Source organism: Anopheles marshallii, chromosome 2, assembly GCF_943734725.1.
Source record: "Anopheles marshallii chromosome 2, idAnoMarsDA_429_01, whole genome shotgun sequence".
Lineage (NCBI taxonomy): Eukaryota > Metazoa > Arthropoda > Insecta > Diptera > Culicidae > Anopheles > Anopheles marshallii.
This window is the reverse complement of record NC_071326.1, coordinates 31,056,141-31,128,229: the sequence shown is the minus strand read 5'-3', so window position 1 is coordinate 31,128,229 and position 72,089 is coordinate 31,056,141. Positions and strand designations below refer to the sequence as shown.

The 72,089-nt window shown below is 44.9% G+C and overlaps 1 protein-coding gene and 1 pseudogene across 1 annotated transcript; both read right to left on the bottom strand.

The window, feature by feature from the left end:
* Positions 1-31,052: 31,052 nt before the first annotated feature.
* Positions 31,053-46,288, bottom strand: LOC128717851 (uncharacterized; annotated as a pseudogene).
* A 1,024-nt stretch (positions 46,289-47,312) lies between these two features.
* Positions 47,313-52,068, bottom strand: LOC128719342 (galactosylgalactosylxylosylprotein 3-beta-glucuronosyltransferase P). Its single transcript, XM_053812965.1, has 5 exons — positions 51,541-52,068; positions 48,455-48,677; positions 47,844-47,998; positions 47,487-47,777; positions 47,313-47,420 (listed from the first exon to the last, which is right to left on the bottom strand). Exons 1-5 carry the CDS (start codon positions 52,066-52,068, stop codon positions 47,313-47,315), a joined length of 1,305 nt encoding a protein of 434 aa, XP_053668940.1.
* Positions 52,069-72,089: the final 20,021 nt, after the last annotated feature.

Sequence of the window (72,089 nt, the reverse complement as noted above, 5' to 3'; positions counted from 1 at the left end):
ATTAGCCGATGTGTCGGGAAGCCTTCCTTCGCTGTTGATGCTGGCAACATTGGTTGCAAGTACGACGCCGGCGTCTGCTTGTGTGCCGGAATGCGACGGATTATGCTACAAACAAGGTGAACAAAAACCCTATCCCGTGATTAGCTATCCGTAACCCCGCGAAGATCTGTCCATGCACAACCAGCCACGAGAATATCATCTCGGCTTGAAGCCAATTTCCATTGCACTGTGTGTGTCTGTGCGTTTTTGTTTTTCTTCATAATAAAATATGTAAATTTATAGTACGGCAAAGGTAGCCCGCGTCCAAGAAGCAAAATAAATGTTCCGTGGTGTGCAATAACAATTTTATACGCCGGTACCAGACACAGAGCACCGTGCTGGTCTCATCTTCCCAAAGGGCAGCAGCCAATATACATCTGTACGTCCCTTCATGGTCGCACAAAAACACTTTCCAATGCGCGATAAGATTCCCAATTTGTTCGCTCACGCCGGGATCGTCTTTAGCGGGCCCGCGTCACCAACCCGATCGCTCCGGCCGTTCCGCTTCATCCGAAATCCGAAAGCGAATCCGATCGCCAAGCAATGGAAAGAGAACGCTTCACAACGTTTAGCTAATCGAGCCGGACCCTAGCAGTGACGCTAGTTAGCATAATCTATTTGAAATTCTAAACATTCATACCAACCGACCGTAATCAGGCAAAGGAAAAACAGTTTTCCTTCCACTTTCCGAAACGGAGTTCTTCCAACCGTTTGTTGCGGTATGCCAAAACGAACAGATGATAATCCAATCGAGCGAAACCAATCGTTTCCCGCTGTCGTACGACAACGATTATGTTCGAGATGCGTCGTGGAATTAATTTGTATTAATTCGATTCGTTCACCGTTCGAACGTATTCGTAATTTTTATGTTCCGGCGAGGAGCAGGATGTTGACTTTTAAGGTTGATTTCGAGACATTCTCCTTGCTACTCCATCAGCAGCGCAGTAATGATAAGAAAGCTTTATCTAAATGCAGTCAGTGCTTTTTGGCGAACTTTTACATCAGGCGACACCATGTTTTGCAAGTGTAATTACACCCATTTACGATGAGCGCAATATCGTTTACCGAAAGCGAAATCAGATACGAAAACAATTGGTGATACTTGTTGCCACAAAAACCCCCCCCCCCCCCAAACTTTATGTCCCGATGTTCCATTTTACTATAAAATTTCGCAAACCGCCACTCGCAACACACCACATTTCACAAAGCGTTTGCACATAATGTTTGCAACTGTCCGTGTCCGGGTCGCTCTTTAAAACCTGGACGCGTCAACTTCTCGGCCCAAAAGACTTTTCCCGACCCACAACGAGACAAAAAAAAAACGCTCGATGATTATTACCTTACCCCGGTTGGAATTGCGCTCGAAATCGCTGCCCCATGGTGATTCGAAAAATTATGCTTCCACTCGGACACGGTCGGGCATGAAACACCCGCGAGCCACTCGAGGTTTGCTGAGCACCACCGACTTCATTCACTCGGCGGACGGGTTGTCGAGTGGCCTCGAAACATTCGCACCGTCCGGGCGATTTTATGGCTCCAAACGGCACTCCTCAAAGCGCTCGTAGTCAAGGCAAGATGCGGAGACTTTACTGCTCGGTGGAAGAACCTAGCCCGGATACCACAAGGAGCCATATTTGCGCACAGTTTCACAGGTAGGTTTAGTGCTATTTGTAGAGTTGTGTGTTTAAAAAAAAAAAGCTTGAGTGTGGTGCTTCAAGCACAAAATAGTCACTCTAACATGGTTATGGCGCTAGTACAGAAGCACTCACTGTCGCTAAGCTTTCGCAAAGTATTGCAGAAATTCACCATATAGTTGGACAAATTTAAATTCCCAAAGTCTAACTTCATCCGGTGTTTGACAGAAACAAACCTAAATGAAATTGCCCAATCTTGTGATTCGTCTCCAAGTCCCAACTGCAACCAGCAACCCCTAAATCATTCACCGTCGCTAAATAGTTTCCACAAAAAGCTAATATATTTCGCTCACTCAAACCAACCGTACCAACGCCAATGGCCGCAGTGGCAGAAGGTTTCCCAAAGCCCACCTTCCCGAGGCAGGAAAGTAGGGAGAGACATTTTATCGAATTGAAAATGACAAATAATTCGATTGTGGAAATTGGTGTGCGGTGGTTTCGGTCGATGACAGTTGCGCTCGACATTGCGCCAATAACGTCCATGTTTGGTCACATAAATAAACAAACACGCACCCTCCCCTTTACTCGCTCGGCCGGCAGTTCTTCGGCATACGACATATCAAATAATGATCAAAACAAACGTATGCACCGTGCAACTGCAGTTGAATAAAATTGATTAAACAAGTTGAAACGGCCCAACAGCATCCCTCCTGGGGGACTCCATTGCACAACTCAACGTGAGGGAACGCTCGCGGCGGGGTTCACTGCTTTTTGCGTATTGCTGCATGTGGTGGAGTTGGCTTTAATTGATTGCCCCGAAATGACGCCGCGTCCAGCGTCACACCGGGACGGGTCTGCGGTTGATCCAATCATTGGGAAAATGGGCCCACTCCTGAGCGAGCGCTTAATTCACGTCGGCCCGCCGTGATTGTTTCGCCAGTTTATGCAATTTTTGGTGTTGTTTGTGTTGCTTTAGCTCCCCCAAATGACCTTGTTTTGCGGGGTAGCATAAAACCGCGGAAAATCGGTGCCTGTAGCGTGCGCCGCGTCAGTACCTATCGACAGTCATTTATCTCTATCGATCCTGCGGAGCGACGCCGGTCATTATAATTAAGAGCTAGGAAATGGAGGCCCATTCGATGCGAGATCTCGATGATATGCCATCCATTGATGGACATCGATTCTTTTCTTTTTGTCGTGTTCCGATCGTGCAGTCCATGCAGTTCGTAAGCAGCACGTCAAATTCTGGCGGGCAAGGATATATCCATGCGATCCATTCGACAGCGGCCCTGCAAGCCAATTAGTAAACGATACAGATTTATGACCCATACATGCCAACCGATGCACGATCCGTACCAAAAATACATATGCTCGTTTGATCCGATCATGTGAGCTGATCTTGTTTCGTATGGACCAGGAAGGTGTTGTGGTCGAGGACAAAACTCCCGACGATCGCGAATGGCGAAAACTCGCAAACGTGAAGTTGTAATCGATCATTGCAGTTCGAACCGAGTATCGTGACAGCTGCCGGAAGCTAATCGATCGACTCACCTGTTTGATAGGCAAACTTAAGCAACAGGCTGGCAAAGGAATAAGACTCATTAGTGACGGTTATGGTAAACTTTAAAATATCCGCAAGGCACTCCCAAATTCTGTCCGTCAAGGTCATGGCAGTACTATCTAATGCGTTGTATCAATACCGTGACGAAGAATTCGAGAACATTTTATTTTATACCAGGTCATTAGGATGCCATAAAAAGGCACCCAAAAAAACCTGGAAAAGATACAGGAACTTATACAGTAAACTATGAGGTTGCTCGTTGCATGTACCCAACCAAGTATCAAAAGAAATCAAACCGTTTTTCAATGAGTTCTAGTGCCGTGACCAAAATTAATTCAGTACGTAAATATATCATTTCTTTTGGCGATCTTCTTGCCATCGACTCTGCATCGAACAACTTTCTACGAACGACAACGAGAATCAAACCGTTCCAACCTATCTCTCCATCGACGCCGAGGAACAAAAAGTACTTTTAAAGAATGGATCGGACAAGAAATAGGCCATCATTTGAACGTTACCACACCGCACCCAGCCAATACTCCGGCGCCGGCTATTAGGGAGAGCACCAAGTTACCACCAACCAACGTGAACGGAACGTGCAGGAATCTTGCATATCATTGACCCAAAAATGGGCAGACGACCCTTGGTGTTGCAGTGGGAGTTTACGGCAGCAAGGAAGGGACACAAAGCTTGCGTCTCTACAGGTCTATTTAAAAGTTTAAATGCTTACTACACTTTGAAGCAAGAAAACCAAGGTTTTTTTTGTTAAGAACGGCTCAGCATAGGCAAAGAAAACTTGCCTAAAAGTTGCGAAAATTATAGCAAACTAAATCAACGTCATCTTCCGTTTGACGGCAGAGTTTACATCATTAATCCATGTCAACTGCTTTCTGATCGCATGTCATATTCGATCCCTAAACGTCAAGCCCGTTCAAGCCCGATCATCCAAACAGGCTTCATCGTCAGAACGTGTTGGTTTCTGGAACACGATTACAAAACACGACATCCGTTCTTAATGGTGCTGCAAACTGGTTTCAGTTCTTTGACCCTTCCCGAAAGCAAAACACCCAAAGCCAACCTAAACATCTCCGGTATCTCAGCGAAAACTCCTACCGGGGAGCCATCGAGCCAGTGTCGAATTCCTAGGTTTTACTAGGTTGGTTAGGTTGCCGAATGGGTAGCTCCAGCTCTGCCTGGCTAATGTCCCAAAACTTCCTCTCCCATGGCCCAACCCGTCTCGGGATCGTATCATAAATATTAATTTTCTTCAACGCTTCATATTTTATCCGAAACATCTCCGCGCGTCAGATCCTCGACTCGTCCGCGACGGCTCGACGGAGTTCGAAACCCACGCCCCGGCCTAACGGATGGCGTCGATTGGACGAAAGCATACGCGCCGCGTGCCTGAAACGCCTTGGAAGTCATCCACGCATCGCGTACTCCCTCGGGATGGCACCGCCATGAAGCTGATCGTTTGTTTGTTCCGTTATTCGCGCGACATGACACGCACCTTACAACCGGCACACGAGGGGGTTTGACGCGACAGGCCGAAAGGGCGCGGTGAATGCGTACGCGCCTTTCAGCGCTTACCGGTTTTTTTTTTCCTTCTTCGGTACATCCGACGGACAGGTTGTTGAACGTATGCAACCGACGAAGCTTACATAACGCTGAGGTTCACCGTGTACGGTGGGATGGAATTCGTCCATCACCCTTCTTCAATAATCTTCCCCGATTATAGCTATTTGGCATGTCGCAATCCCAAGATCTTTCCAGCGTACTGCGTATTGCGATAATAGACGCACGGTGCTGTGTCATCGCTTCGTACAGGAACATTAACAACCATTGGAACGTTCATTTGTTCAAATTTGCCAATACCCTCCGATGTTCAGGCTGCCATTGCCCGATGTCACGCAGGTCACTGCCAGCTGTACAATGTAAGGAGAACAACTATTTGAAAGAGTTTACGAAGAAGAACACAAAAAATCCTTCCATCCACACCCATAACCAATCATCCGGAGTTGAATGATGCTGATGACATCATACTGCGCATACACTTGGAACCGTAGGAATAAAAGTCCTCCCCGGACATTCCTCGCCAAAAGGGCTGTGTCTCCGGTTTTGTCTTTTCCCTCCCCCCCCCCCAGAGTTGGTGTGTATTATATGTATATCTTTTTTTATTAGCATCACGCATGGTATGCAAATGAGATTCGATGGTCTTCGGTATCTTCGAGTTTGAGGTTTCCTTTCACCGGCTCGATGATCTCGAAGGGGTCAACCAACTCTTGCCCATTCAGAGCACCGTGAGTGTTGGGCTGCGGATTGGTAAATCTGGCTGGAGAGGTTCCACAGCACTTCTTCTAAAACGACACGAATCTTCTGTCCAACCTTGGAACTTCTCCACAGATTACCGAAACCGGGACATTGGTGCTATACCATCAAAAAGGAGGAACTTAAATCCTTCCAATTTACGATACCGTCCCTGCTCTTCTCGCGGGGCCATTAGCATTAGGCTGGAATGTGGACACACGGATAGTGTTCTGCTGGGATGAAGGGTTTGCTTTTAAACGGGGAAACACGTTCGAATGGTGTTTTATGATGCCAGTAGGATACGGGCACGGTAATGTTCTCCTCCACCACCAAAGGCGCCCGGCAAATCTCATCCGGGTGTGCATTCCCACACGCTTGTGCCCTGTACTTCCGCCACCCAAAAATTATACTCCCTTTTACTGGCACCGTGGGTCACCGACCTGGATGGCGATTGCCAGAAGGAAGCCAGTGACACCGCTGGTCTCTGTCCTGTGGAGAAAGTTCCATAATTAGATTAATGCTAATCTAATGTTTAAAACACATGCCCTAGTCAGCCCACCGCAGGCCAAACACTGTGATGTTAAGCCGGCTTATGCTACTCATGGTCTGGCCTTCGTAATAATCAAGATGGTTGTGAAATCCCACATAGACCCAACACAAGAAAATGCACCCCGAAAAGACACCAAAGTCCACCCGAAAAAGAAACACTAAACGATATTGGCGGGCACCGGGAGGCAACCTCGCGCATTGAGTGGAGTAGAGAATTCGAAGTCAACGCACCGCGACGGTAATCAAATTTAGACCGTCGATAATTGGACAACATCAAATCGATAATGACACACTCTCTCACACACACACACACCCACGGTTCACCAAAGTTTTTGGGGACTTTGTTTTCTCCTTCGTGCCATTCGCTGGCGGTGGGCCACGATTGCTTTTGAAGTTGATTCGCCGAGGTGAGGCAACATTAGCGGTAAGCAAAACTGAACAAACGCAAAGAATTCATGCACGATCGACAGAAAAGGCTCCACCGTCCAAAAGCCGGTCGGTCGCTGGCCGTTTGGGGGGTGGGGAGGGGGGTGCTTCGGAAAACCACAGTGTCAATGCGTTTCGTTTTTACCCCACACTAATTGGAGTTTGACCTGCAGCATAACACACCAGGCAGTCACAGTTTTCGCCCAAATTGCCCACCAAAACCACCGGTGCCGCAGCGTTGGGACGTTGACCGAGGCAAGTTAAGGTTACGGTTTTGCGCTTTGGCTAGTTGGCAACTGTTGTTCCTGGCGGCTGCGTTAGTCAAAACAAAACCAACGGTTTGAATGTAGCATTTTCATGCATCAGTGCACGATGGAAATGGAAAATGGAAGCAAACGAACATTTGTGAAGTTACAACATTAGCCGGATCGAATTAAAGTGTTGAAAAATGGATTGGAAATTATAATTTATTTTTAAATTTATACTTTTATAACTGGAATATTGAAACAATTCCTTACATGTTTCCATAGATCTACTATCACTCTGTATCACACTTAGTTTTCCCAGTATTCATAACAATGCTATTTATCTTAGGCATTTTCAAAATAAGTAAAAATCACATCCATCTCAAGCATTGCTAAGCAATCGCATTAATAAAACAAATTCCTTTACCCGAAAAAAATGTCGCTCCAGTAGTGAAACGCGCGCCATTTGTCGTCAGCAAACCCGGAAGGCATCAAAATACGTCAACATCATCCGGCCAACCACACAACACGACATCTGGCAGGATGAAGCATTCGTGCAAACGGGCCCCCAATTATACACATACTTAAACCCCGGCGCACCGGTTAAACAAGCATCGAGACGAAATTTCGCTTTGCCCAAGGAAGTTGGGAGAAATTCGGTTAAAAATAAAGAAAGCCAACTACCGCCAGCGTGCTGTACCGCAAAAGGAAACAAAAAGACAGGGAAATTGCGTACGCAGGTCTAAAAAATTCGATACCACAAAACATTGGCAGGCGACCGCAAAAAATGGATGCACACACAGGAATTGTTAAATTAAATAACGATCTTACTCAAAAAAGGGCCAACGAAATACAAGAAATAAACAATCACAACCTATTGCTTATTGTCGATCTCATTATAATTATGCGTACCGAGCAGCATTCTGCTCCCTGTAGGTTATGCTCCGTCTTTTCCGTTCGACCATAATCCCAACACAAACATATAATTTCCATATATTAAAGTGAATTCCACCTGCGGCAATTAAACGAGGACGTTCGAAGGTCATGTGAGATGTATTTTTCTGGGGGGGAGATGGAATGTAAATCCGCTATCAACACGTTGTCCACATTCACATGCCGAACGGTTCGGTAACGGAGTTTTATTGCATCCATTTCCGAAAGTTCGGAGCTTCGAAGGATTGGCCGATGGAGTTGGGAAGTTTGTTCGATGCGTTGCACATCGGACAACAAACAATCGAGAACGGGTGAAGGGATGTTCGGTGCGGTTACAACAAACCTGTCCAACATTTGTATGTAACTCGTGGCCCGCATATGCTGTCACTCTTGCAAGGCTGGCCCAATTCTACGCGGTGCTACCTCCAAAAGCATCAAGGTTAAGCGTGTGTCTTTCTTTCGCCTTTCCCGAACAGTTAAAGTTGAGGTTTCCCCCACAAAGTCGGCGCCTTGCCCGGTCCCTTGCAACAACTGTTCGGTTGTAATTTATTTCACACTACAAAAACACGGCGTGTTAATTGTTCGACCTTTGTAGGGAAAGATTGGATAAATGCATCGACGGCGAGTGAGAATTCGTATCAAAATGGCCTTAATATTTAACATTGCTTCTGGTAGGTGAGCACCGAAATGCGTGGAGAAAGGGGTATCCCCTACGGATGGTTTTGTTCTTTTCTCGCTCGAGGCTCCTTTTTTAAGAGGCTAATTTTACCGATTTTATTGCAGAACCAGTTATTAACCGGTATTAAAGCGAACCCCCGTTTGTGGCGATTGTTTAAGGTGTCGATTTTGCAGCCTTATGCATTTGCTGGTCTTTTTTTTTCTTGCTGCATCAAGTCACGACGGCCTATTCCAAACCGTGCCTGCCATTCCCATATTGCTATTCTACATCTTTCAGTCATCCCGTGGCAATTTCAGTTCTCCTGGGAGGATGATGAAAACGGAAAAGATAACGGTGGAAGAAAATATAAGCCTTTATGCAAGATATCTTGTATGAAATAATTGCGTTCGTGGTGTGGCTACAATGTAAGAGAGCTCGTGTCGTGAGCAAGAACAAATATGAACAAGCGCCTGTTGAAAAGTTGTGCTGCTTGTTTTGAGTTTGTCTTAATGAATTCATCCATTGTATTGGATCCACAACAGATAAAATCCTTTTTTCGATAGAAAATATTGTAAGGAAAAAGTAAGATTTTTTTACCGAGTTGAAGCAATTGCTTTACTTGATTTGTAATTGATTACTTCAATAAAAAATATAATTTTTTTTTTTTTTTATTCACATTTGGTTCACCGATAATAAAAAATACATATGAAACATATGAAACATATGTAAGAAGCACGACTCGGTTCACGGTTTTTTGTAATTATGAGTGATGAGTTAGGTTATAGCATAGAAAATCTAAGCAAAAAGGCAAAAAACTGGTCGAAAATACGTTCCGTTGTCGTATAAAACATTTGTTTTCAATTTTTGTTAATGTTTTCTTCCACAAAGGTGCCTCAATTGCTGAATATTAAAGTGCAGGGAGCCGACTCTGTTACTTTGAAGTATAAACGATATTGCACCAGGATTCGACATACGCGGACAATCTTTTCCGCAATATAGCGGTTCGCTATAACAGTGTTTCTCGGATACTGCCTGTACTAACAGGACAGAACGGACAAATTGACGTTCATCTGACAGCAACTAAGCACTGGAATACATTAGAGCGCCCTCTGTGGTGAAAAAAAAACAGCACACACAGTTCCAAAAAAAAAAGTTATTCACTTACACGCATCCATTTCCCATCAGCCTGACCGTTACGTACATCCCTAAATTGCCCGAAAAACACCACCGTTTAATTGTTTACACTGCACGCGGAGCAAAATTTGAATTTCTAATCGAGCTAACGAATAATGTTTCGCTCCCTTCTTACGCCACGATGCGCCCACGGTGCCCGGTGGACCCCGGGTACGGGTACCAAGCGTGGCATCTCTTGCGTCCAATCCAATTAGTAGAACATATTTCATCAACCATCCGTGCACGGGAGAGAGTTCCGGGAACGCCAAGACAAAGGGCGTATAAATGGACATGAAATCTCATGCTCGTTAATCAACGTTTTATGGCGGTCCGGTACGGTGGGGACGGTTCGAAATCGGTGGCTCGGAAAACAACAACACCTCGGCGTAATGGAAAATAGCTATTCGCTTATCAAATTTTTAGTACATTTTCACGCGCACCTCTTGGCCATCCCGCCGATGCTGCGCTGCCGCACATTCCGGACGGGGTGCGTCCCTTTCATCACGCCCTTTTGATCGCATGAAATAAAAGCAGCATTGAATACAAAAAAAAAACCAGCACACACAGTCCAGCTCACGATTAGTTTGTCGCGTCTTATGCAGTCGCGTGTTTCGTAATACTGTCATCTTTCGATCGATCGAAAACCGGATCGAAAGAGCGAAACACGGTACAACAACAACAAAAAAAGCAAACACACCAACCCCATAGCCATTCGGAAGGAGCAGATTTACGTGCCACCGTGGACAAAACCGGATAACTGAAGCGGAACTGGTTCGCTAGTGGCACGACTCGCATAACCGGACCCACACCGGATACCCGGGTGCATAATCCGTTTGCCGGCATCGGGGGTCCAAACGACCTCGAGGCATCCACACACGCCCAGCGTGGTGGAGCTAGCGTTCCCAAGCGCCACCACAATCGCCGAGGACGTAACGAAAGAAAAGAAAGTGTCAAAAAATAGAAAGCATAGCATAATTTGCATAAAGCCACCGGGTCGGTAAGGATGAAATGGGGGGCCACCACCGGTCGATGATTGGATGATTGGATCCAGTTGATGCTTTTCCCGGGGTTTTGCGTGATGACAACACGGCTTGCACCGTAACCTTCCACTTGCGCTGGTGGAGACGGACCGGTCGGGAATGATGCTGGTGTAGTTTCTCCCAGCTCGTGACTTCATTGGAGTGTCTAAGCTTCACCATAAGACACATGTCTGGAAGTCACGATCAAAGGTAAGAGTATAAGAGGAACGATATCTACCCATTGAAGAATTCCAGTGAACGAAAACGACTGTCCTGGAGCTGTTTCCACTAGCCGGAAATTTGAAATTTGAAAAAAAAAACTACATTCGATTGTAAAAGTTTAATATCAAAAATTGTTAGAAACTACAAGCGATTGTCAACTCGCGATAGTAGCAGCCGCCTTAGTACCGCTCGTCAAAGTCCGCCACTCCTCGGTAAAGTTGGAAAGATTAATGGATTTGGTCGCCCGGTGGGACATCACTGACATCCCAGCAACTCGCCCGTGCAATCTGTTGACTGATTGAGGATCGATAGATCAATCGTGATAAAGTGACTTTATCCCCACAAAACCCCGCGATGTTGGATCCCGCGGGCATCGGGGTCCTTGGGCACGTCTACCAAGTGAGATAAAATTGGAATCAGTTTCTCTTTCGAATTGACAAAGATTCACACCTTCGTTCTTCACTTTTCGAACACCAGCAACGTAGCAAGCCACCGGTGCGCCATAACCTCTTTGCGGGATGGCCGTTTGCTTAAGTGATCTCCAAAAATGTGCCCATCCACCGAAAGCGGTCGACAAGTCCTCGTCCGGCAACTTTCGTTTTCGACAAATTATCGCTACCACGGGACGAAACACAGCAACGGAAATACCGGAACACCCGAACGAAACGAACGCCCCAGGACACCATCGCCTTTGATGGGCATCCTGCTCAAGAATTCCGCCCGAGCTCGAGAGTTTGGCCATCAACAAACAAAAAAAACTGGAACAAAAACTAGAAAAGCAAGTGCCGGCCTTTTCGCACACCGAGGCGTAGCAACTGTGTGCGATGGCGCTCATTCCGGCAGCGGTACGATTTGCTGCCGCATTTATTGTTTTAACCCTCTGGCGGAAAAAAATTCGCCAAATGATTAATGACATCGCCACGACGCCACACGCCACCCCGTGCGCACAAAAAACCCCAGCGTTGGAGATTGTCTGCATTATTTATGTTTTGATTGCTGCAAAGCACGGTGTGCACGTAAGGGAAGGCCTGCGTGAATGCAAACCAAATTGAAGGGTTAAGACACCTACCCGCGATCCGCACGGACACCACGGACAAACGTTAACGGGGTGGCAGTGAAACGCAATAATGCCCAAGGTACGCGGCCTGCCCCAATGTGCTCGGGGGCTTCCTTCCGTGATCACGCGGCACGCTCACGCTATCGAAAAACTTTCGTAGTTTGCTATCAAAATTCCACGACGATGCCAACGATGCCACCATCCCAACGGAAGATCCATCCCACGAAGAATTGCTTCGGAGCTCTAGCATGGGGGGGCGAACCTTGCATGGAGATGATGGTCAAAAATGGATATCTTCAATAGACATCCCCCACACAGCCCAATTGCGATAAGCAAGCAGATAAGCAACAGTGAGTTACAGCAAGATCCTGGTTCCCGGGAGGTACTGCATACAGGACTGAAAAGGAATGTCAATTTCCTCGCGAGTGATAGTGAAAGTACCGCATGGACGATCACTACCACGCGAAAACAAAAACAAACCCTCCAGAAAATGGTGCGTCTTGCAAAGGTTGGTGATTGATTAGCTTCGCTGTCATGCCATTCGATGCGCCCCCCTGCTGTGGCATTAGAAACCTTTAATGGGAAAAAGTGTTGCCCCTGTTTGCGGGACTTCCGAACCGAAAGAACGACCGTAAGCTCCTGCCGGTCTATCCACCGCACGGTGCACAATTCAATTACGGCCCTGCACCTACCCAGAACCGGGGGTGTCCTTCAGCGTGCGTGTGTGTGTGTGTGTTGGTTGGAATTTTTGCCGGAACCACAACTAGGCCATGCCATACTTTGGCGCTGCCGGTGTGTCACTTGACAGGCTTCATCTGTTCAGGCGCCCTTCAATTGTGACGATGCACGAGTGACTTCAAGCAGCAGAGTCAATCAGTGTACCATTCAATCATTCGGCAGGTTGTTTCTGAGGGTTTGATTCCATTTCACTGCCCCTAGCACGCTTGAACACGTACGTCTGCTGGACCACATTAGGCGCGCAGAAATGCATTCGCCAGGGCGTTCCCGTTTCAGTGCCTTTCAATGCGTCCCGTCACCAGCAGTTAAAGATGAAACAGTACGACAAACTGTCACTAGGTCAAAAGTGACAGCAAACCGATGGACTCCACAACAAGTGTCCGTTACGTAGTACAGCATACCCGGTGGTGGATCTTGGCCGTCGGCATGGATTGAAGATTGAATTCGATTTTTATTAGATAGCAATCTGACGCTATGCAACACACCCGACAGTAGCAGCGTGGAAAAGCCTACCCACGGTACATAACAAGCGGGCTCGTTACACTGAGATGGGTCGTAAAAGTAAAGAGCGCCTTAATGGCGCGGCCCACTGTGCTTACAGTGTTTCGTTGGGAAACTGGGAAGCTGGCCGGGCCGAAAGGAAGACGTCACCGTGGCGCGTGAGCATGTGTGCGGGCACCGCACACCAGCGAAAGGGCAGCGATGTGGTTGATAACGATGATGAAGCGGTAAAGTTGAGCCACTCCTAATTAGGATTAGGTTTCGTGCGCAACCCTTAGTGCCGGGGTTGGAAAATAGGTGGCAAACAATTGGATTATTTGATAAAATCGATACCGATGATGAAGTGGCGGTGTGTGTTGGTGGTTTGGTGAAGTTTACAGCAGAACCATATAATTTAGAGTTACCACTCAATCAACCGTGCAGTTTTAATGAGCAACGGTGGAAGCTGGTGTCCTATTTATTCTCGCACGACCATTCCCAGGGCAAAGGGATGCAACGCGATATGTGCCCCGGCACGGATTACAATTTATCGATAGCCCTGCGGTGGTTGCATGTAATAGTTATCATCAAATTCATTATCGAGCTTTGGTAGCTTGAGATTGCACTACTTTCACTCTCTCATTACAATCGGTTGAATTATTTGTTGTTTTATAAAACATCCTGCTGAAGGTTTGTGATTTTACACTTATGATTAAACCCCTCTTCCTGTCTTCAATCCTTCCCCCACTATACAGAGCTGTATTGACTGCATTGACCCATAAACTGTATGCAGGCCAAGCAATGCTTTCCGTGGCTCTTATCTAGGACACACCAAACCAGTGCGAGTGCAGATAACGATAGAAAATTGGACCATCCAGCCGGCAACTGAGCAAAACCCTATGAACCGTAACGCATCCTTAATTAATTGAAAGCTCATAAATTATCACAACACCCCTTGCCAGGAAAATCTACCATAAAAACATGGAGCCAGAAAGAAAACGCATCCAATCATGCTCCGATGTTCGACTGCTGGCAGGAGAAAACTGAAAAACAAAACCACTCGCATGTTCCATGTTTTTTTTTGTGTTTTTGCCAGCCCAAATGACTATTAGCCCCTTGTTCGCAAAGCGCCACGACCCGTGCTGCGGGGGTAAGTAAGTAAAAAAAACATAAATCTCTCCCACCTAATGGCAGCAATTCCAATCGGAAAATCACCCACAATCGACAGCCCACGGTAGCCGCGGAGATTCAATTTTCCTTAGCAACCCCTTTCCGGGGTGCTGGCGGATAACGAGTAGCAGTGACGACCCACAACAATACAACCCCCGAAGGGGTGGGGTACGGATGCCGATAAAAGATGGAAACTTTGGTGCTTTAATTCGACAGGAAAATTAATTTTTCATCAGCCGTGAGAAAAGCGGGAAAAGAAAGAAAACCCCCCCGTCGCTGGCTACCTGCATTGGGTACACAACGAAAACTCCGGTCGCTTCGCTTCGTCTATGCTTCTCGGTGTGTCGTTGCGTTTCACCTTGCCATTTGTACCGACCCACCCCGTGGAAGACCCAAAACAGACCTGTTGTCCGCAAAACACCCTCAATTAGCATAATAACCTTGAAAACGGTGCAGTGCTTCGTCGTGAATGGGGGGGGAGGGCGGTGTAAGGGGAAAGGGGAGGCATCGGGGATTGGGTTGGACGGTTTGCTTCCATGCCACACCGAAACGCTGCACCTAAAACCACTCAATCGTTGGTTCGCAGAGGAAGTTTGCTTCCTTTGCGCATTAATGCGTACGCAATCCCGCCGTACGCATTCGCTGGATCCGGATGATCGTGCGCCCCCGATGCCATCTATTTTGTTTCGTTTTTGTTTCATTCGAACGGAGTACTTAATGTTTGAAGCGAGATTTCGATGGAATCTGCCATTAAAGGCCGGAGCGCAATTAATCTAATTTTGATGCGATTTTTAACGGTTTTTCGAAAATCGATTCCATGGATCGCCGAGCTTGTCGAGGTATGGTAAAATGTGTTGCGTGTGATGCATATCATCGCATCGGCCTACTGTGTACGCCGGTTTCTCACATACAACTCGACTGATTATTCAGTGAAATTGATTGACAGCTCTTATTATACGATCGAGCATGGTATGCAATGGATGAAGAAACATAACTAGACGTTGATCCGAGTTGTAACAGATACAAATTGTATGAATGTATTTTTATCTCTGCCAGCAACACCTCTGCTGCTGATTGTGATCCAGCGGTTTTCTCTATATATTTAGATAGTGGAGCTCTCTCTTCGTCTTCTTTATCAGTACAACAACCTGAAGAGAGACCTTTCTTTAACTCTGTTTACCCACAGCTAGATATTCAGCTAGAGTCCTTGCTAAGGTGGAATGATCCGGATGAGATTTTGGACCTGACGCCACTACCAATACACCACACAAAACCACCCCTTTGCTTATTACTTTTCCTGAGGCAACTGAGAAACATTCCTCGGGAATTTATCATAAATACGTGCAGAGTCTCCAGAGAAATCATCCTGCTGTATTTTACGGCCTTTATCGATTGCAACCGCACCACAAACAGTCACACCAGCGCTACAAATCAGCACACTTCACACCCAATAACGGCCGAATTCCATTAGCCAAGTGGTCACGGAAACTACGATTGCATTAAATGCTAAGTTCACCCCAACAGTCTCGTCACTGTTACAGGATATTCTTGTAACGTGAGCATCTATTAGAAGATTTCTTTTGCGTCGCTTAAAGGGGATATTTCTGGACACTGTTGGAAAAGAATCTTACGTCGATTGTGCTAAGTAAAGGAACACACGTGTCCCCGACCGTATAACGACCAGCTATAGCAGAGTGAGGTTAATTTGGGTCTCTGATACTAACCATGTCACACGGAGAAGCTCATCGAAAACAATATTGATTTGACTTCGGGGAGTATTTGGGTCGTTGTTGTTGAGAATGAATTTCACGTTTTTCAACACTATCAAATATACGGTTCCATCAGTAAATTCGGTTAGGTGTTTGCCATCTTTTTAAGGGCCCCTTTTTCTAGATAACATCGGAGCCACTCGGAGAGCCTACCCACAAAACGGGCATCTCTGGGGTCGAACGACGTAATAGCGAAAGACAGAACACAGTACGCACGTTGCTGAATTTCCACTTCCGTTGAAAAACAATCCGCTTCGAGAGGGGTTTTCCACCCACCCGGGGGGAGGCGTGCAGGCGCGGACGAGAAACATGAGAAGCGGCATCAACTTTGCCATGGATATGGGCCAATTATGGATGCCAAAAATATACACCCCTAACTGGAAGGGAAACAGCCCTTATGCCGGGTACGGTCTCCAAAGGTGACGCCGGAGACGGAAATAAAGCAGACTCGTTTGGAGGACCTTGTATTTTGTTCCTTCCAATGTAATCATCTGAATAAAGCAGACATTCTACGCGTATCGGCATACTTTACCAACCGATGTCATTCATTTCCAGGGAATCCAACGACCCGCACATCATCGCTGGAAATCGTACCATAATTCTGAAAAAAACACGCGCATTAAATTGGCAACTTCTATCGCATTAGTACGCGCAAAATGGTGTTCCCAAGTACCGGGGCACAATTTCCCTAACGGAACTGGTTGGGCAGGACACGAAACGCCTGCCAAAACAGCAGGACATCACAAGGTTTGTCGGTAAGCCGCAAGCAATCATTTCACGTCTGGCTGCCACCAAACGATGGCCAAAGGGCTACGTTAAAGTCTTCACCCACTAGCACGGCTTAAATTGGCTGGATGACTTTGCTGGTGACGCTGTTGACGCCAACTTCACCAGGGACTCCACGTGTCGCGCGTAAAGGATTTGGACCGGTAGCTGAGTACTATAATTCACCTTGCTTGCACCGGTAAGGAACGAAAACAAACCTGACCAATCGAGGGACGGTTTTTGGGCGCCATCTTTCGAAAAGTCACCACCCCACGGATGGAAGACGAATTAGATTTATGCGCTACGTTTTCCGGTTCCCGTATTCTTCTCATGTTCCTGCAGGAACTGCCTTGGGGCAGTGGGAAAAGAACGCGCCTCGGGATAACATTACGAACCCCACTCGTGACGCTTTATTTATTGGCGGAACACGCCGTGGAAACAGTTTGCACTTCGCTTGCTTCCGCTTTTGCTCGCCACAACAGCCAAAGGACCTCCTGGAGACCGTTTGGAGATGTTGGGCGCGGAATGGCGGATGTTTTTTTTTTTGTTGGAGAGAGCCAATTTCTTACACTGCGTACTACTTCACAGTGATATCTATCTTAATAAATCGTAAATGAAGGTAAAAGGCACATCATGAATTTCCCCCCCATCTCAGCCATGGTCACGGTAATATCAATTCGGGATATCGAAATAAATGCGTAGAATACGTACTTCAAGCGTCATTAAATTTTATTCGACTCTTGGCCTTTTTGGCAAGCGTTCTTTGGTCGGTTTGCATAGGTAATAGACATCCTTGGCTAATGGATCGCAACGTATGGAACGTGTGCGACGAATACATTTTCACGTAATACTATAAAACTATGGAAAACTAAGAGATAAATACACAAATTCTAGATTTTTCACACAAAAAATCATCATCTTGATCAGAGACGAAGATGTGGAATCAAGGACATCAAGGTAATTGCGAGTTTATCTCATGGCACTCGTGCTCGTGGATCAAATCACCTCTCGATTGGCAGAAGGTAGGACTTACTAGCCAGCTTAGTGATTAAAAAGTAAAGTAACTCTTCGCACATCTCTCACAACACTTTCCTAATTGAAACATTCAGAGCACAGTCGCCAAGTTCTGTCACCCCACTGTTGCCGTTGGCAACCAAATTTTCACCCGATTCTAGCACGTGTTAGCGCAACCGTTACGATTTCAGGGGTGGCCTGAATCATGCCTTTTCGCTCCTGACAGCATGAAGCCTACTTCGCTTCAAACAGGCACCCGCCCTTTGTCGTCAGCGATAGCTTTTTGCATTTTTGCTTACATTCGGTCACGGTCTTGCATTTGCTTTCAATCTTACCGGCACGCATTTCCATTACGCGGGGCCAAGTTTGACAGTTGAAGAATTAATGGTACACGCAACGGGCTAATTAAAACTTTTTTTGACAGTCAGATTCTATTATTTTTGCTTTCGTCGCTCCGGGATACATCAACACCATGGGATGTGGCAAGGCAGTACGGTGTATAAGGGGGAAAGAATGATGATAAATTTGCTTGTTTTTTTTTGCAATTTCCCTGCCAAAACTCTGCCCAGGGATAAGAACTGCCTCTCCGAAAAGCAGTCGGATCGAGTTTCACCTCTCAATCTCGCCGGGAGTCGAAAAACGAGCCGTAAAGAACGAATCTAGAGCAAACCAAACAACCATTGGATGTGCGAATTCGGGGCAGCTCTCCAGCGAAGCACTCCACAACAGTCACGCCGGCTAGATCGCGCTCCGTGTCACACGCGAGTTCATGTCGCCAACAGCGGGAACGCAACACTATACCGGTGGCGGCCCCCGACACACACCGTAACCGAGTTCGCAATCGTAAGCGAACAAATAAACGGCCCGAAAACGCCGATCCAATTCAATTTCTAATGCAATTTCGATTGCTCGCCACGGAACTGAAGAAGCGCCCAATAAGCGAACGCAAGAAGCGCACGGGGCTGGGAGGCGAAAGTTTTTGTGTAAACATACAATCGAAAGGGCGGTTAGATTGGCGGCAAACTTCTGCCCGAACACTTTTCTGTTTTCCCATTCGAAGAAGATCTATCGATTGCGTAACCCTTGGCGACGGGGAGGGACATTGTTGTCTGGGAAAATATGACCACTTTCTCACGAGCACCCACCAGCCAGGGGAGTAGGGAAATGGTTTGTTCGGTTTGTTTTTCTGTGTGTTTTGTCTCGTGAAACATTTGCTTGGCGGCTGGAGGCAGGCATTGCGTAGTGGGTGCACTTTGTACGAGGAACTACATCGGTCATCGGTTGTCCCTTTAATGTGCAAGGGGAGAAACTAATGAAGAAAATTTCGCCCAAGTATGTGGCACCATATCAAGCGAAATTAACTAAGTATGAACAAAGAACATTAATGAGCTAAGAATTAAAAATAGTATTATGCAATTTACGAAACATGTTGACGCCCAAAGGTATGCAATCCGCAAGCAAAACAGGTTTTTTTTTAAATAAATTGAAGGACTCGTCGTGATGAACTAAGGCGAATAAAAAAGTAGTTTAATTAAAGCCATTTCGAAAGCTAATTGAAAATTATAACCTCTTCTCTTTTAAATTTTTATTGTTAATTGAATTTCATGTTTTAAGATAATACAATTATTAATACTTATCCACTGGAATCAGTATTCCGGAATAAATTAAACCATTTCATCTTTAATTTGATATCTAAATAATATCAATAAAATGTGTGAAAATTCCAATGGTTTCAATTGGAAAAATACAATTTATTCTACATTATACCTCAATCTAACGCATATCTATTTATCAACCCACTACAATTACTTAAAAGCTTCCCAGCTCTTCTCTTAAGCTCGTCCCAGCCTCCACGTTGAACCGTTCAACCTTTTTTCCCACCCAAACTCTAAACTGTTCAATGAAACCGGAGGTATCATTTGCTTCCGTAAACAGTTTTACGACACAACACATCAAACGACAAACATTCCGTCCGACGAGCTTCCCGAACAAGATTTCCTCCTCCTCGACACACACACACAAACACACTTTTAAGACCACTTTTCAATCATCATTTAGAAAGCACATGCAGCACCCACCCGACATTTAACCAGCTACAACCGGCTCCAAGCTTCCAGAGCACATGGAACCGTCATTGTTTTCGCTGCTGGTTCATCTTCACTTTCCCAGGTGCAGCTTTACGGGTTACCAACTAACGGACCGTTACTATAAAACCCACTGCTAAGATCGTTTTACTTTTCGCCCAATCCAAACGAAAAACACACGGGAAATAGGAAAATTCGTTCAAACGAGCAGCTATTTTTTATTGGGGAAATAGAAACGAAAAAACTAAAAAGGAAAAGCCCTTCGTTCGTTCACTTTCCTTCTCGATCAAAGCGCCACATGGCGCAACGGTAAAACCGGTCGCTGTCCAGCACTCATCAGGAGGAGTTCAGGGCGTTTTGTTTGCTTTTTTTTTTTGCAGCGACCAGCTTCATCCTCACGGAATGCACTCGGAGCAGCAAGTTTTCCTGCTCTACCGGCTCACTCATCAATGGGCCCGCTAGTTCCGCTTCCGGCGTTGAAAACTGGCGGAAGTTTGAAGCGAAATCTCTGTTTTAATCAAGTTCACTTTTACTGCATACGATAAACTACCTTGCAAACTGCACCGCATTCAGGACCTGTTTTTTTATCACTGGCTGCCCACCGGATGGGGAAAAACGTTTAACTTGCAACATTTTTTTTTATTTTATTTTGTGAGATATTTAGTATCAAAGTACGTTGAACGATGCACTCCCAAGTGGCACATTAAAGTTCACAGCACGCAGAGCGAGCCGCCCGCGATAGATCTCACGGTTCGCGGGACAAAAAAAGAACCCGACTTCGTTAAGAGTAAAGATCATTCCTTTCGATTTGATTTGAGGAAACCTTTGTGTAGAGCAGCAAAAAAAAACATCAACCTTACCAACCCTTTCGCTTTCGTTGTGCACTCAATTCCCTGCCGGGAATTATTTTGCTCGAACCGATCACGTCTCCCCACAGGCCCACAGGCACTAATCCACAATAGGGAGAGCCACGGGGTTGAAAGAAATCAAAGGAAATTCTTCATCGTCCCGAAAGGGAAGCGACGAATCCTGTGGGACTGTTTTCACTTCCTATCCGGCAGTACTATTCCGTCGCGCCTCAATGAGTTTTTCATCCCTCCGCGAAAAAGGTAGCCCACGGTAAAGAAAAGCCGTGCATTTCGATATTGCAGCCCAGAATTTTCACCTGCTGCGTCTACTTATGCGAGATTTATATATTTTATCTTTGCGAAAACGAATGGAAAAAAAAGCAAGCGGCAACAAAAAAATCACAAAATCCTTTTTTTTGCCGCACAGAACAGAGCCTAACAAAAGGACCACAAACGGTAAAGTTAGCAAAAGCAAAACATGAAAAGATTGCCCTTTTTTTTTTGGTCCTTATCTAGCGCCCGTGCGCTACTGGAAACGTGCCCACGGCTTAAGAAGTACGGACACGAACGAATATTTTAGCTTCATCACAAATTATTGCCGCTCAAACTTTCTTCGGTAGTAGTAGTAGTAGTAGTAGTAGTAGTAGTAGTAGTAGTAGTAGTAGTAGTAGTAGTAGTAGTAGTAGTAGAAGTTTTTTTTTACCGCCAATCGAAGTTGGGAAATTACGTTCCATCGCTGGGGAAAAGACACTTGGTGGAAGTTTTTTTTTAGTGAGAAAAATTGTTTTCCCATCATTTTGCCGCAAGTTTTTATTTGCCAAGCATAGCGTTGTGGGTTCAGTTTAGGAGAACTATAGCATTGCTAGGATTGCAATGAAAAAAGTCAGCAAACTCACAACGTAAAGTGTTGTTTAAACATGTTTTCAAATCAATGAAATTGTTGATATGGTTCACCTTGTTAAGTAAAAAATATTTTTTTAAAATAAATAAAACTGTAAGTTTTTAAACAACCTTTCCCAATATAAACTATTACAGATACACGAGCGAGGGCTAACAACAAATTTGTTAAGTAAAGCTTAAGACACCGTTCAAATTGCTATGAGGCATGAATTCTTCAGATGCAGCCTGAATTTATCGATTCATTGATTGTAAAATGATAGTGGCGCTGGCCTTTTGGGTGATAACCCCGGTATCAAACCCCATCCAGATCGTTCCCGTACATGCCTTCTTCCTGTTTATTGGAACAACAACCTCACGTGTCCTCGGCCTGCCATTTATGGCTCTCTTTGACTTTATTAACCCATAGCAAGATAGTCAGTCCTGCGTACTGGTGATTTGATCCAGATGGGATTTTGGATCGGTCCTGTCTTGTGAAGACCGGCGCCGCTATCAATACACCACTTGGGGCCGTATATCCAATGCTGTTAATATCCGGCTTGCTGTTAACTTTGTCCAAGTAATTCGGAAATACTAGAACACCATCAAAAGACCTCTTCCAGAAGGCATTTTGGCATAAAATAGTCTATTTACTATGTATACTAAAGCACTCCTAGGAAGCACTAGCTATTACTTGCTAATATTGTGAATGCTCGTGATAGTTTTATATCCAACCAAGTCAAAGTTCTGTTCCAGTTCGTGTCTCAAGTTTATGATTAGTTCGATGGGTCAAAACGAATGCGCGTAGTCCCCGCGCATTATAGTGATCTGCTATAATCTGCGATAGAATTATTGTCTGTAATATCGTTTATAAATTATTGGAATGTTATAAAATCAACTGAATGTGCTTAGCTATAACTTATATTAATAGATATTAATAGATTTTATATTAATAGATTTACTATTATGTTTGAATTATGTGCTATAAACAATATGAACTGTCAAATGTCTGAATCCGCGTATGTCTGGTATCGTATATCTCGGAGACTCCCTTTATATCATATTTAACTATATACATCATCACCCAAAAAAAAACCACAACAACAAGATATTAGTCCAACGCCTAATGAAATAAAGCAACATTCCTTCCTAACCGTGACGAGACTTTCCTTGCAGTATGCGAATACAACTTCACCCACCACGCACCTTCACCAGCAACGCCTACGTCGTTGTTAAAATATTTGCCATCCTGCCATCCACTCCCGACATTGGTGTCTCAACGCCACAAGAAGTTTAGCAGCGTTTTTCGGCAGAGCCATCCATTCTTCGCTCGAATATTTGAGTCCGCGGGGGCCTTCACCGTGGGCAAGAATTTCCAAATCCAAACTATGCTAAACCCGGGCTAGTAACTGCCCGGCCCAGGGCAGTGGCAAATGGTTGAAATAAGTGCCACGGGCCACGGTTACAACCTTGAAATGAGACGCGACTCGTGTGGACGTGTGTCTCAAATACAAAAACATGGTTTTTATTATTAAAGATGAAGTTAAACACAACTCGCTTGCAGTATTCGGCGATTAAACTTCACCTTCCTACCCAATGCCCACTAAGATCACCGAGAAACCTTTCTTAAACTCCCAAACAAACGCAACTTCGGCGAGTTGGTAAGATTCTTTCAGATGTAGGCCTTATATTTCGGTACGCAACTTCGCTCGAGCAAATTAACATAAACATTCCACCCCGATCCCGGACCCCGGGTTGGTGGCGTCAGAGATTTTTGTGTCTCTAGAAAATCTGCCTGCCCGTGTGTGTGTGTGTGTGTATTTTTTTATCCTCCATTTTTAAACAACCCAACCGGTTCCGTGCGATGAATAAGAAACGACCGATCAGTCTCATAACACAGCTTGACCCGCACGAAAGATCAGGTTTTTTTGTTCCCCTCCCCTCCCATGGTCCTCCCCGCCAAGCCATGTCCACCCCCGGTCGGTGTCGGTCCAACGGCTCGGTATGACATTTGGCAAGAAGAAAAAAAAACACAAACAGGGATCCCTTTCCCGGTGCGAAGGCTTGGCGCGCGGGCGATGGATTAATACAAATAAAAACCACCGGCCACCAAATATCGTAGGACATCGCGGCTGGGTTTGAGTGTGGCTGTGGGTTCGTGTCTTGGTTCGTTTTGTGTTGCTGCCGTTGTTGTTGTCGCTTTATCAAATAAATTCGCATTGTTGCTTCCAGCATTTCGTTCCTTTCGACGGAAAGACGACTGGTTAACACTTTGGAAGATTACTTTCAAAAAAGGGCAAAGAACAGAACCAACCCCATCCCCTTCACCGGAAACGGGGACACGATGGTCCCTCAGTGGGTGAAGGGGAGGGGAGGGATGGGGGTTGTTGAATTCCAAAGGGATGCTTTTCTTTGCCTCACTTGGTGAACCTTTTACCGGTGTGTGAAGATTCTGCCGTGGAATGTTTAACCCATTTAAAACGGAATCGGCGGAATCTTATCCGCTGCTACACCGATAAACCGATGAAGACCTATTGCCCTTTTATTCCCTCTCTTTGATTTGAGGTTCCCCGTTTGGTTCCCCAACGCCAATCACTCACACTGGGGGATGGGGGTGGTTTTTTCCATTCGTTCGTTCGTTCGAAGAGAGTTCAGCTTTTTTTTTTTTGTGTTCACCATGAAAACAAAACCTTCCCGATGATGGAAACCCTTCCACTCCCAAGCAACAACCATGTTTTGCAGGCAAATCAATCAATCAGAGCCGCGTTCTCGCCCTGAATAAATTCCCACTGAAACCAGGGGTAGGAGGGGGAGGGCAGGGGGAACCTCACAGCCAGGCAGACGGGAGTGGGTGGGAGGCGTTGATGTTGAAGGTGCAATTTAAAATGCAATTCACCGATCGACCCGTACCCCCAAAGGCGAAAACGAACCGGCTAACACAAACCAGCAAACAAGCCACACTCAGCCTCAGCCAGCATAATAAGCCACCGTCTTAACGGTTGGTTAGTGGCGGAATGCTGAGAAAGCACCGGGCGAAGAACAAATTTCACGCTCGCGTAGAAGCTGAATGTAAGTTTATAAAATACAACAATTAATTAACATGTTGCGATGTAACGCGTAATGATTAGAGCTACTAACAATTAAGCTTTCACACCTTCCGCAAGCGAACGGTACTGTGTTGGGAACGGTTTTGTAAGTATTATTTATTGGTTGAATGAGGAATAGTTTTCGCCCACTGCATTCTTCCATGTTTGGTACACAAAAACACGCGTATGAGAGCTCGCACTTCAACGCTGAGAAGAAGCCACAAATCTAAACCTAATCTCCAGACATTCAATAAAGCAAACGACACCCAAACCACCCCCCCAAAAAAAAAAACGAGCACTGCGTCAAACGTTGGTGCCAACCGAGGCGATTCGGCCATATCGTAAAGTATTGCAATAAATTCCCGGGCATTGCTTAAATCCCTCCAATTTACTACCCTGCCCAACGGGGCAAAGAACGAAACCGCTAGAATTCGTTAAATTCACAACCACCAAGAGAAGAGAGCAACGCACGGGGGGAAAAAAAAGAAAACCATACCCAAAATACCTCCTAAAAGAAAACTTCCGTACCGTATCAAGGAAATAGCAATAAGGCGCACCCACAGCGGCCACTGCACGATGGTTGGTTGCAGTTTTCTTTTATCTCTCGGTGGTATATTATTCCACTGCTTGCTTTTGGCCACACATTTTTTTTTGATTTTGTTTTTGTTTTGAACGATCGTAATACGAGCAATCGAAGAGTAGGGAATTGGAGTAAATGATTCAAATCCGAACCCGAAAGAACCGTTCCGGCCAAACGAGGAAGGGGGCACAAACGGTAGCAGGGAAACGTAAGCACCACGGCCAACATTGTTTTTTTTTTTTGGGGGGTGGGGGATGAAAAATTATCCCGCTTCCCGCCCCCAGCAAAGGGAGCAATAGCTCCAAAATCGCACATAAACCGGTGTAAACACTGGCCACGCATCGTCGCCCCCACGAACACACACACAAAGCTCCTCGCGAGTTTAACGGTGCACTAACAAAGCTGGCAGCCAAAGGCAAAATGGAGAACAGGCCCATTGTCGTTTGTCGGCCCGGGTGTACCTGTGCCGATCGGAGTGGTTTCACCTGTCGCGAATATTAGACATCTGCCAGTTGGTACAACAGGCCAGAATGAAATGAATCGCAAGATCAGGGGTGTCAGAATCGAACCCAGCTTTGCGACGAAAATTGATCACGTCACGATAAATTGGTGACGAATTACGAAGCGGTTGGACTGATCGTTCACTTACCTTGCTTTTGCTGCGAGTTTTGCAGCGCTCACGTGGGTGAGAGCTTGACGAACCGCTCACGTCTCACGTGTGAGTGCCGTTGGGGCTTCCTTCACCGGTTGACCTTTCGGATTGCTTTATGTTTATGCCTTCGTTGGTGGATCTGTGCGCGACCGTTCGATCACAGTGTTCGATCATGGGACTCGAACCAGAAGGTTAACAAACTACACGCTTACACATTGTTATTGACCACGATGCTACAACGTAAGTGGTAATAGTTGTGCTAAACACGCTGGACCACACAGCTGGCTGTTCACTTTGTTACACTCGTTATGTTAATTTTACAACAGCACTTTACAAGCGGCCAATATTTCATTATTTGTCAAGTGAGATACCACCGAAATGTGCTTCTTTTATCCTTCGCTACACGTCATTGCCTTTTATTATAAAGTGTGCACTCGCTTGCTACCTAGGCGTAAACATTCTCACTACTGCACTACTACTGGCAGCATGTTCGGTTGCACAATATTCAACACCATCGCAGTAACCGTGTGTTCACAAACGTATGACAACTCTTATTTTCCTATGCATCACGAAAACAAACACGCCGCCCAAATGTAAGTAAATCCAAAATTCCCTTTATCCCCTGCACTTACATTTACCACGCTACGTAAACGGTTTTTTCACATTCGAATGATCGAATCTGCTCGTGAGGTACGCGCACGCACGTCCGACTCCGGAACTGCAAACGTTTAAATGAAACAGCAACGGAATCTGTAACCCACGTTCAAACCGCTGCCCGAAACCGAACCGGCCGATGTGTGCGTGCGTAGTCGATGTTCGAAAGCATTCGAACGTATGCTTGTCCTCGTTTCGCACGCGTACTGCAGGCGAAGCGAAAAAGATGGATAGCAAACACGGCCATCGTTACCGTTCGGTTGGAGAGAAAAGAATGCAGATCGGCTATTGTTTACTCTATTGTTTTTGCTATTTTTGCATTCTATTTAACCATGGCTGACGATAGTTTATAAAGCACATTACTGTTTTGAAGTTGTATTTTACACTTTTGTGTTTAGGATTTAAAATTTCTAAATTACTAACACAAAGCTGATTTATTTCACTCTAGGGAGATACGTGTTCATTCGCCATTCATTTTCGAACATCAAATCCCGCGCTTTGTGTTCATCGGGAGTCAGGCGCACGTGGCATTTAGCTATCTCTTTTGTGCTAGGAATATCAAAAGCATCCTTCAGATGCAACCTTTTTGCATGATGATTTTGTACGTAGTAAATATATTTAAATGTGTATTAGAACACAGCAATCTTAAACATGCTTTAGCAAATTTACTAATTCAATTATCATCTTTTTTTATTGAAGAATTGATGTCCAAATTGACACTCTCAAATCACGGAACTGAGCATTGCAATGATAAGATGCTGTAAATGAAGTTACAATGATTATTATTTTTCGTTTATAGCAAATTACCTTCATATGATTTCGTTGCACCCGCCAAGATTCGAACGTTGCGGTGGAACGTAGTTGCGTAGGCCTAAGTTTGATGTTTTGCCCCACTGTTTCGTACACAAAAGACAAGAATTCACCTTCTGGTCGATCCGCCTAAAGTAATGTAATAAACAAGCTGACTATTTGCGACTTATATTATTTATGGTTGGGCCTAGCTAATGTTCAACCGACGATATTATCTTAACTGAAGGATGATTAAAAATATGTCAAGTTTTCAAACCAGCTGTGAAATATTTTCATTCATTGAAATTATGAATGGAAACAGCATGAAATGTTTCAGAAATATTTCAAACGCAATTTGCTATAAAATTCGATTTTTGATATAAACTCAGAAGAACTTAAATACGATACGTTTGAATATTTAAAATTGAGGTTGTTATTATACTTTAAAAAAAGCTGTAAGCTGGGCAGCTTCATTCGCCTCTCATTCAAAATGAGTTGAGTAAGCAGATTACAACGCTCGATATAAGTAAATCCCAAAACTAATCAAATCAACAGTTGCATAAACAATAATGATATCCAACAAGCAAAATGGCCAACGCACGTCTGCAGACAGATGCAATGTTCCATAGTTGTTACAACCCAATGCTGATAGTATTTCATTTTAATCTCTTTATTTCCATATCTATTTACAATGCATTAGTGCAAGCCATTCCCATTCACAAACAATCAATTGCTATAATCCACGGTAGCTGCTTTCCTTCCATTTCCACCACGAAACACGCTATCGTGCCACCTACCTAGAATAATTTGTTAGTCTAGTTCCCGTGTGGGAGTACCGTCTTAAGCACGTTGTTGCATATGCAGAATGTTGTTTAGAGTTGTTTGTTCATCTATACCTCCATAATGTGCAGATCACTGCCGACACAACTCACTCACTCACGTTCAACGTATTACCGTTTGCCTGTCTAATCGATCCCGTCACATTCACAGTCTTTCTCTCGTGTATTGTATTTGTTTTTTTGTTGGGTTTCAAAACGGTTCATTAGAGTTTTACTAATTAATGCTTCCTTTTTAACTATGTCTCTTCTTGGTAGTAGTGAACTACCCGCATCCCACACTCCGTATTCAGATTATTAGAACATAAGTTTCTTTTCACGAGTAGTACACACGAGCACAACACCACACGATAAAGTGCGTCCACGTTTGGTAAAACTTCTCTGCAGCATATATTATGCACCTGCAAAGCATCTACGTTAAATGTCATAAGAAACATCTTAAAGAAGAACGTTGGCCAGAGTGCAGAGCTACAGCGATCACTTTCTCAAACTTTTCATTCAATTTTTGTTTCTTATTTGTTTGTTTACCTTTTTTCTGCAGCTTCATTTGGGTCCATAGGTTTATTCACAAGGATGTTTTTTTTATGCGCAAGGGGTGTTAACCAACCACGTGCAATCATTGTATCAGTTTATGCTCCAGCTCCGGCCAAGCCATGCATTTATTCAACTCGTTGCTGCGCAAATACAGAACTGCGTGGTCTGTGTATAATATTCGTTTTGTTATGGTACCACTATATGCTTAAATCAGATAATGTTAGTAAACGTTGCCTGCTTTGTTTGTTTCCTTTCAATCTGCTCTCGGCAATGCGTTTACTCTGCACCGTGGACTTCATCATCCATCATCAGCTCTTCTTACTCTCCAATGATAACCGATTCGGTGTACCTTTATTAAGTTTTGTTTGCGTAGTATTTGCCACCGCTAGCGCTTGCTGTCAAGCGTGTTTTATTACTATGCACAGGCAGTCCCCGAGTTACACTATTAACCACAAGAGATACGCATTCCCGGAATGGTTAATTTCGCGTGTGTTGAAGCCGGGTTGTGAAATCGTTTATAATAGAAAGTTGTCAAGAGAATTTCCTTCATTGCTGGTAATATATACTTCATTACAAGCGACTTTTTGGAAGAATACACTGACACAAAATAAAACAAACGTGCTCCATCGAATCGAGGTGTATAGTTAACTTATTTTACCTTTTATCTCTGATTTTTATGCAATAAACTGATTCAAATTTCAAACGCTGCTTACCATCGAAATACAGGGAACTGTGTATCTCGGGGACTACCTGCACCTCTCTTTTGTTCATATTTTCGGCTTGAATGGATTTGATTAGTTAATGTTTTCCATTTCCGGTGCTCTTCTGCAGTCCAAACCTTTATTAAGCTTCGATTGCCCGAACGCAAAAAGAGGAGGTGGCAGCACTCGGTAGACTTTTCCTAGTGCAACACGATACCGTAACCTTCCGTTTCGAATCCACATTCCACTGCCATTCTCTGATGCGAGCGGCAAATTTAACAAAAATTGTGAACCGAAATAAATTATTACATATCACACACATCCAAAAGAAGCAGATACGGGAGGACCATTTCCTTCACCCTTCAACGGGGGACCACTGTATGTACATTTTGCCTTTAGAATGTGATATGCTACCGGTTATAGAAAGAGCAATGTGGCTTATGTGCTGTTGTTTTGACAAAAGCATTTGTTTTCAAGTATGTTAACCTCGCTTATAATGTTTTTTTTTTGTTTCCACACGACGCGGGCCCTAGTAGTTCTGTTACTGTTGCTTGTGTCTTACTTGTTATTAACCTTAACAAAAGCCATTTCGTCTACATTTCTATTGCTAACAGCATTAGCACGCCTTCGCTCTATATTGTACAAAAATCAAACGATACCGTGCATCCATCTACACCCTCGCCCCTCCTGGCACGGATGTTTCCCTTGTGCGGTGCACTAAGTTCTGTCGATCGTTTGCTACACTCCACTCGATTTAATTTGCATTTGTTTTCTTTTCTCCTTTAACCACCTTCTACTGCTAAACATACAATTTAGCCCTTTTTGCTTTAAAATCATACTTATTTAACGCTAATTTTTCTTCTCGCGTTTTTTCTTGCAAGAAAAATTTTGCTCTTACTATCCTCTACAATGCCTTACGACCTACTGTACAACGGGTACACAGGGGAGAAAAACTGTGGGGATCAAAGAAAAGTACACATAAAAACGGGAAAACTGAAACGAGTTTGCTGACGATCGGATGGACCATTCGGTCAGCGTGAAGAGAGTAGCCAGAGAGAAGGGCAGGGCTACTGATAATAATGCGAATAACACTGCTCTGGATCGTGCATTTGATGGGGGCGTTCAATCATTCCTTGTATTTTTATAATTCCATTTTCGACCACAAGCCTATCTGTATCGGATACTACGATGCATTGTGGCACGCGCTCAACTTTTGACCCCATACGATCATGTACAATTTCACTACTAAAATACTAAAATATAGCTTGAGCTGCAGCAAATCGATTTAAAAAAGAACTGAAATTATAAACATTCTTACTGGTCTCAACACGTACAACATGCCGCATAAAAGCCAGTGTTGAAAATTGATCGAATAAGCGTGTTGGTGCTGCTGTTGCTGCTACACTGAAAACTAAGCAGCAACGAACAGACACAAAAGCAACATAATCGATATGATCCATACAAGACACATCCGCAAACAATCGGTGCGCGTTCGAATCGGGGAAAACGATACGCGGCCACAAATGCTCTGTCCAAACCCCCAGGATCCTCCTTTTCGCGAAACTTGCACTCCGTTTACTTCCTATGCCCCTGTGCTACACGTCCATCTCCGGCCCCGCTTTCCCATGTGCCTAATATGCTCTAAATTCCTTACTACTCGATTTCTTGCTTCTGCAGGTTTATTAGCGCCCCCACAATCACGACAATATCGTCCAGCAGCTTTAGCGTCCGCGCATCGATACACGTCTGCGGGCTGAGCAGCTGATGGCTCTGGAAGTTCTCCAGTATGTTCTCGATGTAGTTCTTCAGCTTGAACGTTTTGCTCTTGCTGATCTTCTCCGACACGATCTCTTCGAAGTTGTCCACACTATTGCTGTTGCTGCCGCCGAGTACCCGCTCGAGATCATCATCACCATCCGCAGCAGACCGGCTGGCCGATGTAACGCGATTCCGCCGACCGTGCCCACCGTTGTTGTTCGCATGATCGTGCCCATTCGCCAGCTGGTCCTCGAAGTTGTGAAAGTTTTTGCCCGCGATCAGGTTCGTGTTGGTTTTGAACTTGGTCAGAAAGCCGGACTGGCTCAGCACCTGCTCGTCGTCCGTCTGTACGCCGAACGCACGCGACACAAAGCACACGCAACCGTCCAGCGTGGATGCGACCAGGTACTTCAGCTTGTGGCACTGCTCGTTCGGACAGAACGAGGTCGCGATCTCGTCCGCCGACAGCTCCTGGACGGCGTTCTGTTTCACCCGCACGACCAGATAGTTCAGGATGAGGTGAATGCGTTGGAAGTGTTGCCGCAGGCTGATCGGTACGTTTAGCTTCATCGTGATATCGTCCGGCCACACGATAAAGTTACGCAAGCTGTCCGCGATCTTAGGCACGTTTTTGTGAAACAGCAGCTCGACCTCGGTAGAGCCGAGTCCGAATACGCTACCCAACCGGACGCTGCTTTCGTTCTGCTTGATCTTACGCAGCGTCAGTATGATATCGCGCTGGTTCAGATCGAACCATTGCGCCAACGAGTTCACCAGAAACATCCGATTGCGGCGCAGCCCGAGAAATAGCATCGGGAATTCGTGCACCATCTGTAGCTTCGCCTTGGTGGCACTTTCACCGCCGCCCGTCGCAACGGTACTGTTGCTGGCAGTTACGGTGCTGCTACTGTTCGTTGGCCGTACCGGAAGTTTTCGCTTCACCTTCTTCCGGAACAATCGGTTGCCCGCTAGGGCACCGTCTGTGTCCTCGATGTCGTCACTAGCGGACGCACTGCCACCGACCACGGTTACCGCTGGTTCGTACTCGTCCATCGGTACGTCGTCGTTCTGTTGTGCCTGTTGCTGCTGATATTCTTCCATCGTCATGGTGAGCGGATCGACCGACGATGAGGCGTGTCCCTTTTCCTGGGACTGACTGTTGATGGCGTGACTGCTGATAAGCGTGCTAATGCGACCTTTGTAGAAGCTTTCCATCACTTGAATGAGCGTCTCGTCGGCAGAAACCGTCGACGAGGACGTACGGTCGTCCTCGTTGAGGTCCTCCACCTGGCTGTCGTTGCCGGCGTCTTCCTCTCCCTGCTCCCTGTGGCCTTCCGCGGTTTCGTGTTGTGTGTGGTTCTCTAGCTTCGACGTTTCTGTGTGGTTCGGTTCCTCTTCATCCGTGTGATGAAGTTCCTGCTTGTGCTGCTGTGCTACCACCGATCTGTCCAATCGACGTTTCTTGACCGCAGCACTTATCGTTGTCTGCTGCTGCTTCTCCTTTCCCACTACCTCCTCCCCCTCCTCTTGACTTTCGTCGTTTGCTTCCGGTTCCCGTGGCAGGCCGCGCCGGCGTCCTCGTTTGCCCGCTTCCAACGTCAGCCGGTTGGCCGTGTTCTCCAGCTCCGGACTTAAGTTAGAGGCCGGTGAGTAAGCTGCTGCTGCGGCTGCTCTCTGTGTCGGCTTCTTCTGTTGCTGCTTCTCGGAAGCACCACCGACAACAGCTCCACGCACTGTCCCGTTCGCCTCCTGTGCTTCCTTGCTGACGACCGATCGAGTTCTCACTTTCTCCTGTGGTGGTGGGTTGGCGTTGGAGTTATGAATTTTCATAATACCGGCCTAAAATGAGAAAAGTACAACACACACCAATTATTGGAACGTTTTTGATTTGTACGATCTTGCAAAGGCACTGTAAATGAATAAAAAAATAACGCGTTCCGAATTATAAAATAAGCGTTATTATTGCCCGACGGGCTGCTCAAATCGCTACTACATGACAAAGTTTACGACTCAATTTTCTTATCATCATAAGTTTCACGAAACGAGCGATACAGAAAACATGCGTGGATGATTCATACATTCCGCGCGTCTGCGAAATTATACGAATGAGGTCAACGATTCTCATGCAGCGGACGGCGTACGCTATACTCTCTTACAAGGAGAAAACTCTGTGTCGGACTACCCGTACAACTTCATCTAATTTCAAACTCCACAAATGGTTCGGCATGTCGCACCACAGCACACGTTGCTACTTGAAGATTACACCAGAGAGGACAAGAGCATACAATGACAACGGTTAGCCGTCACCGACCATGCGTGTTTGTATGAGGCGCGTCGTGCTAACGCGATCGTAACCACCTTCTGCGACGTTCTACGCGAGAGATCATGGTGCATCGTCGTATCTCTGTCCCGTCGTATTAATGTAAACGCTCGTGTACAACGCTGGTAGAGCGTTGGCGCACACGAAGGTGGTGGCGCAGTGGATCGAATCTGTGATTGCACATGCACATTGATGCCCATGCATCATTACGTGATCCATACCTTTGCGTATGGATGCAGGAACGAATGAATAGAAAACAATGCGCCTGTTGAACGATCCACATCCACAGAACAGCACCAATTGGGGCGGCGAGATAAACATGGGACATATCACGAACGGGAAAACACATTCGGTGAGCTGATAAAACAATAGTTGAACGCTTGAGACTTGGCACACAGTGCACAATGACATGCTTTAAATTCCTGCAGCAGCCGGGAACATTTACAATGGGTGGAAAGCGAACAGGGAAAACAAACACCACTTGGTGCAACTCACTTTATTTTTCATCTTGCAGCAATATACGGGCAAAATGTACACCAACACGCGGATATGCAGTTCTAAAACTGAAACGATCGTGATCACTGCACTCTGACCGCGGCACGGTAGTAAATGTGATCAATGTGTCCATAAAACGGCTTCAAAAATCTGGTAAACCTGTCGCCCAAAAAAGGGTCTACCCACACGCACACTAACACACAAACACACGCAAGCCTCAAATGTTGCCCCTCGGCAATCTTCCTATCTTTTACCGCACCCACTTCAAGGGTCGTCTGGTATGGTTCTGCCAAACACCGTACCGTAAAAACCTATCCCGCCAGTGCTGGGGTGGACGGGACGACTATGGATTTCTGTCAAACGAACGACCAGAAGCAGCATAGTAGACACCACACGCTTAACAAACCAACGCGACCTCAACTCACCGACCACGACGCTACTTCTGTGCACTGCAAAGGCGCGTCTATTTCGAGCGCGCGTGTACACCACCACGCCAACGACACCGCGACGACCAGACGCCGAGAAACGGATGCGGGGGAACACGGTTGAGATTGTGTGACGAAACACACCCCTCTTACACGATACGACACACAGCGAGGGTAGGGTTCCTCTCGCCCGGTTCTTCAAAGCGACTAGAGTGTGTGCGTACAGATGTGTGGTATCGCGATGGGCGACCAGGCGGTCAGTAATAACCGTTGCTACTAAAACCAAAGTGCACACAACATCAGCCCGTTGCATTCGCGGTGAACGCTATCATGCACTAAACATTGAGCAGGCTCACACTACACGATCGTGGGTTGGGTGCGTGATCTGCAGTTTATTTTTCTTTAATGGCTGGCCCCTGCGGTCAACGTAACGGTGGACGAAATGTAGATAGTACGAGCCGCAATCTCACTATCGAGCTGCTCTTACATGTATGCCTTGTGTCTCCCTCTATTTGCATTCTTCTGTCGCTCGCTAATACGATCGCAGCGAAAGAGGGTCATCCTTCGACATCAAGAGATCCCTTCGAGATCTGTGTGCGCCTTAATACATTGATCGAGGGTACACTGCATCAGCATACTAATAAACCATTTGCTGTAGGAGGTGAGAATTGACTTTGGGTCACAGATCACAGATCAACACAGATCACCAAATGCACAAACCACCGTGTATTACACCCAGGGGTCAGCAAAGTGTAGACCGCGGGACAAATCCAACATGCCTGCCAGATTGATTTTAAACGTTCCAAGACCTCACAAAGAACAGCAGATCTCGTCACCACTGCATCACAACTGTTGCTATAAACGTCGACAGCAAATGTTTCATATCTGACACCTTTCTTTTTCGAAGTATACAGATATTCGTATAGTTTATCTCCCTTTATCGAACTTGCTCTCTTTGTGACTTGAGTCAAGCGTCGCCGAACTTTTGATAACCTAGAAATAGAGGAAAAGAATTAGGGCATAAAAACTCATTTACACGTATCACACACAGCGCCACCAAACCAAACCAAACCAATCACACCAAACCCTCTGTTCGATGGTGAGGAATACACGACGTGTCACCTTGGCTAAATTCTACATGCGAATAGAAACAGTATCATTTTTAAACGAAAACCATGTTGGGATCGAAAAACAATTAATGAACCTTAGAGGAAAAAAAAACCGTACTGAGGGAAGTTTATTGACTACATTTTGGAAAGACCGGTCCATAAATGTACCCGCAGAACAAAACTGCCAGCATGGAGAATTCATAGCTGTGATTTAATTATGGTTCATTTATAACACGTACTTCTTGCGTCAAAGAATTCGTATTGGGCAACTTCAGCAAATTTATTACTATTATTACTAGCTCTTTCGGCGGATAGTGTTCCGACGAACCCTGGTTTTACACGATAATACAGAATCTACCAAAATTACAAGAGAAGGTAAATGGGAAAACAAAACCCCCAAATAAGGATGCAGCATAACTAGGTCAAATGAAACCCATGCCTGTAATAATGAAGAGTCGTAGTGTGTGTGAGGGTGCAATGTAAACATAATTGAAGACATGATAATAAATACATGTTCAACGGAGGATTTAAAAAAAAACCAGAACCAAATACTAACTAATCACAAACAATGTCGATTTCCACAAACAGTTGTGTTTTAAAACCGTGGCGATCGTTTGATCGCGACCGGGATTTATCTTCCCGGTGTTTGCGCGACGATCAAGAAAACGCGGATACTTTATTTATGGGCTAAGCACTGCAATGCACAACATGCGCCCGCCGCCGTACAGCTTTTGGCCGCTCACGAGCACCAGCAACAACCAAAAAACCCGTTCGCGTCGGATGCACTTTTGCTACAAACTGTACCGCATAAGCCGTGAGGTTCAACAAACACATGGACACATGCCAAGGGCGCACAGAAAAAGGCGCGCATTTTCCGTCATGCTCAGTAAGCGGCGCGGTACTGCTGCTGCTGCTGCCCCACACGAGCAGAGATAATCTGATGGTGTACGCATACACTTCATGAGAGCGTGTGTGCGCGCGCGCGCGCGCTTTTTGTTCGTGAACGTGACGAATAGATCCATCACCACAGGCCGCCGCTGGTGTTTAATATAGGTGTTGACTCTGTACCGTGTTTGTAACACGCGATCATGAGATGATCGTCATCGCGCGTGATATAGTTATTCACGATCGCTCGCGCTCTCTTTCTCTCTCGCTCTCTTTATCCCTAAAAATATACTAAAATAGTAGAAAAAAATGTACTTCATTTTACAATCAAAGTATAAATTTCAACACCAATTTGCACTCTTTGATATGCTCCTACTGTTCCGCTTGAGTTATTCGTTCATTGTCAAAGATACGTTGCTGCCCCATACGACAATCTACCATCCGGAGTATGAGGAAACGGGGCTGTGCCATTAGGGACAAGTGGAAATCGTTCATGTTCAAGCGTTATCGGTTCCAACAACAGCGGGCAGCTAATTATGTATTTCGATTTCATTCGCGTACCACCGTGCTGTGAGGTGCGATCGTACTGGGTAATTTGCTTTTGTATCATAACAACTTTTTTTCAAAGACGGAGAGCGTCGATTGGTGGTGCAAAGGAGGTAGATAGTAAGCGTAAGCAGCAACACGTTAATTAGGAAGGCAGGTTTTATGGGTATTCCTTACTTACAAAAAATGTAAGTAAATGAATGAGTAAAGTAAATGTAAAAATGTAAAACCATGCAAGGAGAGATATAAAGCCAGAATGTTCGAAAGGTTCCACACCACCTTTTTTACCAGACATTCTTCAAGAATCAAGAAATTCAAAATTTTGAATAAATGACTCGGTATCTTTATTGATGTCCGCCGAAACCTAATGCCCCTAAGTAGGTTCTGGGGTACGGGCACAGTACGCTGAGCCACAGGTCTTCCCTTTTGGAAAATGAGTCTCTATGTAGGTTCGCTTCTTGAAAAAAAGGACAAAGATGTACGTACGTAAAGAAGATGTACCTTCCACCACCAGCGGTCTCTACAATCGCACGTCAACTAATTCTTCCCTATCGGCACAACAACCTCAAGACGCCTCTCTACGCCTGCATTTTCTAGGTCTATTTGGACTTTGTTTTCCCGCAGCCGTAGATAATCAGTCCTGCGTACGGAAGATTGAACCGGATGGAATATTGGACCGGTCCTCAGCGCTGAGACTTTGTCTCATACTTCCTCAGTCACTAATTTTCCTCAAAAGTCATTAAAAACCAAAGTCTCCGTTAGCTCTTGAGGTTTACCACATTATTAGCTCTGTGAAGACCATACTGAATTTAACCGGAACAACACACAGTGTGTGAAAAGTAAAAATGTGTTTCATGTATTTGTATATTTTGTTTATCTAGTGATATATGACTTGTTTATATAGCGGTATATATAGAAAATATGATCCTTTCAATTGGGATTTGCAGATATGAATCTGAGTCTGAATTGTATTTCTGTTGAAAAATATGAATTGCGTATAAAACATGTTCATAAATTTTGTTACACCCTGTTGTTTAAATAGATCCGTTGTGGAGATCATCATTCGGAAGGGTATTGTGATTGTACAATCATAAATACGCATGAAACACTATCAGAATATAATTACATTAATAACAGGACGCAAAAAGAGTACTTGCAAATAACAAATATTCCAGCATTCTTTCACCATTCCAATGGCAGCTACTTCATCTACAGGTTTTGCTTTCATTTTCAGCTGTGTGGATTTGTCAAAAACAATCTCAAAACAAAAACTTAGACTTCTGAAGATGAGCCAGATGTTCCTCAACACTCAATTCACACAAGGAGTGCCAGGGTTTTGGAACATTAAAGGGAATCGTAATCTCCCGTGTCCCAACAGACACTTCTTCTTAATAAACTTCTTCTTCTTTATCTGCACAACAACCGCAGGAGGTCTAGGCCTGCCATTTCTGGCTCTCTTTGGCAGTATTTACCCGTAGCGGGATAGTCAGTCCTGCGTAAGGGGGTTTGGTCCGGTCCTGTCGTGTGAAGATCGCCGCTACCAATACACCACCAGCCCCTAGAAAGAGCCCCTTAAAAATTAATAACCTAAATAAATATACATAACTAATTAACATTAATTTAATAAAATAAAAATTAATATTAAGCTAGCAATAAATTTTGCAACAATACAACACGATAGCAAAGGGAGAGCTGGCTAAATACGCTGGCAGAGCAAGAAAAGACAGAAGAGCGTAAATATGATTGCCTTTCAAGTAAAATGACGGCCTATTTTAGTGTGTGCCTTTTTTCGACTAGAACGAATAAAGAATAAACCATACGAAACGTAACACCAGAATAATGAAGAAAAAAAATTACACACCCAGCTAGAAAAGCGCGATCGCGAAGCGAATGGGTGAGTGATAAAGAATGAAAACCCACCCCTCCTCCCTCTTCCACCGGATGGGGATGGGGTTGTGGTGGAATCAGCTAAAAACTGACTGATTCACGTTAAAAGCAACCGTACACACACACAACCCCTTCCGAAGATGATCGACACACCGGAACAGGGGCGTCGTCCTCAGGGGGTAGCCACCTTATATCACTCTCCGTATTGTAGATGGTATGCACGCCACTACAGCACTCCCAAGCGGAAAAGCGTACATGTTCGGAATAGCGAACAAGCGATGTTGTAAATATACTACCATCATCATCCGGCTTCTGAATCAATATGAAACCGAGAGAGAGAGAGAGAGAGAGAGAGAGAGAGAGAGAGAGAAAACGGGAGGCATTCGAAGTTAAGATACTTTGATTACGCAGTAACTTCTTCCCGCGTCATGCCCGATAGCATATGGGTGATCACTCACGCACATGATGATAGGGGGCAGTTCGCATGCAACATAATTGAGGGAATGGAAGGAACACCTCCATCCCATATACGGGACAGTTTGATGGTGGTGTATGCTTTCGAAAGTGAAACATGATCGTTCACTTCCGTATGATTTGATGCCCTCTAGGTTTGGTGATAATTACGAACAATTAACTTCATCCAATCAGAAAACTAGAGTGTGGATAACAAGGAAAAAGAAACTCCAATAATAAGAGCTAAAGCCAGCTGCAATCGATAGTTGCTTTGTTATACTAAAGGACATTCATTCAAGGGAAGTTATGCAGTCATGAAGTCCGAGTAACTTCAACTTATAACAACTTTTACTATTAATATCATACAACTGTTCGTGGAGTTTAGTTCATAAATCACTAGTAAACATTTTTTAATCACAAAGAGCAAAGTAATATTCACACAAAAATGATTTTATTCGATGCTTAATTAAGTGCATTTTTCGCGAAATAATGTTTTACGAATCGGTAGCATGAGTTTCTTCCAATAAAAAAAAACAACTTCCTCGACCTTCCTAATAGTAAATCGAAAGGTTTGGTGCTCAATTGCCTTAATTTGTCATAAATTCATCAAAAAATTTTCACACAAATTATCAATTCTTTTAGAGAATGCCCAAAAAAAAGCATGCCTGACCCATTACCATGAGAAAAAAGTACGTAACGTTCTCGATTATTGCAAATTTTGAAGTCCGGCCAAACAATTGCTAGATAAATAAAAAGGAAAATTTCTTGAGCGCTTTTAAAATTGTGTCTTAAGTAAAAAAAAAAAATAAAATGGACATAACAATATAAAATTGCACATTTGTTCCAACCTCAATGCAAAAAAAAAACATTAATTATATAATGTTTTGACAAAACAGCTTAAACGAAGACTAGCAATACTAAGCAAAAGGAAGACATTAACAACAGGCTATAAGAAGAAGAAACGTTTTAGCATCTTAAAAATTTTGTTTTTAATGTCGCGAAAGGTTGATCCGCTGTGGCTGAAGATCATTAGCACCACATGCTACACTACTAGTCACCCCCTAGGACGATTTTGGTCAGTCCATTTTATATACGGTGACTGTTCGCGTGTTAGCAAGGAACCAGCAGCAGCTTGCTTAAAAGAAAATTATGAGTTAGATTAATTGACCACAACGCTATAGCGCATAGAATGACAAAATTTGCTTCGTTTGTGGCACCAAAACCTCAACATATCTAGGCCTGCCTTCAGTGGGTTTCTTAATAACCCGGAGCTGGAGCTATTAAGCTCTCCGTACGACAAAATTACCAACCCGTTTTATTTACCTTTCGTAGGCTTTAACAAAACGCGCATCAGAATTCAAGTAGAATGGAAAATGTAGTTTAAAAATGGGGGAAAATAACACACCTGTCTATCGATACGCTCGTGTTGTAACGCTGTAGAATATATTCAGCTCGCATAAAATCGATAACGTCACGCAAAGCAACTCAAATGACCGACAGTCGAAAAAAAAGGCTCGTATAACCCATACTCTCTTGAAAAATAAAAATAAATGTGATTGCAAAGTTCGTGAAGGCAACTTTGCCCTATATGCCCCCTACCAGCTGACGAGTGTGTAAAAAAAATGTTGATGCAGACTTTGAACTATCTATTCTACGGGACGACTTCAACACAACATTAAAACATAATCAAGCTTCTCGCAATTGTTTGAAAAATATCAACCAACAACTATCGGCTTAAATCGAATTATAATGCGAAGCCTATTGAATCGGAAGATTAAGATAAAGATTATTATTAACAATTTAAACGTTGTTTTTTCTTCCCAGGAAACTTTATTCTTTCAATTATCATTATTAAAACGTTTAAATAAAAGCCCATTTTAAAAGCTTTAGGAAGCTTCCATCGGATGGCATATTACCATTACTCATGTACACTTGACACGACCATTGCACGACAACGTGCCCAGACGGGGGGAAAAAAACCGCAACTCATACTTTATGTTACCATTGGAGTGCTTTCGTGTGGTGAATGAGGGACCACTTGCCAAAGGTACAATATTTTATAATTCATACAATCCATGTACCAGGTTTGACCGGTTGACCAGCACGGGTAATTTACATGGCGAGGAGTCTACCGTGCACGCAACATACAGCACACGCACCATTAACGACACACAAACAGCATGGTAACAAATCAACCACATTCCGTCTAGTATCCTTTGCCTGATGGTTGGTTTGGATGGTTTGGTGAATCTGATTTGGATTCATGAACTCTGAATGAATCTATGGACTGTATGAACGACTCTGGATCTGAATCCGAAAAAAAAAACGGATTCTTCGAGAGTCGACTCATTGAGTGACCACTCAATCGCTTCACTGCAGATTCGTATTAATATTTCTTCTCAAAAGATTCATTAGACACAACACTGCTCTGATGATTCTTCTAATCGCGCATGAGATGGGGATGGGTGCACTGTTCTGCTATTTTCACTGCCTTTCGCTGACCTGCGAAGACACACACGTGAAGGTCATCCGTGCATAGAAAGCAGACTGGTTGCGTAAAAAAAAAATAGGCAAATTTTCCAAGGTCTTCCAAGCGTCTTCTACCCAGCCGTACAACGTCGCACCAGCGTAACACAGCTTTCACTCACGTTCGGTGTGGGGATGTGGCCGTCGTATGCATCATTAATCTTTTCATTATTAGTATTATCTTGGATAACCCTGAATAACACTGGCTAACCGTCCTACAGCCACCCGGCGAATGGTGGTTCCGATCATTGATAAGGTAAACAGGGGCAGCGAAAGAAGAAATAGTACGAGGCATTGCTCCTATGCGTTCCTTAAAGGATGCGGCTTCCTTTCTTTATCAACCCAGCGCGGGTGCACGCACACACAAACACAGAGATAAAAAAGGGCTCCAGCGAAACGCTTCGTCTTTTTTTTTCTTATCCTTTCCACTACCAAACAACGGGTCCGGTGCAACAGCAATCTTTACCCGGTCACGCGCTGCCACCCGTTCCGAACCGCACACCAATGCGTTCTGCTTTCGCACACACACACACACTTAAATGGATCTTTCCAATAGCACGGACGCGCACATGAACACACACACACAGAACCATACCAACTCTTCGATCCCTGCGGTACGTTATGCGAACGAAAAAGGAAGCGTTCAGCGTACGTATCAAAGCAGGCAAGAAAGAGAAACATCGTAGAAAGAAGAAAAAAAACGCTACTCTCCCGCATTCTATTGCGCTTTTCTCTTCACATTCACAGAGTGTGTGTGTGTTCTCCCTCTCTTTCGTTCGTTCTGTCGATTGCAGACAGTTGAATTGATCCATAGAATGAGACGGAATACCACTTAACATCGTCGTAACCAACCTTTTCACGTGTGCCTTTTGGCACAGGGGCTTTACACGATTTAATTAACGCAATCTGGACCTCCCCAACCGGGTAACCAACGTACGAAAAACGTGTCACGAACTCTCGCTCCCTCTCTCTCTCCTTCTCTCGCATGCCTTCGCTATCACGATCAGCGCAGTGTGACTGCTTGCGGGAAAAGGGAAGCGAAGCGAGCGTGTGAGCGAGACGGTGAGTGATTACGTTACGATGTGTAGCCACCGCCACCGCCGCCGTGGCGCTTCTGCTATTTAGCGCGTTTGCCTGATGCCCCACACCGATCCAAAAACGACTACGGCGAAGAAAACGAAGGCTTCACCGGATGAACTACCAGTGCGCACACACACACGCACGCACACTAATCGGCTGGTACAAGGAAACGAACGCATCACTCGTTCCGTGATGATAAAAACGCGCCATTATCGATGGAGGGCAACCAAAAAAAAACTCATTCATACAAAGACACCACTGCCTCACAAAACTCACATTGCTTTTACGGGACCACCACCTATCGTTCTACGTCGTCGTCTGCTGTGCCGATGATGATGTGTTGCTGCTACACCAAACGAGGTACGAGATGCGTGTGTATGTTAACTCTCGCTATCGCCACCGTCGGTTGTGTGTGACTTTTTTTACTCTCTCTATCTCTCTTCGCTAATGCCGTCGAGAACCCGTACTACACCATCATTGCCGGGGTTCGATGATTCCGTTGCCAAACGTTCTCCTTTCCACTCACACATGCACACACCGCTTACTTTCCTTTTCGCGCTAACGATATCGTTTTCACTTGGCACACACTCGCGCCTTATCGTTCTATCTCACTCACACGACTTAAGGGGAGCTGAACGAAAAAAAACGGTCAAACGAATGAAAGAAAAATGCGTTTCAAAATTGGCTCCCAAAGGCGAGTACAGGCGAGAGCAGAAATGCGCGGGATGCGCTTTTTCACGCTGCCGAAAACGTACACGCACACACGCTCAGCATCGAACAACCACCATACGGAGCGCCGCACACCATCCGCGCGTACGCGCGCTCGCTTCTTCTTTGTTTTCTTCGCTTACTAATTTCCCTCACAGGGGTATTGCCGCTGTACGCAAGTTAAAGCCGGCTTTCTTTGCCTGCTGCGTATGCGAAATTGCCGCACGATTTGTGCGAAACCGTGTCACTCACGCAGTACACACACACACACACGAGGCACGGTTTGCTACGCTGCGAAACCGAGGCACCTTCGTCCGCTACGAGCGTCGTCTTTCATGTGAAAAGCGAAGAGGTCATCGCCAGGACACACCGTACCAGTACCACAGCCGACGACGGAAAAAGCTAACCTACGCATCGTCGCCGCGCGTCCACCTAATTCTTCAAGCCGGAGACACCACTCACACGCACACACGCGCCAACAGTGTATAGAAACAGCGTTCGCATAAAGCGTTGAGCGTGTATGTATAGGAAGCACCGCACACACACACCAACCTTTTTACCTTTTCACGAGTGTTCGCGCAATTGGGGAAACCGACGATTAACCGCCTCGTGGCAACGGTTCAGCAACGGGGCAGAAAACTGATGCACGACCCAACTGGAACGCACCTCAAACAGGGCCACACTGCGAACTAACCTTCCATCCACAGTCGTCGAGGGTGGAAAATTTCTACACAGCGAGATTCACACCGTTTCAAGAGGCGCGATCGAATTTTTCACACTTACCACACAAGCAGCTCGCGCGGTCGTTCGCTTGTCGCCTTGGCGAACAAAACCCGTCCGGTGTGTGTGGCCGTATTTGATCAGCTCGAGATGCGAGTGTGTGCGTGCGTGTGGTTTCGAGAATTGGGGATTTGCTTTTCGCCGTGTGCGCGCTTTATCGTATAGCGATTCGTTTACAAGAAAGAGAAGGAAAGAGCGCGCGATTGGGTAGCAAAAGAGATAACCGGTTTGACGCTCTCACCGTTCACAGCACACACACACACACAAATTCAACAGGCGTACCAACGCCTAAAACGTAACTGTTTAGATGTTTCTTTTACTACATGTTGTGATATACTGCTATAAAAATGTAAAAAATGAACATTTTTCATACCCGAAGCATAGAACGTTGAATATAAAACTTAAATTATGAAGAGGTGAAAAATCAACGCCAACGGTTTTTTTTAAATTCTTGAAGTTTGAATTTTAACGATGGTTTTCAAACGTCAAAAAATCGTCGTCAAGTTTGTTCAAAAATTTAAAATGGCCGTTACTTTATTCTTTGAGCTAACAAAAAAATTATACCAAAATCACAAACACTGTGCGCGCCAATCGGTAAGATAGAAGTCAAGTTTATTGTTTCTCAATTATAATCTCCACTCATTTCTGGTTCACCTTCAAAGCTCACATCAATGTGAGTCGAATAGTAGATTATCACTTATCTGGATGATTACCGGACAGTTTTTCGTTTTTGTTTAGTTTGTTTACGGTTTCCAGGTTACATGTTTTTCGATTGAGTTCCCTTCCATTTGCAAAACCTCCCCGGATGAGCGCTTTTCTTTACGGTCATGCACTGCTTTTGTCCCTACAAAACCCATCTAAAGATCACAAGTTGTTTTCCCTCGTTTCTCTCGTATTCTTTCCTCTGTGTGACACATTGTCTACTGTTCTCGCCCTTTGTTTTCCATTCGTTATCTCGTAAACGTTTTGTTTGTTTTTTGTTTTGCGATAGTTTCCATTAACACCGACAAATTGATACAAGATGTTCCAGCAGCTTAAGGTAAGAATTCTAGGAATTTCTTCGACAACAAACAGTAATGAAGAGTTGAACGAATCCACAAATATATTAGCCTGCTTTCAACGCACAGAGAAAATGTAAAAAACGAAAGCGAAACAGCTTTTCCCGAAAGCATTATAGAAAGATGGAACCGGTTTATCACGAAACGCAAAGCACATGGATTAGTTTGGAAAACGATGCACAGACGTAATTACTTATCCCTACGGTACACTTGATAAGGAGAGTCAATAAACAGCTAGTTTTACATCTCGAAGAAGCTCGTTCGCGAAAGAGTTTATGCTCTTGTTCGGTGTGTTGTTATACGGTTTGAATATTATTTGATATCGTTTGATTCGTTAAACATATTTCGCTTAAATGCTACTAGAGGAAAAGGAACCTGAACGAGTACACTCCACCTGTAAAGTGTGCTCCACATCCACCTGCTCGTTACTCGTGGAGGGCTACGCGTTCTACCTCAGTAGTTCTCGGGGGTTGTGTTACCTTCGATCGCTTTACACCGCTTGCTGGGAAGGTACTTTCGGTAAGTTTGCTGTACTACGCACCTCGTCATATATGCTGCTGTCCGTCTGTCCTGTCCACAAGCACCTGTACCCCGCACCCCTACCATACCCCCGGACAGCCTAAAAGGTGGACTAGTACGTGGACTTTAAAACCTACGCCTTAAAATAGTGCTTGAATACAGCAAATATACCGATCACTTAGGCTACGTTAACTAAGGGTTGAAGTAAAAAGAAGTATTATGTTTTTTTCTGAGTATCACTATATGTACAAATATTGCCACAGAATCAATGATGCGGGCACACAATACCAGTGCGCATCACCTCGGCATTCCGACCAATTCCACCCGGCTGGTACACCATTGTCTAGATGCTAGAAATTTGTTAAAAAACATTACTATCTAAAAAGAATCCACCAACTGTGGGGATGACTAATATTTTCCTCCAACAGTGGAGCAGGGTTGGAGGGGGCACCAGGACGTTCGGAGGAATGGGGTTTTATAGTTGTGATAATCCCCTCGTTTTGCTTGAGTGTTTCGTAAGTGAAAACGTGAATGTATGTAAGTGTATATAGGTTGAATAGTTTGTACGCATGTATACATGGTTCGTTAACGATTACACGAGAACTCTGGGTCTGGAGAGGGCCACCAATTGGTGGGTGATTTATGCTGTTACGTGCATCCAATCTGAACCCCAAACAGCTAAACGAAATGCAGAGCATTTAACACCGGTGCATCCGGAACTCATAAACTGTATCAGCTTCTTATTGCAAATCAGTAGTAGGGTTGGAATCGTGTCGCCTGCATGAAGCGAACATTACAATAATATCTACAAAATCGCCTCACTTCGGGTGTTCGTTTGTGTGTGTGTGTTATCTATAGATCAGTTTTGGCCACTTCTTTGGTGCATATTCTAACCTACGATAGTTTCAGTAAAATGGGACAGCGTATCATGATATTTGTGTCAGTGCACATCCTACTGTCGGTTTTCATCGCAGTTGGAAAGTAATCCGTACTATTGCGTTTCGACGCACGTCAGTTCGGTTCGTACGATCGGTGTTGAACCATGTGCGGGATTGATGTGCATGAGCTGTGTTAAGTACCGATCACACCACCTGTCCGACATCTAGCGTCGTTCTGAGCAACAGTGTTACATTAACGGGAGAAGATTGTGAGCAACACAATCCGAATAAAAACCTATTCCACATGCTACGCATGGTTTCCTCACGGTGCTGGTGGTCACAGCAAGGTCCTTCTGCTTCACGTCCCGATCACTCTACGACGCGGAAAAACGCAGCTCTTCATGGGTTTCCTCGAAAGACCCAAACGGAGAGCCTCTTTAGCCAACGCGGCACCATCAGCGAATGTCCGGTCGTGGTCCACTCTTTCTACACGAGCCAACTGGTGAGCTGTACCAGGTTCGTGCCACCGTACTTCTTCCGATCCAGTGCAGGTGCGGGCGGATTTTTCCTTGCCTGCGTATGCCATGTCAGTATCTGCAAATGATAAGTAGCTTAGTGATCGAGCAGCAAACCAACAGTCGTTTCAATAACCCATCTCACCTCCGTACAGTTCGATGCCAGCAGCTCCACCTCCTTCAGCTCGAGCGGTTCCAAGCTGCGCAGGAAACCATCCTCTTCGTAACCGGGCTTGAATGGCATCTGGGCTTTGGGGCGTGCGTGCAGAAATTTCACCGACACGGCAAACCCGGCCATATCCAGCGGATATTTCCGCCCGCCGAGCCAACCATCGTAGAAGCCCGTTATCGTACCATTCTTCACGACCGGTGAGCTGACCTGGTACTTGGAGATTAGACCCACCGGAAACATGGCGACTTTGCGTACGTGACGGAGCTATGGAAGGATAGCGGGAAAGAATGTTTGGAAGGAATGGTATTACGTACAGTATGCTACGCTTACCTGCTCGAATAACTTCAGATTGTACGTGTTATCATCGTCGGCAAAGTACAGCGTTCCTTCCGTTGCGTTCGCCCGGATCCACTGTAGCGCTCGGTTACGGTTTGACACACCTCGTGGTTTAACCTTTTGCTTGCGGTACTGGGCTGGCATGGGAGCTGTGTAAGAAGAAAGGCACCATTAGAAGCTAAGAGTACTGTGCACAAATATTCTCTTTCATTTTTGGAGCATTTCAGATAAAATATTCATGTTCCGAAACCTTCTAGACATTGTATTCTACATACAAGGAACTTGTTTTACTTTGATCGATCTTACTTAGCCTAAGTAAGACAAACTATCCGTATGCTTCAAAATTTCCACACCATCCATTGGTAAGCCACTAGAGGCACTATCAATTCCCGAGAACTCACCAGCTGCAAAAACGTATCCTTACCATTTTAATTTGCCAGCTCTAATGAACATCTAGCGGTAATCTTGACTTAATCAGTCTGTACGAGCGAAACTCACCTCCCAAACCAACAGAACATGTCCCTGCCGTAATGCCCGTTCCACCCACTTCTTCACTACCCCATAGGTTGAACGAAATGCACTTTGAAATACTCAATTACACCTACCGGCAAGCTGCACAAATGGTACGCCAATCTCCTCCAGCAGCCGGGCGACAGCGGTGGTTCGATTCTCCGAGTCCTCGACCACAATCCACAGTACGTTCTGCACGTGCTTCAGCGTGTAACCGAGCCGGGTGAGCTCCGGTATCTGTTCCGGCCGTCGGTACGTCGGTGTGATGATGTACAGCGGGGGCAGCAGCTTCGTGTCCACCGGAAATCGATACGGCACCTGCGAATGTATGCAAAACCGGATGGAGCGCGCGCTCATGAAACACAATCCTTGTACCGCTGCTGGAAGTTGTCTAATTGTCGGAAAGAAAGTTTGTCGTGCTGGTAATCAGCAAATGGTGGTGGTGGTGGATAACGATGCACCCACCGGTACCGGTTCCGGTACAATGGGCGCGCGGCTGTAACACGCACCATCGGTGTCACGGGCAAAAGTTTGATAATTTTCCAAACATAATCTAGACCCCAGGTGAGAACGAAATTCCCGTACAACGAGCGGGAAATGGCACTTTTCACCACCGCACAACGGAGGACGGGAACTTTTACAGATGAATAAATTATCGTTCAATTAATTTCATCAAAGCACTGGTACACTGGTGGAACTGCGCGGTATTCGGGGCGAGTTTTTTAGGGGTGCAAAATTAAATTGAATGTCCAGAGGATGAGGTCTAGGGTGGAGAAATGGCGTTGGTGTGCAAGGTAGGAGTGGTACGATAGGATAGGGGAATTGGTCGATTCGTCGTCTACAAAGGAGACGGAAGCCAACCAAACAAACTTCCAATCAATTATCGGTACCGTGCTGATTGGTGTTGGCGGTTTTTCACCGATCCACATTCCAATCAACTGTTTGGTTTGGAACACGTGGGGTTGTACAATTTTCGCATACGATGCCTTGCTTTAGCTCCAGAACTCGTAACAGTTGTTGTTTGTTACTTAAAAAAAAGAGTGCTTTTAAATCACACCAATAGGCATCAAAGACACGATTCACTACTCCCAGAATGGTTCAGAATTCGCTTGGGGAACGGACTACACTTTGGCCGACCAGCGTTTGACTTCCAGGATGCTGCCCGCAGTACTCGTCTAATCACTTATTCATGGAACTATTTGCGCGACCCATTTCAGTGTGATGTCTCCAAAGACTCCCTCCCCCCATTCGACCCCATTTCGTTCCATCTGGACGACACGGCGGTGGTTAATGGTTTGGAAAATGAGAGTACAGATGGAAAATGCTCCCGGGCAGCTAGGGCACAGCATAACTTTGCACTTCAGATAAGAAAAAATAATACATTACTGTGTCCGGACATGGTATGGTCGGCCGCATAATCAACGCGAGAATCGACACGTTGACTCCAAAACTCCGTTGCATCAGCGTGTGCCAAACCATTGGACGGGCAAATCGACTAAAGTTAATCTTATCATTCATCCCATTATGCAACATTGTTTTCCAATTTCCCCGAGAATACAGCGTGACGAAAACACATTTACCGTGCATCGTGCAAAAGATGTTGGACTGTTGGAATCGACCGAAGAAACCAATGTTTGTTCAGCATTTGCATCTTCTTCCACGGTGGTGGGCTTCAACATTCCAATTCAAGCATCCATCCACCACACACACCTTCTGCTTACAGTAGTTGGCCAGGAACGGCACATAAATTTCCCAGGAGCAATGGAAAACAAAAACACCTTTACATGTCTCACTCGCTTTCTCTCCCTCCTGTTTGCAGTGGGTGATTGCTTGTGCCAGCAATAAATTATTAGACGCCGCACCGGTGGGAGTCGAAGGATGCTTGTTTGGCGCTTTGCTGGGTTACCGGGTCCTAATCATACGCCCTCGGTTTTGCCTAAAGACGCATCGAAGCAGAAGCGCTTGTAATTGTTGGCATACAGTGGAAGTGGTCTTCCACCGTTAATGCACGCTGCGCTCCGCACGCTTCAAAGCGACAACGAATTGAAACAACAAACGGCAAATGTGCGGTACACCCGTCATGGCATATTGTGCTTTTATGCTTCGGTCTGATGCATGTTTCGCTTCTTGTAGGGTGCATTCGATCGTGTACACGGTTCCCTACACGGTGCACCGGAGCTATCCTTTCGCGCGTTTGCTACACGCTCCCACAGTCCCACCCTTTTGGGGGATGCAACAGGATTACTTCCTGTTTAGGAGGATCCTCTTTCCACACCGATTGCCAAGCGGAGCTAAACCAAACCCTTCCTGCACGACGCGTTTAATCCTGATGCACGTTTTCCACCGTGCAGGAAAATGAAAATCAATCGTTTCGATTTGCACTAAAGCACGGGACGGGCAGCCCCAGCCCTGTACGGTTCTGGTGCAGCCAGCAATCTAGCGCTTTATCGAATGACCAATCAAACGAACAAACTCGCATCCATCACACACACCGCACCGAATTCACTCTCGGGACACAGACTAGAAAATACAATTTATTTACCCACGGTTTGACGTATGACCGCCCGGTCTTGATGAGGAATTTTCAACCATTCCGAACGGTGCAGCATTCCGATTCCGTGCCGAAACTGCACTACGTGCCTTGTTGCGGGGTGCTTTCATCCGAGCGGTGGTACGGTCGGCATGCGATAACATGCCGACTTCAAAAGCACTAGTATATTGAGCGAAATAGTATACACGCTCGGGTCCCAAAATCGGTCGGACGCAATTACAAAAGCATGGAAGCATGCATCTGCAGCATACCCGAAAACGCTTAATCGAAGGAAATGGTGGTGAGTGAATGTTTAAAAACATCTTTTTTTTTGTAAAATACATCAATGTGTGTGCTGCATTGAAGGCATCCCGGCCAACAACGCACATCAAAGCGAGTTGATGAATACATTCCAACAATTCGTGGGAATTGGTTGGAATTCTGAAAATTACCATTTGCGAGTGGTTTCGTATAGCCGTTCCAAGAAGAACATTCCAGTACTGAATATTCCTTAGGCATCGGGGGACATTATCTCCAAACCCTTTCTTACGGTTTGTGTGAAATGGATGCAACGATTATGAAGAATTCGATTTTCCTTTAGGGCTTAACAATCCATCAGAGGAATATTTCAGGTTCGTGGACCGTACTTACATCAGTCACTCTACCGTCCGTTCCAGCGTCGGCAGCACTGGGGGAACCCTTGGCGCTCGTCACCGTCGGTGCCACCTTCGTGGTGGTCGTTGTCGGCATCGTCCTGACCGTGGTTGTGGTGGATGTTGTTGCTGCCGAACTGCTCGTCGCCGCGGCAGTAGAGGACGACCGGTCGCTCTGCTTCAATGGCACATCCTTGAAGTTAAGGCTTCTCGAGCGTATCTTTTCCGCACCGAGCGCAGGCTCGGACTCGCCGTACAGCAGTTCAATGCCATCGTTACCGAGTGCCTGCAGTGGGGCCGCCACCCCCTCGGGCATATCGTCCACCGACGCGGAAGAGGCGGCCGCCACATTGCTGACGAGGCTGGTGATGGAACCCTGGTTCTGGCACACGATAAAGAAGATCGAGCTGATCAGCAGCATCAGGTACAGTTTGTACGATCGGAGCATGCTTGCGAACGGTGGCGCACCCGTAAGCCGACGACGGTATGATTCCTTTTCCCCTACCGGCCGGTAATGTCTCTGCATCAATGCACGTAGTTGCTGCCTCGGTTATCAATTCCGGTAGCAGCTGGTATTTGATTTTGTTCTATAGGCTATCTATGGTCGACACACGGACGGTTCGACGGTGCTATTTCTCCAGGGCAACTGGAACTAGTAGACGCAATGTGGAGAAGGCTTGCACCCTCTAGCAGGTAAGCTGTTTTTTTTTTGTTGTTGTATACCTAACTACGAAGCAATGGTAAACGTGGCAACGGCTTGAAGCCACCGCTCATCGGGATATGATTGTGCAGCCGGATGTAGTCGACACTGGGTGATGCTATCGCTAGCACCTGGATACATGCGCTGCTCTGCTGGAACGTGCGTACGCCGGTAGAATTTTAGTGCCATCGGAAACGTCACCATCGGGTGGGAGAAACACCAAGACACTGTACTCAGTACTCTGCAACGAAACAACAAAACGAAGACAAAAATAGATCAGTACTTGCCCGACTGGGAACCGCATCTCCATTAGTGAAGAGTGCTTATTTGCATTAACAAATTTAATAAACCGCGCACTTCAAGTAAACCGTTTTTTTTTTCGTACGCACCACACTCGCAACTTGCTGATAACTTGCCCAGTGCAGCACTTCGGGCATAGTGTCTCCGGACCGTATTCCACTGTTTATCGCAAACGTTGATCGCACGCACGATGTGTGTGTGGCGGTCCTGTGTGGTTGTGGACGGCTTCCGGCTTCTATCAACGACCAAAAAACACCACCAAGCCTATTGCTAGCCTACCCCTTGGGGCTTACTTTCTGCTCGATGTAACTAACGAGACTGTAATTGTATGTAAATGTACTAACTCCACTGGTACTCGCCGAGCCCCAGTTCGTAGAATGCATATTTATCGGCGACTGTGAGATTGAAGAAGTAAACCGTCACTGCGAACGGAACCGACCAATCGGAAGCCGAAAGCGGAGTGGCACGGCAAACCGCAAAATACTCGAGGACCAGCTCCGGCAGTACGGTGGTTGATAAGGGTGGTTACTCCCCTGCTGGGTTGGGTACGATAAACGTATCTGGGCGCGTTCGTGCTGCCTCTGACCACAGTTCTCAAGGAGCGGGGGCTGCCCGTTGGTCTTTTGTGAGCACTAAGTAAACTATCCATTCATCTGGCTTGCATGACGATGGGTATCTTGATGTTGATGTTGCAAATGTTGTTTTTTTGTTGTCTATACAAAAATTGGTATTCTTCAGCATCGTACATAGATCAAAAGACAGATGGAAGCACACCAATTTCCGGGTTGCGCTGCCCATCGGAACAAACAAGCCACCCATCTCGACTTTGATGCTCCAAAATATCCGAAACAGGATTATAAAATACCCGATTGTCTCTATCCTGGTGCCACATAATCGCTTGATCGGATTATGCGTAACGTTTGGGTGGAAGTAATACGCACAAAACAAAAAAGGACGGTCCTCCGAAAGGACACGGCGAAAGCACACTTAAATCTTTTGAAAAGTGAAATACGAATTGGTAGGCTGTATGTTCCAATTCAATGCTCCGTTTAGTGAATGCAAAAACTGGCCAAACATTTCGAGGGTCTGCCCTCATTCGGGCATTGATTGGAGTTGAAGTTTTCATTCCATCTGTTTGTCGTTCTCGTTCGGGAGGTTGTTTTGTTTCGTCTTTTTTTCTTATGTTGATCAATACATTTCATCAGGCAGGGAGAAAATGATTCATATTTTATTCATCCTCTAGGCCTAGCACGTACATTTGTCGACCTTGTCGGGGTTTTAGTTATTTACTCGCTGGATTTCATGTGTCTGCACAAAAAAAAAACACTTGAAAGTGAACTCAACATTAGTGTAAATTTTCTATCTGTTTCCCATTTTTCGATTTAGATGTTTCCAGTTCGTCAACCATTATGGTACATTTCATTTCACTTGGAAATAAGTATTGGTACAGTGCGATTTTTCCCAAGTGGCTCTCGATACACTGGGTTGCAATCGATGGCAGTTAGTTAGTCGGTCAGTTCGGACGTAGGACCGGCAAAAATGAAAAAAAAAATGCTTTGCGATCTCTTCAATCGTGCATAATCGTGGGCAATCGTTTGGTGGCTATTTTTATGCAGGCCTAATAGGGCATGGTAATGAATCGAACTTAATGTGCGCTGCACAGTGCTTTGTTTTAAGTGAGCCGATGTTGATGAGACACTCAACAAATGAGTATTGGTTTAGCATTAGTGCACAGCAGGCGGGCAAGGAATGAATAAAATTGCTGGAATTCATGGTTTCGCTCGACTTCGGTGAAGTGTTGTAGAGTAGCGTTGGGAAAACCATTAGTGTTGATGGAACTTGAGCAAACTGGTTCGTTCGTTGAAAAGAACTGAACGTACCGTTCTTTCGTTCTCTTGTCCCTCATCAAAATAAGTGTCTTGCATTTCTCTCGTTCATATACTTCGCTTAACCTTAACTTAACTTAACTTAACTTAACTTTCGCTGGCTTTAAAGATCGTTCACCAAATGTTCCTTCATTCGACGGGCAGTTCGCTCAGTCTGCCGTTCCAGGTCGCTCGTCATTGTGTGCTTATACTCGACGGGCATGTCACTCAGCCTGCCATTTTAGTTCGCTCTATCTACGTTACATTCCGAACTACCTGCATTACAAGTCGTTCAACCTGCGTTACGGCCAATTCAACCTGCATTAAAAGCCGTTCAACATGTGTCATTCAAACTGTACAGTTCGCTTGATTTAAGCGGCTTAAGAACTTTTTCATTGAAAGCGTAATTCAACCGAACTGACTGTACAAGAATAGTTCAACCTCGGGCTTTTCGCGAACTGCAGTAACATAATTTGACGAACGAAGTTCGATCAGTTCATTCAAGTGAACGTTCGTTAAATTATGTTACTACGAAGTTCGTTCGTTCAATTAAATGAAATTATCGAACTTTACAGGTTTAGTTTAGGAGACCCAACTCTCTAATGTATAGCTTATCAGTAAGAAGCGATTAGTAGAGTCTTTAAATCCCACAATTTTGAGAAGATAACTAACATGAAATAGTTGTCGTGTGTACATCAAATTTCAAAATTGTTTTATACTAGTCGATTATGCAAAATAAAATATAACTGCATAAGGTTTACCCTTACATCCATTATATTTACTGTTGTTAAGTATCAACAGGACCAAAATCACATCCGGATCAATCCCCTGTGGCAAGGACTGACTATCCGGCTATGTGGTAAAATTGAGTCTAATAAGCCAAAAATAGCATGTTTGAGCTTATAATAATTCGTTAGGCCAAGAAGAAAGCGAGAAGTAGCACAAAGGATGTATAAAAGGATTCGTCTAAAAATAGAGCCAAATATTGCATTTCTTAAACCTCTAGCAATCATAACTTCAACCATCATGAAGCATCGCAATAGGATTACATGTGACTCTTTCCCTTCATGATTATTTAATTGCCTTTCTACCATGAATGGCATCATTAGTGAATAACAACCGGCCACTAGTTTCTCCCCAAAACACACTGTACTGTCTCCGTTCCAGCGAAAAATTGACCTCGCCGTATAATCGGATACGAATGGTCTGCCGAACGCTCACGCGTTCATCATCATCATTATCATCACATAACGCGGCCGGAAAGTATTCTGCACTGCAGCGACACCGCAGCATCCGGTAACCGCACGCGGCCATCGTAACCGGAAACGCTTTGGCCTACACCTAGTTTTGCGTGGAAAGATCAAAACATCATCGACCGGTAAAAGTTGACCCGTTTCCGGCCACAGCGTGATGGGAGGGTGGATGGATGGACGGTAACACCCAACAAAAATAAGCACCGTACTGCAGGCTGCCCACATACACATAAATACTGTGGAAACATTAACCCCGCATTAAAACCCTTTCCTGCCTTCCCGCACCGGCTACAATGCCGGACCCGAACCGAATACGCATCATACGCTTTGTGGCGAGAATGTCGGCCAGACGCTGAGCTGCTTAATTTATGTTGCCCGAACCCGCCCTAGACCCGCAGTGTGACAGTGTTCGCGGTTATGTTTGATTGCATCGCCACCCCCCATTCACACCCGCCCACCCACGAAAGGCCCCTTTTTTGCCCCGAGTGCATCGGAGCACCAGCGAACCCATTCGCAACGGAAGACATTGTTCTGGTTTTTCAGTTTTAATTTTCACCGCCACTGTGTAGCGCTGTTGCGAAATCACCTACTGGCTTCTGTCCACTGTCCGGTCAGATCGTTCCGAAAACCACAAAACAGATCCACCCGTCCCCCCGGAATGCCCTGTACCGAAACAATCAAAACAAGTATACCACACCTTTCGGCAATACTGCTCCACACCGTCCCAACCGTTGGGGCCCAGGGTCGTGTGTCACACGCGTTGGAAAACGTTTCATAATTAAGTGAAAATCATTTCATTAGCATAAATCAATAGTTTAGAATCGGAAGCTCGCCGGCTGTCCGTCCCAGATGGTAAGTTTTCTGTGGTGGGCGACCGAATTGATTAAACAACATTTGTCAAACCGTACGCTAGCGAGGGACACGGTGTGGGTGGCTATGTGGGATGATTGCTACTGGCACGGTTTGGCAAACTAGAGTGACAAGGCAAATATAATAAATAGTAACCTCGTTCAAACCTCCCCATAGGCTTTCTAATCGATTTGAATGTTTAACTTTCTTTCACCCTTAAATTAGACTAGACAAATTCCCAAGAGTTTAGGATGTAAATATGCCTTGCCACCGTGCCGATGCCGATCAAATCAATTCCTTAAAAAATTGTAATTCGTTTCACCGATAATTATGCATCCAATAGACTGAAAACATTAAGGGATCTAATCAGGAATACTATCTAAAGTTTTCAACATTATAATTATAACAAATAATGAAAATATTACTTAACAGTAGCTATGTATTTTATTTGGGTTCAATTATATCAAGTTTACTTAAAGATGCTTGAGAAAATATGCTCAAATAAAAAAAAAGTTCTGGTTGAGATTACAGGGGTTTACACTTTAGTTTTGACTGGCAGCACACATTTTTTGACGCGCCGCACTCGATTTCTTGTCGCTGGCGCACAATTTTGATTACAAGCACCGGATTTTTGAGCGGGAGCATTTAATTTCATCAGCCCGATTCTTGACAGCTTTTCGGCCGCATGTTTATAACCCCCCTGGCGAAAGAGTGGTTTGAGTTTGAAGCATTATCTACAAACGATGTTTTCAAATTGGACGGCCCCGGTGGTGGTTAGTAGAGGCGCTGGTCTTCCCACGGCAAGACTGGTTCCAAATCCCATCCGAATTGATCCTCCCGGCACGCATTACTGAACGATCCAGCTGTGGGTAAACGACGTTAAAGAGAGCCAGAAAATAGGTGGCTTAGTGACCTCTAGCGGTCTCTTGAAGAATTTTCTTAGTTCGGCGGACATAAAAATTCAAAAACATACATTTATAGTGATATTTAATAAACCCGAAACATTTTATTTTTTGCAACAGGAGAGTGTATTATATTGATTGTATGAAACCTGAAAGTAAAGTTCAGTATAAACAAATATTAATAACCCTAACGCTATGTTTTTCGTTGTACGTTAGTAAAACAAGACAACTTATGGTTATATGCTTTTTGTACATCAACTTTGTATCTTCTTTAAATCCACATCGCAAATAACTTTCGGAAAAACAAATCCTCTGTAAATAGTTCAACTCGTTCAATTTGCATTGGATTCCATGAAAAAGGTCTGGACCGTGTTGCTATGAATCTGCTAATTATTTACTTCATCAAGCCGCGATTACTCTGATTCTCCATTAACAAGTCAACAATTTAAATCCCGAACCTTAACAATTAGTAGATTGTGTGCGCAGTTAATTACCAGCCGACCATCCAAAATGATGTCTCTAAAGAGAGTAAGCGATTTTTTTTTTACGACACCTAATTTCGTTAATACTTTGCCAGTATTTATACAGCGCAGCCCATGGCACGTGTACCGCAGCAAAATTTCAAAGCAGAAGTGATAAATGGGCAGACGGGCAAGCAAGAAATGTGAGTCTGTAGTGTTGGAGACGAGCACACCTTCCGAGACAGCTCCTATCTGCCGGGAACGTTCTCGTCGAGGTTTGGGAATTTTTCTCATTCATTTCCCGCAAAACGCGAACGCTCTCATACATAATTCAACCATATTCCCGTAAACCTTAAACATGCTGTAGCATCATCGCAAACGGCATCACTTCCTGCTTCGCGCCTCATCATATCGCCTACTCGTCGCGGTTTCTCGCCACTATTGCACCGTTTGTCACTGTGTGTGTTTGATCGACCGGGCCCCGCGAAGCATGAAAGGAGCATCGGTGGGAAAATTTCACATTAGGTGGGGCATTTTTTATACCTTCCACCGGCTGGTCCGTTACCACCAGGGAACGAGCTTACGCGGTAAGCTCAAAATATGGAGATGGCTGATGATACGGACAGGGTTTTGCAAAATTAAACCTAATGAACGGAAAATTACGCTTAACGCTGAACTTTCCCCGGCTATTACCTGATGGAAGGACGCAATGTAATCCACCGAGTTTACATCCACCGCTGTTGGTGTACCGTCCCGATCATATTTTTCGATGCTCGACGGTGGTTTTGACGTACGATATTCGGAGGCTTCGGTAACAACCAACCCGTACCGGGAATCCGTGATAGGTATTGCAAACATGTTCTGCTGTTGGGCTTTTTGTACGATCAATCTTCATCATCATGCGACCGATAGATTTGACTAAGGATTCCACTGATGCTTTGGTAATGCAGTATGAGAGTAATAGTAATGAATTCGGTCGTGTTTCTATGTGCATTAATTAAAATGTGCCAATTAATTAAGGAATATAATGGATGTCATAACAATGATGGAAAAGATATCGAATAAGGTCAACTGTGAAATCCTGTAGGATAACCGGACATGGCCTTGATGAATGTACTGTACTATTTTCAACTACCTTTCTGGTAGCTGCAACTGTTATAGCCTAATCATTACGCGAGATACTAATTAATACTGATAATTTGTTTTTCTTTTTATTCTAAAACAATTCACGCTATCACTATTGCAAGAAAGCGAACATAGAAGAAAACATCTTTAGACAAAAAACACAACCGATGTTTCACATAACACGATAAGGAAGTGTCCCATTCGCATCCGAAATACGAGAAATCATAAATCACAAATCGCCCGCTGACAGTCATTAGCCTGCTGACGATGCATTCTCCCTAACATGACGAAAGTGAACCACTCGCTATGAACTGCATCGCAATGGTAAAGCTCACGCTGGCACTTTCGTTGACGTGTTCCATCAATGGAACCGGCATGGACACCATTAATCTTGCAACGAAATCGCCACTAGCCGGGAATGGGGGCGCGATTCTACACGGGACACTGTGCATCAGGTCGATAACTGTCAATTGACCGCCCGGCACCGTGGCGTACGAGGTTTAGGTTGATGATCCGCAGTGAGCACCGGGCAGATGTTATTAGAAGCACGTTCCGACAACTTGAGAAGGAAAAAAAAAACCCTTACCAATGGTTTCAGGTGCAGTCTTTCAGTTGATAAGAAATTCGTTCATTGCGATAAAGTAACCTTTTTTCTCGTGGGTAAAAAACTCCACGTGCTTTTGATAACTTCCAAACTTTAAGCATTAATTTAAAAATAAGATTTTTTAATTTCATTCACAAAGTTTTTGTAGAGACAATTAATAACAATCCATATAACATCTACTAACTCCTGGAAATTGTCATCGTTACTGGAGTCACAAACCAAAACTTATCAAACTCGAAATAGAACCGCTAAATCATTGTGGATTTATAGAACTCTTCTTCTTCTTTATCGGCACAACAACCTCCAGACGTTTAAAAGCCTGCCATTCCTGGGTTTCTTTGACTTTATTTACCACGTAACCGGATAGTCAGTCCTTCGAACGGGGGATTGATCCGGATGGGATTTTGGTCCGGTCCGTTCGTGTGAAGACCGGCGCCGCTACCATCATGCCACCGGGACGCCCCATAAAACACCCCATAGAACTCCCCATAGTTATAGAACTCTAAGTAGAGTTATTTATCCAGTTCTCATAACTAATATGGCAAGAGAGCTATTGGGATGATTATTTGAGGACGCACGAATTGTACCAAAGTATTCCAAGTACAATACAATTCCAGCTAATCAAATTAGATTTATCAATGAATTAGATACCTTAACTAAAACCATATGCTTAATTATACCTAGCTTCACCGTGCCTCACTCTACAAACAGTTTGGATGATAGTTATAGGTAGTGGAGACCAATATTGGTCCATAGCTCGGTAGACCATTGGAACGTACTGTGAACATTAGCAAGATAGCACTGTCAGATAGGCAGTTCTGTGTTCCCCACTAGCTGCTAGTCACTGGGTGCATCCGGTGGCTAAATAAATGCCAACAGCTGGAGCGGGATATCATGTTACAGATAATAACTTCATAATGCACTCGTCCAAGAATGGGAATTATAGTTCTGCCTAGCTTGAGTGGGTACTCCAGCCGACTTGCATTCTTCTAGGCTCGGTAGATGAACGGGCGACCCATGTCGTTGAGTGCCGATTGGATCTAATTATAGCCGTGTCTAAGCAGCTTCTCGTCGAAAGGGAAAAGGGCAATCATGCCTGCAACATATATGATACGATGTTTCTCTATGGTGACCAGATTCCACCATGGCAAATGTTGGGATTTTGTAACAGCTTCTATGCCGCGTTGTGCTAGGAAATGAAAAATCAACCAGCTGGTTTTATTTTAAACGCACCGCTTCAGACCACTCTTCGGTGGTACCAGTTGTGGTGAATATTGCACACCCTGATTTTTTTATTCTGGCTCAAAAACCAGTACTACTTAACGTTTCCCTGGAATGTCTGGACGATGTGGTTCTTCCACTCTGCCACAAAAAAGAAAAGAACCCACCATCGCTGAAATCTTTCGAAAGCGCAATTTTGTCGCAAGCCGGGCGCCAAGATGTGATTGCATAAAACTCTTCGCAACACTTTCCACCAGCGGGGAGAGAAGAATGGGCAACTTACTTTTCCAACTGGCCAGAATGAAATTCGTTTTTCCAGCGTAATGACAGAGCAACGGGCATGCGAGCATCCGGGCACCCGATGTACAACACACCGTGGCCATGATTTTGTTGCAATCTGCTATGGCGCTGATGCACGATGCAGTCGTAAAAAATGTCATTTATACCGGCAAAGAGAAACGTGCCCTGCCTCGGCGTGTGTTACGCCGGAACAAAGCAGCATCTTCCGCTCGATCGCAATATCCTGTACGATCGGGAGCGGTATGTGCCGTTGTTTGTATTTTGCCAGCTCCAATAGAAAAGAATTTCTGTACACTCTCGCGTGTGGTTTTTTTTTCCTCCTCTTTGCAACAACCCATTCATAAAACATGTCACCCGAACCACCAGCGCACCAGGTGACATCGTAGTTCGTTCCTTTCAGCGCTGTCCACATTTTACTACCAAACCATTGCACCGCCGTTGCTGCCACAATTTTCTCCCTGATCGCGTAGTCGCGCGATGGCCGCACGTATAGTGCCCGGATATTGAAACCATTAGCCAGACCCTGCGGTGCTGAGGTACTGAGCAGCACCCGAAAAGGGGTGCACTTGATGGAAAAGTTTTGCACCCAATCCAGACGAACGGGAGTCGCGATTCAGAAGTCGCCTCACGGATGCTGATCCGGTACACGGTGCATCGTCCGGGGAGGGACCGTCTGAAGCGAAGCTAACAGCGTCTGGATGCTGGCCGAACACGGAACGGCACGGAATATGCATGTCTGTGGTGGGAAAAATATGGCGAATCATAAATTATGGCACGGCACTAGCGTTCGGGCATACCATTAGGTGCGGTACCATAAAAGACCGGGCATGGTAAAGATGCCGGCACTAGGTTTCAGGATGGGGTTTTTATTAGATTATGTTTTAGACCGTTGCCGATACGGTGTTGGTAGCGATTGCTGGCACACGTGGACGTGCAGACGTGGAAGGTAAAGAAAATATGAAAATTGCAAATCATCGACCATCAAAACGGTGGTCTAATTTTAACTTTACCACAACTTCCGGCTTCTTTGTAGTTAGTGCAGGTGCTTCCCTGATGGTTGGATGTATTAAAAGCAAAAGTGCTTATCTATCTGCTTTCTGCACAAGAGAAATCTGATGTAAAAGTATAGTTTCACCATTTTATGCAAACAATTTCAACCGCTCCATTCGAAATGCGATGAGGAGAACACATCATCCTAACGTTTTTTTTTTCCTTCAAATTACCAATCAAAACCTATTCGTTGAAAAAGTGACAATTATCCCCGGATGTAGCATCATCTGCTCTGGGATCTAGTGCTTTTCAACCTGGCCAAAATTCATTGAGAACCGGGTTCTAACAAAATATTGGATAAAGCCCATGCACCAGTTCCAGCTCCAGGAACGTCCATCGCAATATGCTCGTTCATGGGTACTCTCTGGTAGCTGCCAGCATATCTCTCTTCCCTTTCAACCTGCCATGGTTCCATTCATGCTGCATCGGGAAAAAGGTTCTGCACACTTTTTACAGATCAGCAATCTAGCGGAAAAACTACCGAATGGTACGTGACCGGAACACTGACGCCAAGCATTCGTTTGGGCCAGAAACTTGTGCAAAATGCAAACGAAAAAAAACTAAACTATATGCGACTCTGTAGTCAGTCCATCCAAGGATACGTACCGTTGCCCAACGGCTTGTTTTGTCCTGCCTGCTGCAGTAAAGTGTTATCATGATGAAAAAAACCGAACACGAAACTACTAACTGATAAGAAATATATTTGAATCCTCTTGAGATCTGGAATATCCGTAGATATTGAATGCCGCACCGATACCACAACCACAGCCGTCGAAACAGCTATAAGAAATGGTAATCTAAAACTTTAATTAAAAAATAATCGACTTATCGTACCTTACCGAACCTATTTTTCTAAGCTTCCCAACCAGAGTCACCCTTTTTACAAGCCGCATTAACTTTGCCATCTACAAAACACTTCAGTTTTACCCTTCACTGGGCGAAAGCACTTTGTTCTTGGTGAATAAATAAACGTGTAGCATATGGTAAATATTTGCAGCAAGCTACGGGAAGGAATCTTCCATCACGAATGGGTGACCATTGGCTCCAGCTGTATTGTACAGGCAAAGGCTTCTCTTCTAGCCCGCCTGCCAAGAAGCGTGCCTTCGTATCGAGAAAACAATTCTATTTCTAGACGATTCTATTCCAAGCGGCAAGTACCAATTAATTAAATAAAATAGACAGGTCGTCGCAATTGCGTACCGAAAGTGAAAGGAAGCGAGAGAGTTTATCGTAACGATGTGTACCGTTGGAAGAAAAATGGGATCGCAAGGACCGAACGATACTATGTATCTGGAAATGGAAGTGATGGGCATACTGTGTGGTGCTTGGGTTCCTATAAGTATCCTAGATTGCAGATTAGCCGCTGTTCACGTACGGTACGGATGGTTGTGGTTGAAGCTTTCCCTTTACCGTAAACGATTTTCCGATCTCTATGAACATGAAGGCTGATGAACACTAGCGCTGTGTATCGCATCCTTTATAAAGCATCTGAAGTTTGTCATTTCCCAACATCTGGAACACGATCCGATAGATTTGGACAGACGTAAAACATAGAGCTGCACATATCGTCAGATCATCGGTCGGTCATTTATCATTCGATGTTGTCTGATCCGTATGCGGTTCATTCCATTGCAACAAGCAAAAAAAATCACATACGGACTTCAATCCCCATGTGAAAGCCTTCTGCAATCGAGCAGACAAACTGCCAGAGTACGAAGGTGGAATGTTTAATTAGATTGCCGCCTTGTCAGGCGAATTGGTGCAGGGAGGATACCATCCACGAACCAGGGGTTATCGTCTAAATGCTTTCACCTCGGTCAAGCTTCTAGCTAGCCTCCATGGCACCCATAAATCAATTAATCCACGCCGGGTCTCAAAAACACCGAATGCCATTTGTTGGTCCCGGCAGAACGTGAATTCGAAAGCTCCTTTTGCGCAGTAAACGCAAACTATAACGCATACCAGCCGTTCCGCGTTCCTATCCAACCCACCCAGGATATATACAGTCTGGTGAACGCTCGTCCATGTGTGGTCCGCTCCTCCTTAGTGTGCCACCACTTCTGTCGCACGCACCGAAGAAAACGTCAATGCGGCAGTTTCTTCCGGATGCCCTGTGACGGGTCCATCGTGTGAGGGGGGAGGGGGGCGTGTCCCACGCAACTGTGAGGCTGCGTGTGCGATGCTGCGACAGGAGCAACTTGTTGCTTGCGAGCATCTGCAGCAATTCCCGTCCCTGTGTCGTATGCGGGCTCGTTATCGCCTAACGACCTAGATTTGCGAAATGTGTCCACCAGACCTTCTGGCCCTAGCACGCTCTAATCTATTATGCACGTGAAAACAGTACCATGCAGAAGGTGTGAAGCATGCTAAGGTTTAAATATGTTTATATGATTTTATATTAAACGTATTAATCCCATTCCATTTGTAGACCAGCGAATATCCTAGTAATACAAGCTATCTTAATAAACCCAACAAAAAAAATGGATTTTCTTGTGCCAACAAACGATAGTACGCCATGGACCGCACTGTACGCAGTCGGGCCGCCACTCAGGAAGAAGGTCAAACTGGCACCCGGCGGCGCAAACCAAAACCGGAAACATCCAATGATGATAAAATTCAATGCGATACAGTGCCAGGCAGCAGTTGTACAGCCAAGTGTCTAGGCAGCGGTTCCACCACACGAACAATTGTCTTTCATTTACAAACGCGCTGTGCCTTTGCGGTGCGGTTTTGTTTCTGAGCGGAAAAGGAATTCATAGGACAGATTTATCTAACCGCTCCAAAGGGCCTTGTACGTCTATTTGCATTCAAATGGGTTGCATGCGATAAGTTTGATCGTCCGGTGAGATTATTGGGTATATAATCAACGTAACTGGAGGCGACCCGATGGCATGATGGTGGCGGCGCCGGGCTTCACACGAACGGACCGGACCAAAATCCCATCCGGACCAATCACGCGTAGCAAGGACTGACTATCAGGCTATGTGGTAAAAGAAGTCTTGGTAACCCAGAAAAAGCAGGCATGACATAGTTGGTCGTTACACAAAGAAGAGAGAGAGAGAGAGAGAGAGAGAGAGAGAGAGAGAGAGAGAGAGAGAGAGAGAGAGATAATCTACATAACTAATTCTTCGATGTTAATAAATTGTACCTTAGTTTTATGTGCCTTATCGTTTTAGCTCTACTTTGGAGTTATCAATCACAACACAAATATATCAGCATATTCTGCTATGAGATTATTCAATTTCCATTCGCTCTCCTATATTTACTTCTTTTATACAAATTATTTTTAAGCCTTTATAGGAAGTGGCGGATTTATAGGGAGTGGCGGATAGTTGGCCGCTTAGGGCCTCGCCGTACGGGGGACCCCAGGAATAGTAGGAATAAGTGAATTAATTATGCCAGATAAGGGTGCGAAAAGTGACGATTTGTTCGAGGGGCTCTCGATCGTACTACAAGGGGACCTCTAGGGAGAAATAGGAACTCGAATACTTCCCCACCCACCGCCTCACGAACATCTGTTTTAAAATTTTGCACAGGAGTCCCCCTCCGCTCAACCAGCTCAAATTTAGACAATTACGGGTCCAAGTCCCCATCTAAGGACGTCTCATTAGGGGGACCTCGAAGAGACTCCCCTCGGTGTTATTCCCCCGTCAACAAGTTTTGATATTGCCCCCCTTAATCGTTTTAGAATACAGGGCCCCAACTAACATTCCGCCTAGGACCTCCAAGGAGATTGATCCGCCACTGTTTATAGGCACTCATAGGCACTAGGCATTTTATTTATTACAGCTCATGCTATTCATCTCGTTTTGTTGATCCCCTTTCTGGTTAGTGCATTTTTTTTAAAGCAAACTATCATTAGGACCATGGGTGTCTGTTTGCTCTTGACTCATTGCCGAGATGAAATTCCTGAAAATTCCGCACCAAAGTGTACCTCGGCAATGGCACATGTGTGACACATTTACACCACCCAATCATTACGTGCAGCAGATGGGTTTTGCCCGCATTCGGCAGCAAATTGCTTCTTGATGAACACCGCATGTGGTAATCTTTGCCGTTTTCCATCGGTCGTACCGCATTATCATCCGAATCGTCGAGTTTAAATGATGTTAACTTTTCAAACCCGAAACTAAGTTCAAGTTCAATTTCTGTTGCCGTTTTTGTGTTGCATCGGGAGAGTGTGAAAACGAAGGGAGCGGGGTAACGCGGGCAGGAGCGGAATCGTTAACTGAAGGCTTACCATCAAATTACCATAATATAATATTGTCTCGTATTGCGCAAACCCCGATCCAAGCTGCACACACATATTCACATATGATGCTCAATGCAGACAGCGACGGCGACAACGGCGCCACAGCATAAAGCGACCTCCCGTACGCTGTCCTCTCCGTTTTTTGTTCGCCCAACAACCAAAAGGACGTTCGAAAAAATGGTGCTTTATAGATGGTGAGCGTCTTAGAAACACAACCAACCAAAGAACAAGAAACAGAGAGCATGCAGATATGTTTCGCCTGATAAACTCGGGGCAACACAACCGATTTCTTGGCCGACCCGGCTGAAGACAGAACCGTGCCGGTACGGCAAAAGCAAACGTGAAGCAAACAAAAAAACACAACATTATACTTGAAGTTCCGTTTTATAATGCAACAAAACGAGAACGAGGAGGAAAAAAAACGCACACACACAAACCAACTGAAAAGCAACTGAACCACGGAAGTTCGTTCTCCAGCGGCACGCCAACGCCCGATAGCATCGGAATCTCGAGCTCGTCGGGCACACACTGTGTTTGCATTTTTGGCATGGAAATTGTGCAATCAGTTTACAGCTTCCTTCTGCTTCGGTACGCTCTGTGGCTGGTCCGTACCCACGGAATTTGACTGAGCTAACATCGGTTGTTGTTTTTTTTGCTCTGTGCCGTTGTTGCTTTTTATTCTTCGGAACCACATCCAGACAACCGCCACGGCACAGCAGATAGAATGCATGAATTTTAGCGAATAAAGTCAGGGCCCACACCACCGGCACCGGGCTTGATGATGATGTTGAAGTAGATCATCGTCGACCGTTTTTATTTGTTCATGTTTCTCGACCGAAAGATACCAAAGCCCCCCCTCACTTCCTGTACACAGTATAGCATAGTGTGCGAAAAGTTGAAAATCAAATTTCTACAGCTACGCTAACCAGCAATTCAATCACACCACGCGATTCTTTTCCTTTCCGGCGACAGAGAGAGAGAGAGAAGGTGCGGATGGAAAATTTATCCCAACCCGGAAAATTCGTATTATCTTTCGGCAATGCAGTTTTACGGCACGTCGCTAGAAAGTCGCTCCCACAACTCGATTGTATGGTGTAAGTGTGTGTGTGTGTATGTATTTACATTTCGAACCTCAAATCGTTGTAGCGTAATTTTCCGTCTTAGTACTACGAGTCTTTTTTGAATTAACGACTTCTCGGAGGACGTAATGGTGCGGTGGTGTAGCGTTAACCCTCTAAAGGATCAAATAATTTAATCGAATTGTGTCGAAATTCGGTCTCGAATGTAGGTTCAACGAGATTACGCCTCCAGTAATTGATTAAATTTTCAATTTTGATCTTTGTTTCGTCGTTACTTATGGCAGAATAATCGGCCTTTAATGGTTTTATTCAATAGTCTCGAGGGTCGGAGTTTCGTTTTATACACCGAAGATCGTGGATCGATCCTCTTCGGGAGCTTGGGGCTGTTCGTAGCAAATGGTTGACTGGATGGCTATGTCACGAGAAATAAAACTAGCATGCTGTTCCATGGGACAGCAGCCTGATTCCAAACCCCAACTGGACCTTTTCTAGCCATTACCCATCATTGACCAGAATCATAACTTTAAACCAGTTTTTTTTGGTTGCGTTTTGACGTTTTCAGGCGTTTCTGCTTACTTCTTCTTCATCGGCACAAAAACCTCAAGAGGTCTAGGGCCTGCCATTTCTGGCTTTCATTGACATTATTTTCCCGTAGCGGGATAGTCAGTCCTGCGTAGGGGGTTTTGATCCGGATGGGATTTTGGATGGGTCCTGTCGTGTGAAGGCTGGCCCCAGTGTTTCCGCTTACAACTTCCCATATAAATGGCAAGAAAAGTTAGGCCTATGAAAATGGATTAGATTGTGTACCTAATGAAACCTTCGGTCAGCTGCCCGACAAATGTCAAAATAAACTATTCTTCTTCTAGCAGGCCTGAACCAGGTAAGGCCATGTTTCTCGTATGCTAAAAATGTAAACAAATTTAAATTACGAAAACAACAACATAAAAGTTATTTTAATGGATTGAATTTCAACTTAAATTCCTAAACTTCAATCGATTTTTCTCAAATTTTAGTTCCGCAAAAATGATCCAAAATGATGTCAAAATCCTATGATCTTTACGGACATTATGAATGTCCCTCTTAACAGAATGATACAGTCAGGTACCTGGATTATTTGAAAGATACAGGTTAAAAGCTTAAGTTTTCTAACTTATGGAATAATCTGCCCCAAATGCAGTCAAGAGGAACATTCACTGTTTTAAGCTAACGGTTCAGATGTTATCCATATGAGCTTGAATTCTCAGAGATAACAAAAACCAATGCCTAAATATATGAAAAACAATATTTCCAATGAATTGTAAGTATCGTGTACCATGTTTCAGTATTTAATTTTCCTGGAAAGAATTATTTTCAAAGTAAGTGCTGTACACAGGACATGAAATCAAAAAAAGTTATCTTTTGTTCGTTCGAACTCCAACGTGCTGACACAACTCATGTGTGGCAGGGACGTATCTCAGAAGAATAATTATTCCGTATTACCCAACACAACCAGTTTCCACTACGTGCTTCGATATCATGTGCTCACTCTATGGATATTCAGTTTAATTTTGCAGGGAAAACACTCTGCGCTGGTGGTTAAAATAGCAACTAGAACTAGGTTTTAGAAATAGTGTTCATTGGACTGGGTTCTTCTAAGAAAGAAATAACCATTGCCCACCACCGATCATACGATGTAAAGTTTTTCCCAAAACTTTTGAGGTCTTGCAAATTGGTTAGACATGGTGATGTCCACGTGATCAATGCAGCAAAAGGAAGTTTTTCCATCTTCGCAAAAGCTATTCTCTAGGGAAGACAGCAAAAAAAAAAAACTCTCACACACACACACACACTTGCTGAAACTTATGGAAGCCACATACTTCCGGTGTATGGAAATGATGAATAAAGAGGCGTTTCGTCGGTACTCTGCATGCGGTAACATACCCAAAGTACATCGGCCCCCACTCGGGACGCTGGAACTGCGTCTAATACACTCATCTACAACGCAACGACAAACTTCATCGTATGAAGGAGCGTGTGTTACCATTACTACCGTCGGCATGTATGCCCATCCACGTATGAAATTCAATTTCCTTGTTGAAAGTTCGCCATCAAGAAGTGGTACGAGCCGCACCCATACGCATCCTGGAGCAATTTTATTGCCCCCTTTTTTGCGGAAGTTTTGCACTAGCTAGTTGGATTAATATTTGTGGGGCAACCATGGCCGTACGGTTTGTCTAAAACAGTTCAACCAAATGCGAGATGAACAAATCCTCGCAAGCTCTCGCTAAAGAGTGTAAATGCTAATCAGCACTTGGCGCAAGTGGATGAACTGATTAATATCCATAAATTTACGGCTGTCCCGTACCATCCTTTTGGTTGGTTGGCAACTGGAAATGGCAGCACATTCACTTGCAATGTGAAAGCCGACTGTATGACCGGCGCCTGCCACGGCTACGTTTGAGACCGTTTCGTACCGCAATAGTTCACACCAAAAATGCAAATAACGCAGCCGTGCACTGCGGTCTGGGGTGGGCAGCTTGGGAGGCTGGAAAGAATTGAAATAGAACAGAACATAATTCTGAAAGCAAACTATAGTCACGATGAGAACAAGCAGAAAAAGTGATACAAAACAGGCCCGAAAGCAAAGCAATGATGTTGCCTTGGTACGTAGCATCATTTCACTTTCCTCATGTCATGCCTTTTATTCTTTGGTTGCATCTTACCATTACAGGCAGTGTGAAATGTTAGCTCTGCCATTCGTTTTGGGCATAAGAGAAAAAAAAAACATCATTACCAGGCAGCCTTCTTCAAGATGCAGAGCAAAACCGGAGCCCTGAAAATGGCCTTCTGCCTTCGGTGTACTTATCGGTCCGCTGCAGCAAGGCAGCGCGAAGACATTCGTTGCCATGTTGGAGGACTGCATTGCAAATTATATCATTCCTGCCAGTATTGTGCTCACCGTGGAGAAGCAAAATGCAAATTTTCACCGAAAAAGTGTCGACCGAATAGAGGGCCACAGAGCGTTTCTTTTGGGGTATGAGAGTGTAAGTGCTCCCCCTGCTGCTGGGTGTTTGCTGAATTATTTATTCAGCGTACTTCGAACCATTTCCGGTTGCGAAACAGAATTAAGTGACGGGGTTTTTTTTTCTCCCCTACTTTCGTCCCACACAACGCGCACCATTAATTTTATCACTTTGAAAGTCTGAAGCAAATTTCAATGTCTCTTTATACCATACTTTGAATATTTTTTAACGTTAATGTACCATTTAACAGTAATTCCTTTACTATTTCCAAAAGTTTCACACAAAACAAGAAGAAAAAAAAAATGGAAAATGTAAAAGTCACAAACAATCCATCTAACGATAACCGTAAAAGCATCGATCGTCTAAAAGCATTGATCTCCGAAACGAAATCAATCAAACTAGGAAAGTGGTGTGTGCGGAAAAAAAGAGTTTCCTTGAAGGAAATTGCCCCTCTGTCTACCACCACCACCCCCTACCAGTACCTTCACATCGCTTTGTGTGAACAGTTGTGATTGTGAGCAATGGCGTTTGTACGTTCCGTTTCGCCGCCAGACTCATTTTCGCCGACGGTATCGTGCACCAACGGACCAGACTGTTCGCCGAAAGGAAAGTGAAAATTCAATTTAAAAGTCATCATTCACAGGGCACAAGATGCGTCACCGTTGGTAAAAGACGTCGGTAAAGTAGGGAGTAAAGTTTATTTCATACGCCCCCGGACCAATAAAGCGCGGCTCAACATGGCTCACGCTGATGTTGATTATTTTCTGGAAATGTATCGTTGCGAATAATTCAGAACGGAACAGCAAAGCTTCATACTTGAGAATCAAGGTAGGAAGAGTCGCTAACACGAATGTGTTTACTATTGTATGATCAAAAGCAACAAAAAAAGATTTAAACCACATTGCAAAGCAAATGCAACTTCTGGTCTTGCTGATATAATTAGCTAATGTTTTCGAACCTTACCCCGTGATCACTAATGCCGTAAGTTAATCAACTCTTCAACCAATTTTATCCAATCACACTAAAACCCTGAGGGCGGGGCCATCCCTATTTGCGCGTTGCTATCCGTTGAGTTTCGTCAAAGGCCGAAGTCGGGCCATGTCCTGGCCAGGATTTATCACATTCCAGTCTAGCAGCCCCGGGGGCGGTTAGATACGGTGTGGTAAAAGCAATTTTCTTCGATATCCAACGATACCACCACGAACCGGGAAACCAGCCGAAGGCTTGTCCTGTTTGCCGGGTGTACATTTCATGCGCAACAGACTCGTCCTCTCAACCGCATCGCCTTATCTTGGCACCTTTGGTGAAGGTGCAAATTCCTCGGAAATATTGGTTACGCTCACTCTGCACCGCAAACGGCGGATGGGATGGGAACATCCGTTCCGGTGCCGGGAGTCGAAGCTGCGAAGGGAGTTCAGGCTGTGAGGGTTTTCGCAACCTTTCGCATGGAATATCCTATTTCGATGCTCTTCAGCTCCGTCGGCTGGAACAGCCAAATGTACGAACTGACGCGCGCTGTTGGAAAACTTTCGGGTAAAGTTTGAACAAGATTGAGCTACTTGGGAATCAATGACGGTCATCGAT

Bases quoted from the DNA above. Each gene is read 5' to 3' on its own strand.
- LOC128719342 (XM_053812965.1), bottom strand. From the start codon at position 52,068: ATGCAGAGACATTACCGGCCGGTAGGGGAAAAGGAATCATACCGTCGT. The intron at 48,678-51,540 runs GTAAGTACGGTC...ATACATTCGCAG, and splicing joins CGGACGGTAGAGTGACTGAT to GTGCCGTATCGATTTCCGGT. The intron at 47,778-47,843 runs GTAAGCGTAGCA...ATCCTTCCATAG, and splicing joins ATCTGAAGTTATTCGAGCAG to CTCCGTCACGTACGCAAAGT.